A 64,873-nucleotide genomic window follows, 5' to 3' on the forward strand; every position below is an offset into this window, starting at 1 on the left:
AAAAATATAAATGCAAAATATAAAATCCAAGATGGATATATTAAAAGTTCTTAATTTAAATTAATGAATTCATGGGGGCCTCTTTAGGGCACTAACCATCCCCAGGATTGATTACCCTTCCTCCCACCCCAGGTGAGATGGCAGAGCCTGTTCTTTACCCCTTTCCAGAAAGCCACGAGAGAGGGGGCCTGCCTCACCTCTAGGGGAAGAGTGTTCCAGTGGGCGGGGGCCACAGCAAAGAAGGCTCTTCCTGGGCCCCGCCAATCAACAATCTCTCATGGACGAGGTCCGTAGCATGCCCTCTCTGCCTGACCGGGTAGGATGGTCAATGTAATGGGTGTGAGACAGTCCCTCAGATAACCTGGACCCATGCCATGTAGGGCTTTAAAGGTAACCAACACCTTGAATTGGATCCAGAAGCAAACTGGCACCTAATGCAGTTCTCACAGCAAAGATGTTACATCTGCCATCTTTGGGGCACCCAAGACTGCTCGCATGGCTATATTCTGAACCAGCTGTAGCTTCCAGATACTCTTCAAGGGTAGCCCCATGTAGAGCGCATTGCAATAGTCTATACAGGAGATGACTAGGGCATGAGTAACTGACCGGAGGGCTTCCTGATCCAGGAAGAGGCATAACTGGCACACAACACAAAGTTGAGCAAAGGCCCTCCTGGCCATGACTGCCACCTGCTCTTCAAGCAGAAGTCGTGAGTCCAGGAGGACCCCCAGATTCCGCACTGGGTCTGTCTGGGCCAGTGTGACCCCATCCAGAACTAAAGATGACAATTTCCCGGATACGGATGAGCCCCCAACTCACAGCCACTCCTTGTTACCAGGGTTCAGCTGAAGCCTGTTGCTCCCCATCCAGACCCCTACAGCCTCCAGGCACCGAGAGAGGGTGGTCACAGCATCTTACATCACCTGGGATGGAGATGTATAATTGAAGGTCACCCACCAACACAAAGACAGGTGTCATCAGTATGCAGATGATACTTGACTTTGCATCTCACTCCCTTTAAAAGCAAGCTTAAAGACTGATTTAATTTTATACTGATTCCAATGGATATGTGGATCTTTTTCTTTCTCTATTGCTAATTAGCCCTTCCCTTTGTCATATTTAGTCCATTTTAATCACCAAACAGTAAGTAGTTGGTTTTGTTACCTTATAACCACTACTTATGCTATTGTAGTTTTCTGTATTTCACTGTTAAAAACTAATTTTAAAAACCCTGTAGCCAGAAAGCTACCTTAAAGATGTGCAGGAAACTTAAAAGAAAGGAAGATGGAGTATAAACATTTTCAGGTCCAAATGGGTGAGTGTTGTCTATGTAGTCATGGGTGGTTATCGTTTACTGTCCATTTTCTTATCAAAGATAAACACCCATAATGCACAACTTTCATTAAACAACATAGTTTCAGATAATGAAATGATTATTTATTCAATAGGCAAATAAACTAGTGAAGATGCTACTCTTAGGCTTTAGTTCATAACAGCAAAAAAGTATAATCCTGAATGAATGGATTTTCACTTCATTCATTTTGGATGTATGGCTTTTTTATTGGTTTGTTTTATGGATAGAAAGCTGTGGTCTTTGTTAGGACTGTAAAAGTCTTGGTTACAAGAAGAGCAAGTTGCATTTATAAATTTATGGTAAGAAGATGGACAAGCTTCAAGGAAATGTTTCTTGCATGTAGAATATGTACATTTTAGAGAGAAGGTGTCAGTTTGGTCCTTTTATACGAGGCTATTTTGTCAGAGAACCTGCAAGTAACCCAGCCCAACATTACATGCAAGCGGAAGAGGTACATATTTGAGGTACATGAGTTCTGTTTCGAATGGTATAATCCAGAGTCATCTCTTTGGGCATCCTGCTGGTCCCTGTTCCTGCTGTTACTTTTTCAAACATATTTAATGAAAAAAAAAAAGTGACAATGGTATATTAGCATCATCCTTATGAGACAATTATGGCTTTCAAACAGCCCATAAAAGCATTCTTAGAAATCAGAAGACCATGTGACTGAAACTCAGTGCTTTTTCGGCAAGTGCATTCATCTGCCCAGAAAAAAAAAATACAGAAATAAACTTCAGGGGAACCCGGAACGACTAGAGAACGGCCTGGTGCAGCCACTACAGTTTGCTTTCTGATCAGTGATGAATTCTGCGAGATCTTTTTGAGTGTCCAGTTTTAAATAACTGTATTCATCAACATTTACTGCTAATCTTTGCAGTGGCGTTTCTCTTTGCACAGTGACCATATGCAGCATTTAGAACTACAGCTCACTTCCTCAACAGATGGTATCAAGAAAATGTAAAATGTTCTCCAAAGAGCAAACCTCAGACAGATCAGTTGCTGTAAGCAATAGTAGTATATAGATATCATTGTACCAAATAACTGTATCTCATTACCACCTCTGGAGAAGGTGCAGTAACTACAATAACTGAAAGATGTGATCATGCCATATTTTGGAGCTGGCACAGAGCCATCTTGCATACATTGCTCCACATGAAGGCCTATTTGTTTTGAGAAAACTTATCTGAAAGTCTACACAAAAGTATTTGTATATTAAAATTAATATGCCATCTTAAAATCACTCTATCTGTAGCTTACAATATCATCTTAACATCTATAAAATAACTCAACAGTGCAAATAAACATATATTACTTATCTGTAATAGTAATAACAACATAATCAGAATACTGTCACTGAACAGACCAGTGCTGATACATTTTTGTAAATGTTTTAAGCCTGGGAGAACCAGAAGGGTTTTGTTTTTGTTTTTGCCAGTCCAATAAAATCCTAGAATTCACAACATATTCTTCATTTACCTACAACAGATTGCCACTATTAAAAAGGTCTTAGTATTGGTAGATCTCTGTCACACTTCAAATGTTCCTACATTCATTATAGTTAGATATCAAACATGTATAGTCCAATGGAAGTAATACACATGGAAGTATAAAATTGGAGATTATAACAGCATTTACTGCAAAATCCCTTTGAATATGGAACTGGTATGGTCTGAAATCATCTCCAGGACTGCGCTGGGCCAGTCTTGCACTCATTCAAGCCACATAATGTCCTCCCCCACCCCAGCTGGTAGAACTTGTATACCTTTCCTGTTGAGCATATTAAATGTGTTATCTCCCTTGAATAGTTACCTTTATCTAGCTTGCACAATATATGTTTCTTCAGGACACTGGGCTACAACCCCAACTGTCCCTCAGCCAATATGACCATATTTTTACATAGATCCTGGATATAAACATACATGCATTCTTTGCAGATACAGCCTACATTTGGATTGTGCATGTCCTACATTACATCTGATTGATTTATGATACTAAGCCCATCTCTTGTTGCTAGGTTCTGTAAACTGTATGGTACATTCAAGGTTGCACAGGCAGAGCTGTGCCTAACCAAACTTCCTTCTGTTCCCAGCCCTACTTCTGTAGGCCTCTTCCCCGTGGCTACTCCATAACTCTTGAGAATGGATCCCTAATCCTTTACTACAGATTTTGGTGAGAAATAAAAGCTTCAGGGGGTAGGGGGTAAATCACATCTTCTTACAGTAATTCCAGTGACAGAAGTCTTCTCTCCTCCCCACCCCACCCCTCTACCCTGTGGCAAATGTATCACTGCAGTTAAAACTTAGTTGTACCTTGAAATTTTGGCTGAAACATGGTGGGGGTGGGGGGGGTAAGTCCTTAGGCCAGCTTATTTTGGCCAATAAATTCACCTCATTCTGCTTTGACTTCTCTGGACTCTTGATCCACATTCTGCTTACGTTAGGAAAAAAAAACACGTCTAAGGCCAAGTACAGAATATTTGATGCAGATATACAAAATAATAGATCCAAATCTTCCCATCATTGTTGCATTGCCTTTGTCAACATTCCCTGTGTGTGTCATCCCCAAATAACTTTATAAAAACCTTTTGGCCCCACACAAAGGGCATGCACTCTGGAGAGATTTGACATCTTACCTGCACAGGTGATGGAAGAATGAATGAACAATATCCCTTTTCAAGAAGGGCTTTGAATTTACTTGGATGCAGAGGTAAAGGCATTGACATTGGTTCCTTGAGCTGCCCTTTGTATAATACCTTGTGCTTACAGCTGTTCGCTCTCTCATCAGCAGACGTTCAGACTTTGTGCCTCTCTTTTTCAATGATCAGGCCAGTACCATCTCTATAAAGTTCAGGAAATGCTGTGCCATTGTGACGAGAGGATAGTGGCTCTGACAAGAATGGCCTTGGACATACTGGCTAATGTGATAAGACTGACTTTCCCATATATGCATGCATGCATTTGTGTACACACACACACACACACACTTTTATTTAAATTTTTCTTCTTTTTACCCTGCTATTTTATTTGATCTGTGCTAAACTTTTACTGTCTTTTTGGTCTATGATGGCATAACTAATTAATTAATCAATAAGTGAAAGTCTTCTCTTAGAGATCACCATTGATTGGATTTCAATCTTTATTTAGAAATTGAACAGCTAATTTCATTGCTCGACATTTGTGTCAAAATGCATTTCCAATACTTGGAGTGCTATCTCCTTGGCTCAGCAAATGCATGTAGAAAAGACAATTTGTCTTCTTCTTTTTAACTAATCATGCTTTTCTGCAGTAGATTATGTTTACTAAATGATACCACCTAGCAAGGTTACAGTGCACATACTTTGAAAAAGCTATTCTTGCATAGAAGCCTGTAAAAAAGACATGTATGCTTTAACAAACAAGAGATGCTGGGCTTGCACAAGGCCTGAGGCACTTCTTACAAATCTTTTTTGAAACATGCACTACTATTTAGTTTATTTGACGCCAACATTAGGACGTTGTAATGTTCTACACGCTGCTTTACAAAGGACAGTCCTCTATTTTTCATTCTATTAATGGACCCCCCCGCCCCGCCACACTTCTTCAAATTACCTTAGCACAATTCAGTGGCAGAGCAGCAAACAGCAGTGCTGCAATATCTGCATGATCTTTAGCAGAAAGCTAAAGTAAAAATGGTGTGTTAAGCCTCAAATAAGCATAACATAGCTATCATAGTGGGAGGACACAATTCCCCAAAGCAGAATAAATGGATCCAAATTTCTATCTTCTGCAATAAGATCGCTGCCCTACTGACTGCTGAAACATTGCCTCCCTCTATGCATACAAAGAGTTCCCAGAATAGAATACGTTAAATAAGGAAGATCTGAGTTTTAAAACTGCTCATCAATGGCTTTGTGTCTTCTCATTCCCACTCAAAAGACATCAGCTTAGCATTTCAAGATGTGTTTCCTCTAGTTCTCTGAAGCTGGAAGAATTCCCTTCTCCATTAGGATCTAAAATGAGAGCCAACACTGCAACATCGACTCTGCAGCATCAACCTTACCAGCATGAAAGGATTTCTAAATCTTTTGTAGAATTCTTCAGGGAAACACTCCCAGATTCCTCTCTTCTGAATATCAACAGGACTTGGAAGCTGCTGCTGAAATCTTGACAGTTTTGAACATCTGGTTATATCACTGTGAACAGCCTCCTTAGGAGTAACTGAACTCAGGGCTAAGAAATGAAAACCCTTTTGTGGAGTCCTTGGTGCTCTCTGAGCCTTGTTGTTTTCTTGCAGATGTTTCACTGCCAGACTAGGCAAAATCTTCAGAGCGAAGAGGGAGTGGGCCTTGCTCTCAGTTTATATACCGTGGCTTGCCATGCTTGTGTTGGTAGGGGTGTTGTTCTCTCCTTGGGAGTTCTTTGATCGGGCTGTTGTTTGCTACTTGGTTGATTGACTGACCCTTTTGTCTTCCATGGGAAAAAAAAAACTTAGATTCAAACAAGGACCACAAAATTCAAACAACTAGTTAATGTAATCCTTAAAAAAAACCCTATTTAATACAATTCACCAGTTAAACCAGCAGTATCAGTCATTGACTTGTGGGCTATGGTGTGATATTTTAATTTAATTCCCTTAAAACTCCAGCACCAGGATACTCTATGTTGTTGTTTTAATTAGAGGCACTGAGTTTACTTCTCTCTGAGGCTTAGACTGCACTAGAAGCTGACAGCATTCACTTAACTTTGAAGAAAAATCTCCCCGAAGTCTCTATCTCCCAACTTTCTTTCTCTTTTTTTACTACAGGGTGATCTCATCTAGACTACCTTCATGCTGGCTGTGGAAGTCTGGGAGTTGAAGTCCACACATCTTAAAGTTGCCAAGTTTGGAAAACACTGCTCTAAGGCATCCATCAATCTTTCATTCTTTTGATTACTCACCAAAACACGAGTAATCTAAAGGCATCTTATAAAAATCAGCTACATTCTAAGCCTTCACCAACAAGACAAAATGGCAGAACCAGGAGATGATAAGGCTTCCTTCCTCAGCCTGAGGCCCTCCAGATGAGGCAGACTAGAATTTGAATCCTCCCTAACTTTTGGCCAGGCTGCCTGGGTTGAGGGAAGGCCATCCAAACCCTTGCAGAGCACCAGATTGGAGAAGGCTGCAATAAAGAAATGGAAACAGGAGCTACAAGATCCATTGAAAGAATCTCCACATCTCAGGAGCAGTGTGTAAGAAAGGACAGATTTCTTGAGGGTCAATGAAAACCATAGCAGGAAAATCTGATCAGTGGGAGTTTCATAATTTGGGCTGCAGCACAGAAAAGGAGATTGTGGGGTTAAAAAAGGCAAAAGTCTGTGGAATAGGCAGATTTATCAGAAGGCTATGGAGGGGGAAAATGGTGTGCAGGATTTCATCTCCTGAAGGACATGCTCACATAGGTGTATTTCTGTGGAGTCCTTGGTGCTCTCTGAGCCTTGTTGTTTTCTTGCAGACGTTTCACTGCCAGACTAGACAACATCTTCAGTGCAAAGTGGGAGTGGGCCTTGCTCTCTGTTTATATACCGTGGCTTGCCCTGCTTGTGTTGGTAGGGGTGTTGTTCTCTCCTTGGGAGTTCTTTGGGCTGTTGTTTGCTGCTTGGTTGATTGCCTGAGTTAATAGTTCCTTGATTAGGGTGTATTGTGCTGTTTGATGGTTCATCTGGTATTAATCCTAGTGATGATTTGTATATTGTATACAAATGGTGTATTTCTCCTTTTCTTCTGTTACTTCCTTTTCCATGCTGCAAATTTGTCCTGGGAACCATAAACCAGGCTAGAACCTTGGTCCAGCACTGGCATTGCTTCCTCTGAAATTATCACAGCTTTCAATCACTTCCATAATGAATATGTAATGGTTTCTTTTCTTGTTTAACACAACCAGCCTATAAACTGCCTCACTGGTGATATTTAGATGAGGTGAGCAGCTTGTAACATAAACCCAACAAATAAGAAAGAAAGAAGAAATACGTCAACGAGGTAGGGGGAAAAAACTGAACACCCAAAGGAAAAACAATCCAGCCCAGCACTCTGACTCAACATTTCCCAAACTGGAAGCAGCAGCATCTGTTGAATTGCAAGGCACAAGCACAAAAAGCTACCTTAAAGTTGTGCAGGAAGCTTAAAAGAAACAGGAGATGGAGTTTAAACATTTTCAGATCCAAATGATTGAGTGTTATGTATGCAGTCAATAGTAGTCAAACCCAATTCAGGGTCACCTAACTTAGCCATTTGCCCATTGCCCCAGCTTAGTTCAGATATGTGCATGAATGGTATATATACCCATATGAGGGAAAGGAATGCAGTCCTATGTGCAGATCCTGCAAATTGAGCCCCCCACCCCACCCTTTTTTAAAATTTATCTTTGTTGAGTGGAGAAGCCTGCACTGGATTTGAATAATCTTCACTTGGATATGAATTGAGACCTTTTCAAACCCAGTTCAGCACAAACTGAAGTTCTGCTACCTACAAAGATTTCATTTCTCTACTTCCATTAAAGAGTGAGGAAAAGTAAGATGAGCTCCGTTTGCCCATCTTTTATGCCTTCTTTGACTCTCCTGAGTCCTATTAACTAATCAACTGCCTTTGGTCAGGTCTTCAGTATCATTTCTAAGTGTCCACACCAACTTCTGCATTCACAGAAATATTCCAATCAAGAATTCAAGGTTGGAAGAGATCCTATGGATCTCTTGACCAATCTCTTATGGATCTCTTATCTTGACCAATCCCCAAGTACAAGGAATGTTCAGGGTTACCCATTCATATGCATCAGGGGTGCTGCTTAGGGAAGCTGCATATTTGCATGCAGACTTTGGTAACCTTTCTTTAAGTAAGAGACCTTGTCCAAACACACACACAGAGAAAGAGAGCTCTGGGCCAATAAATATTCACACACACCCATACACATACTGTATATGTGAAAAAAATCTCTAAAATGAATGCATTTGACACCAGCATGTACAGTAATTTTAGTATAACACGGGAGTATGGAACAGTAGCATGACATGGGTTATCCCATTTTATAAATATCCCTATTTTATAAATATTCAACTATTTTATAAATAGCTCTTTACAGATTAGAAAATCCATATCGCAAAAATCTATGAAAGCAAGATCAATATATATGTTGATATATTGAAACACACACAGAAACACCACCAGAAATCTTCCTCAGTTTATTTCGTGGGAATCTGACACATAAGCAGCGACATCTGCCATTAGCCACAATGATGCAAAAATGACCTGTGCATGGTGCTGTCACGATGCATGATATCTGATGCAAACATGTATGTCACAGTATTTGTGTGATGATGTCATGATGAATGTTGCATCATTTGCCCCTATGTGGACATACATGAACACCAGAAATGGGCACCTGGCCCTCTGTGAGCAGTTGATGCTTCAAATTGGGGTAAGTTGATGAAGGAGGCTCTTGTTACAATATATTGTACCATTTAATAGAGGTTTGCTTGCCATAAACTCCATTCCAATTATTCTTCAATCAGTTTAAGCCCATGATATGCTTTAGAGACAAGTTTGCTTCAATTACATTTTATTGTCAGGATTTTGTCATCACTCACATGGTTTGTTTGCTTTTATTTCTTGACTACCGATGAAAATTTGCTTGAGGGGGGTGAAACTACCTGATTTAGAAGGAACTATTTATTTGAGAATGAGAAAACCATTTTTAGTGAAAAGCCCACTGCATTTAATAGTGGATTGCTGATGGTTTTAAACTCTCTCCCCAGTCTCCTGTGGCAAGTTGTTTTAAATAACAGATTTTTGAGATGTTCCTGTAAAAAGAAAAAAAAAGCTACAGCAAATGTATCTAATTACAAATAAATTAAATGAAATTTCCTTTTCTCACTTAAGACTATTTTCAGAATTCCCAAATCGTTTCAACCAGTATATGACAATTTAAGCAAATATAAACCACTGAGCTTAAGGATTGTCATACTGAACTGAAACACCATTTGCCTTTGGGTTTAACAATGTAACATAATTCTGGGTGTACTAACATAGTCTGTCAAACTTCAGTACTATTTCATTCAATTATTCCCAGGTAAGTAAATACAAGAGCCGTTTGGTGTAGTGATTAAGGCATCAGGCTAGAAATCTGGAGACCGTGAATTCGGTATCAATAGGTGGAACTAAGTGGTAGAGTCAGGAGGACAAAGTTGGTAACACAGAGGAAGGACTGAGTTTGAGGAAGCACACCCTCTGCTGGGAAGTACAGCCTTTGGCCCTGGAAACAGTTCATTTTATTCAACAAGTAGTTAGAACAAGAGGCTGAATGTGGGAGTTGTTAGCTAATACAGACATTTAGTATAAACGAATCTCTGGCTCATTATTGTTGGAAGAGACTTTGAAACATGGCGTCAGAAGTTAACAACTGAACCCACTTTGGAGGATTAGCACAGCAGCAAGCACCAAACTAAGAAACAACTTCAGGAAGCATGGAGCATGGCTTTCAGCCCCCTGTGCCCCTGGATTTCAGTGCTCCCAAACTTGCTTAGGTGTGGCAGCACTGGAAAGAGGAGTTTGCACTGTATTGGACCTTGCCTTTACAGACAAAGATGAGAGGGAGGTAAAACTCCTACGTTATTTGATTGGCAAAAAGGGTGGGAAATCTGCAGCTCCCTTAGGTTTGGTCCTACTAGCACACTGCAGCAGCTCTTACAAGGTCTGGAGGACTACTCCGGACCCAAACAAAATGAAATGATGGAACGCTACCAGTTCTTTATGAGACAGCAGGGCACTGAGGAAAGTCTAGATGCCTATGTTACTGCACTACGGACTCTGGCACCAACCTGTAGTTTTGGAGCGATCAGAGACTCCCTTATCAGAGACAGAATTGTCTGTGGGACTATGGATTCGCATCTCCGGGAAAGGCTGTTGAGGGAACCTGATCTGACATTGGCTCGGTGTTTGGAACTGAGGAGAGCAGCAGAAGCAGCAAAGGATAGGCTCAAGACAGTAGAAGGCACACAGAAGGTGCAAGTGCATGTGGTCCACCACCAGTCCGGCCCCTACAAGGAGCAGGACAGTCAACATCGGGGCCAATTACCGAGGATCCAATGCATATACTGTGGAAAATGCCATGAAAAGGAAAAAGAACAATGCCCAGCATATGGACAGAAATGTAAGGGATGTGGCAAATATAACCATTTCCAAAGCCAGTGCAAGGGGGTGAAGAGACCATATAGACTGGCGGTGAGAACAATACAGGATGATGGGGTTGAGGCAGAGGACTATGAAGATGTCCTAACCCTCAGTTTAGGACCCATGAAACATGATGTCCACATGGTGCAGAATATTGGGACAAAAGAAACATACCCCACTGCCTTGTTTGCCACAATGCTGTTAGGCAAACACCCTGTTCATTTCCAACTGTACTGTGGAGCCACCTGCAATGTGTTGCCACTAGCCATAGTGGATACGGAGACAGACATTGAACCATGTGGCCAATCACTCATTATGTATAACAAGAGTACCCTGAAGCCTGTGGGGAAATGTAGGCTAAAGATCCGCAATCCAAAGAACAATAAACTGTATTGCCTGGAATGCATCATTATCCAAGGAGAAGGCCACAGACCACTGCTGGGAAGCAAAGCAGTTCAGGCCATGCAGTTGATTCAGGTGCGCCATGACAATATCCTGCAGGCAGTGGAAACCAGAGACAAAAACCGGCCCAGAGCCTGGACTATGGAAACTATACTAAATGAGTATAGAGATCTTTTCAAAGGTGAAAGACAGTTGTCAGGAACTCTGAGACTGGAGGTGGACCCCAGTATAGAGCCAGTAAAGAACCCCACTAGGAGAGTACCTAGAGCACTAGTAGAAGCACTGAAGAAGAAACTGGCAAGTCTTTAGGCGAAAGGCATAATCTCATTGGTGGAGACCAGCACAGACTAGATTAGCAGTTTGGTCATCGTCTGGAAGCAGTCGGGAAAACTGCACGTTTGTATTGACCCGAAACCGCTAAACAAGGCATTAAAACACAACCATTATCCTTTGCCCACTATTGAGGATGTACTATGTGATCTATCACGTGCCAAGGTCTTTTTAGTATTTGATGTAAAGAACGGATTCTGGCACATACAACTGGATAAGAAATCCAGCTACATGACCACCTTTGCAACTCCTTTTGGCAGATATTGATGGCTACGGATGCTAATGGGCATTAACCCTGCCCCAGAAGTGTTCCAGCGCAGACTAGAACATCCCGGGTTTGAAAATAATTGATGATATCTTGATTGTGGGAGAGGGAGATGCTGAAACGGAAGCTGCAAGGGATCATGATGAAAAGTTATGCCGCTTCTTGAAGCACTGTAGGGACAGAAATATCAAAAATCCAGATAAGGCCTGGTTGAGACTGAAAGAAGTACCCTACATAGGCCACCTGTTGACGGCAGAGAGGTTGAAAGTAGATCCAGAGAAGGTTAAGGCCATCCAAGAGATGCCAAGGCCTGAGGATGTAAAAGGAGTTCAAAGATTTTTAGGGATGGTAAACTACCTGGCAAAGTTTTGCAAAGGGTTAGCTAAGGACTGTGAGTTACTCAGACAGCTGACACACAAGGGAACAGTATGGGAATGGTCAGAGAGTCATCAGCAGGCATTCGATAAAATAAAGGACAAAATAACTAAGACACCTGTGCTAAAATACTTCAGCCCAGGTGGGCCATTGGTTTCACAGTGTGACACCTCAGAAAACTGTTTACTACAGAACCAACAACCAGTTGCTTTTGCTAGTAGAGCACTGTCAGAAGCTGAGAAAGGGTATGCCCAAATTGAACTGTTGGTGGTGCTTTTTGGGGTGGAGCGCTTTCATCAGCTTACTTTTGGACAGACAGTGCAGGTCCAACCAGATCATAAGCCACTGGAAACCATTGTGCGAAAACCCTTGCTGAGTGCTCCAAAAAGACTCCAGAGAATGCTAATGAGACTTCAAAATTATGATGTGCGCATCCAATATTTTCCAGGTTCCCAACTTGTAGTGGCTTGACAGAGCATACAATATTTACCAGAGCCTAGTGGCTAGGTAGAAAAGGACATAGAATCAATAAATATGCTGCAATATCTAACCATTTCACGGCCATACCTACAAGCAATACAGGAATGCATAGCCCAGGATGTGGAGCTGCAGACAGTTAAACAAATTGTTCTTGCCGGCTGGCTGGAGAACAAACATCAGCTGCCAGTGGAAGCTACACCATATTTCTCCATGAGGGAGGAGCTCAGTGTACAAGATGGCATCCTCTTTAGAGGAAACCGAGCTATCATCCCAGCGGCTATGTACATGGACATTATGAAGAGAATACATTAAAACACACACGGGAATAGAGAGTTGCCTGAGGAGGGCACGAGAATGCATATACTGGCCTGGTATGAACAATCAGCTAAAAGCCTACATGGCACAATGTGAGATTTGCAACTCCCTAGGAGACAGACAGCAAAAGGAAACACTGCACCCATATGAGGTACTGAGTTGACCGTGGGAAAAAGTAGGGGTAGATGTATTCAAGCTGCAAGAGAAGGACTACCTCATAACAGTGGACTATTGTTCCAACTTCCGGGAGTTAGACCCTGTGCCAGACACCAGGTCTCTGACAATTATCAGAAAGCTAAAGGGCCACTTCACCAGATATGGCATACCTGACGTGGCGTTCACAGATAATGGTTTGCAATTTACTTCCAAGGAATTTAGGGCATTCAGGTCACAGTGGGAATTTGACCACCAGATATCATCCCCTGCCTATCCTCAGAGCAATGGGAAGCTGAATCAGCTGTCAAGACTGCGAAGTGTCTTTTAGTCAAAGCAAAGAAAGCAGGAGCAGACCCATACCTAGCAGTCCTAGACCACAGGAATACTCCATCACAGGGTTTGGATGGAAGCCCCTTACAAAGTCTCATGGGTCAGAGAACTAAAACAGTACTTCCCATGAGGGAGATCTTGCTGCAGCCAGTAGGTCACAATAGTCGAGCGGAGTTTATCGCGGAACAAATGAAGTCAGAACTTGCGCAGGTTGCCTCATACAAAGTCCAAAACACTTACAAAACTATGTTTAAATCGTAGGGGTGAGAAGGAGAAGGTTTGTCTGTTTGTTTGTTAGTTTAAAAAAAGAAGAGGAAAGATGTATCAATAGGTGGCACTAAGTGGTAGAGTCAGGAGGATGAAGTTGGTAACACAGAGGAAGGACTGAGATTGAGGAAGTACACCCTCTGCCCAGAAGTACAGCCTTTAGCCCTGGAAGTAGTTCATTTTATTCACTAGTAGTTAGAACAGGAAGCTGTATGTGGGAGTTGTTAGCTAATAAAGACATTTAGCATAAATGAACCTCTGACTCATTACTATTGGAAGAGACTTCGAAACAAGTTCTAGTCCCACCGTAGGCATGAACCCAGCTAGGTGATCTTGGGGCAGTCGCTCTCTCTCAATCCTAGGAAGGAGGCAATGGTAAACCACTTCTGAAAAATCTTGCCAAGAAAGCTGCAGGGACTAGTCCAGGCAATCTCCAAGAATTGGACACAATTGAGCAGATTAAAAAAAAAAAGTAAATACAAGACTGCACCATAAGCTTGACTGCATCACAATCATTTATTTATTTATTTATTAAATGTATAAAGCAGCCTATCTCACCCTCCTGATGTTCGATGGTACACACAATTAAAATAACAACCCCCCAAACAATGAAAACAATGAAAAACAAACCATTAAAAATGCAATTAAAACAGGTAAAAACTACTATAAGAAAAATTTGGGAGAATATATGAAAATCTCACTGAAGTGAATGTGTCTGGAGTCTTTGAAAGTCTTTTATAATGCCACAATGCATAACTTATGACCAAGTGTGTTTATTTCAACAGAAGTCAGGATTTTCCAATCCCATTAGCCTAAGTGAGTAAGTGTAAACTCATGTTCAGTGTCCCCAGTGGAGCTTATTTATTCAAAATATGTCCCTCATATCCAAGTACTTAAAGCATTCTACACTTCCAATAAGACATTATAATAACTGGGAAGAAAAATCTAAAATACAATCTTGTTGAAAGGACACTGGGTTCCTTCCTTTTCTAATCACTTTTGGAAATTATTTGTTAACTGCTTTTCAGCTATTAGGAACCTTTGGGTCAACAAGTTTGACAGCACCGTGTGAGTTTCCTTCAATCTTTAGCAAAAGAAAGTTTTAACTGCAAGTTTAAAAACTTAAAAAAAATTTTTTAATAAACAGCAAAAGGGTGATTAAAACTTTGATTTTAGAAAGCTACCACTGTACTAAGGGTAGAGATAAATTTGAAATAAGATTTTGGAATTAATTATAAAGAATCCTTCCCATGGGAAAATACTTTTGTTTTGAGTTTTTTAAATAAGATTTAAAAAATTGGACACTAGAGGGAACTAGAGGGAAATAAAGATTACAATTAAAGGAGAACACTTAAATTTGACTTAAATTACAGAATGAAGCAAAATATTTTAACGTTGGACATACTGAAGGATATTTTTGAACAATCAACCAGAAGTTAATTTTAACAGTGTCTGCCTCTATAGATAGACTGTGTCTAAAAGATGGTAAGGAAGAGGAACATGTTCTACCTGACAAGATTGAGACTGACATGGAAAGAGATGATGTTACAATAGACATACAAAAGAAACTGGCTGATGTCTTAATAATTAAAAGGGATATACAAATAACAAACCAAGAGAGTGACCTGGATAATTTTCCTATATTGGTTTTACAAACGTGGCTTTTGAGGAAGTTTGTGAGAAGGGACCAAAAAAAAAAAGAAAAGAAAAGAAATCAAGTTCTCCAACATTATTTGAAGGGACAAAAAATTAAGATTGTCAGAAGTAAAAGGAAGGAATATAACGTTGGTTTATTTGATCAAGGTTAAAATAGATACTTTGTTATCTCTGGTAACCCTTAATGGACTTTTGCTAACATCAGGATTGAATGATTATGCTTTATGGATTTGTTTATAGATAAGAGATGGGATATGGGAAGAATTAAAATTTGTATTTTAAAAGATGGTAAGTTACTAAAAGTATTTATACTTGTGATGAAGGTAGGAATTCACTTCTTTATATATTTCTTTTCTTTTTCTTTACTATATTATTTTTTTTCTATCTTTTCCCTATTTTCTTTCTTTTCTGCACCTTTATTGTTCTATTTTTTTTAGTTTGTATAGTTTTTACTGTTGTAATTATAATCTTTAATAAAATTACTATAAAAAACATAGAAGATACATCATAGTCTAAAAAAAATTATGAAAAGCTAGAAGATATAAAAATATATGTATTAAAACAAAGTATATATAAAAAACAAGAGACTAAAAATCTAAAAGGGGGGTAGAAGCATTGGATGGCAGTTGGGTAACATAAAGTTTAGTATGTAGAAGACTATATCCAATTACAGAGCACTCTAGTATGGCAGACTAGATGCTCATTAAGTCTAATTTATGGTACAGGTCATCATCTGACGAATTTTAAGCACTGTTGTGCAGAACCTGGCAACACTGTATGTTGTAGCAGGGTTGGTATCTGAAAGCAACAGGGAGGTGTAGAATTGTCCTGTAAGCCTTGGGTATTTATTTTTTTAATTTATTTTTCAAACTTCTATTACCGCCCATCTCCCCCAAGAGAGGGGGACTCTGGGCGGTTTACAATAAAATCAGAATTAAAACATATAAATTACAATATAATAGACCAATAAATAAAGATAAAATAAATATAAAATCCAAGCGGTGAAGGTCTTATTTGTTGGGGAGAGATCTATGGTACTAGCCACCCCCAAGAAGAACTGGTGCCCCGCCCTCACCAAGGCAGCAGAACCAGGTTTTCAAGTTCTTCTGGAAGGCTGGGAGCGAAGGGGCCTGCCTCACTTCCGGGGGCAGAATGTTCCAGAGGACGGGTGCCACTGCAGAGAAGGCCCGCCTCCTGGACTACACCAGGTGGAATTCCCTTATCAGCAGGGTTCACAGCATGCCCTCTCTGACTGCAGTAATGGTAAGATATGCAGTAATGGTAAGATAAGGCTAGTATGAATGTCTGTAATACAGGCACTGGAGAGATACATGCCCTGTGGTTTCTCTGGTTTCTTTTCTTTCATTACATGCCATGGAGTTGGGTTGGGGGAAGAACCCCAAAGTTTATGTTTTGGAATTTGTTTATTTTATTTATTAAACAAATTTATAAGGCTGACCAACTCACACATGGTGACTCCGGGCGGCTTAAAATTAAAAGAATTAAAACCATAATTAAAAAGCACAATATACACCCCACAATGACAGCAAACACATTCATAGCAACCACTTGATTGGCTCCAAAGCGACCTTGGGTCCCCAGGCCCACTGACAAAACCACGTCTTCTGGGCCTTCTGGAAAAGGAGCAAGGAGGGGGCCAATCTTATCTCTGGGGGAATGATACTGCTTTCACTGCTGAGTTAAAGATCAAGGCAATTTTTTCAACCTCTCTTCAATCTATTTAGCATAGAACGATTGCCTCTTGTCCATTGTTAAATCTTCATTCTCACTCCTATGTAATACTTTTTACTTGTAAATGTGTGTGCATCCCCCCTCCCCCCCCACAGTACTTTTTAAGTTTCTTTTAGTTTCTTTCAGGCATGAAAAGGGGAAATATAAACTGAGAGGACAAGTTAGCGCTGATCTGAAAGTTTTGTATCTGAAAATGTTAAAAAAAAAATGGGAAAATCACAAAATTATTTTAAAAATCTAAAATTTTCATTTCTGCCTTCTAAGATGAACCAAACAACTAAAGAAGCCATAAAGATAATTGTGTTAGTCCACTGCAGCAAAAACAAAAGTATTGTGGCATAGCCTTAAAAAAAAAACACAGCAAACACTTGAATAAACTTAATGTCTCTTGCACTTTGGATCCCTCCTATCTCAATATTGACATATTCATTAGATTTATATCCCTCTATTCAAGAGCTCGATTGAGGCATACATAGCACACACTCCTGTTTTTTTCTGCTACAACAACCCTGTGAGGTAGGCTGCGCTGAGACTGACTGACCCAAAGTCAACCAGTAAGCTTCTGTGGCTAAAACTGGACTAGAACTTGGGTTTCCCTGTTCCGAAACCTACACCTTAGCCACTATACCAGACTTGATTTTTCTATTCATAATACTGATGTTTGCTGCTTATGCAGAACGCAGAATAAAAACATTAGAAGCCACGGTGGATTATTACTTAAAAATAAAATAGGGGATATAACAGACCTGCAACAGAAGCACGTGGGATGGTCAATCTGCACTTTAAAGTTGAACTTTTGGATTATGACCATTGACCAGAATGGGATTTATTCCTAAAGAAATAGCCTTAATCTGGACCTTAATGTAGGCAGAGAAATTCTAACAATATTAGAAAAAGAGGAAGATGGGCTTTCCAGTGACCTCATGGAAAGTAGCAAGGTAACATGGTAAACAGTCAATGAAAGCATTTGTTCTAACAGGACTGTAAATTAAGCTGATTTATCTTTCATTTAAAGGAAGCAAACATTTACAATGTCATTCTAATTTATACTCTGTAGGCAGTGTCTTTTTTTCTTTTTTCCTGAAAGCTGTTTGATGAGCCACAATGGTGTTTCCCCCACCTCCAGGCCAGTGACAAATGCTGATGTCAATAGCATACCCATTTGAAAGATCAAATAAAATCTGTGCTCTTTCTTCAATTCTCTTATTAGAGGTTAATACCTGGGAAATCTATTGCTCATAAAGAGGACACAGAGCCCAAGTTAACACCATATATGCCTTATTGCTTATTTAATTGCATACATAAGCACTTAGTTTTCACTGAAAGAACAGTAAGTTTGACTGGATAATAGCTATGATTCTCAGCAATAGGTATATCATAGAACCATTTATACAGCTTACAGTGTTCTGAGAAATTGTAGCAAAGCATTTTATCTGTGCAAGGTATATTATATTTAAAATTATGTGTACTTCAACCAGATAATGTGTAAAAGAATCCGCTTAATTTTCATTACAAAATCCGATAATATTGCAGTTGCAGGAAGAAAATGAACCTCAGAAGTTCATAGCAAAATTTAAAATAGAATGGGAAATTATTCTTCAGCTACTTGAAAATAAGATTGGAAAAACTAGATTAAAAAACCATGACTTTATTTATCAAACATAAATCAAATCTAAATTTAAAAATTATATACAGCATAATTATAGTGCTTATATCTGGTAACAAACATTTCTGGCTTTATTTTTGTATTTTCATAGTCTACCAAAAGAGTAATGAAGTGGGAAGATAATATTCAACCTACCTTTTTTTCCCAACCAAGATTCCTATTTGATCATTTTCACAGTTTTGCTATTGACTTGTGCACAACTTTTTCAATCAAATCAAAAATATTTTTTATTATTTGGTATACTCAATGCTATACAAAGTAACTTTTATCATTGTCAGTTTGTATGTAAGTTTAATGTTTTATGAATTCCCCAAAGAGTAAGATACAGCGTTTAATCAAAAAAAGGTATGAACCAACTGCTCACAAACTTGGTGTGCATTTGGTGAACCCACAGATTTCATTTCAACTCCAGCCTTACACATTTAATAACAACTATGTCACAGAATCACACACAAGTCATGACTAAGATGTTATTAAGTGTGATGGAATGCATCCCTGAAACGGGGCGTGGGGGTGTGGTGTGATGGATCTCGGCGCTGCCGCTGGCTCTCAGGAAGAAGGGAGCACATTCCGAGGAGATAAGAGAACTCTCAACAGTCCCGGGACTGTTGGTAGGAAAGCAAAGAGACTCAAGGTAGCCCGTCCTAGAGTCTCTCAGGTTATTTGTGATTGGGTCAGTTAGAGTAGCTTCAGTCTGGCAAGATTCTGTCTATATGGTGAGAACAATAAAGAACTACAGTTGGAAGACACTGACTCAGTGTGGTTCTTGCACTGGTCCCGACATTAAGCCTCTTTACAACTTTCTGCTTTGAATGGGAAAAGCTACGTACACACTTAATTTTTCAACTTCACTTTTCGAGACTTCACTGAGAACGAAAGGTGTCCTTAACCATTGCCAACCCAATTAATTCAGGAATGCAGTTGAGATGTGGAATGCAAATTAGCCTTCTACAGCTTGTCAGACAAAGCATACTGTATTCATCATAGTAATGAAATGGCATTGCTAGGATGAACTCACTCATTCCAGCTAGACTTTCTCAAAGACTGGGAATGAGGCAGTAGGACTGAAGGTGGAGAGAACATGTGAGCCTGAGTTTACTCCCAATACAGTGCATAAATGGCTGTTTTGTCCCTACTTCACTAACAGTGCTGCTCATCTTCCCCAGTGCAGCCTCTGCATAAACTGACTGAAGCGACAGAACCCTTGTAAAAGCTGGCATATCATCACTGTAGGTTTAGAAAGAAGTCCACGATCACATTGCTGAAGCAACATGTACTTAAGTCAAGGTATTCTCAGGGTTTTTCACATCCGCTTTTTGAAATACTTCACGTTGTTTAATAATAGAGATTGCATATCATAAGGCTTAAAATAAGTTCCTTGTGAGATCAAGGCTTTCCTAACCTACAGTGGCTTTGATGCATTTTCCTTCCAAAATCCATTTCCCCCAGCAGCTTTCTTCTTACAAGATTCTAGACGTGAGTTTAGCCTCATACAAGCAGAAAGATTTCAGGGAAAAACAGCAAAAGTAGGCTAGCTGGGGGGGAAATGTTTCACCAGCTCCCCTTGTCTAAAATCAGACTTTCAAGGCTCCTTTGTGTTTAAAGAATCAAGAAGTATGTATATAAACTAGTTTTCCACTTGGAAAAGTGCTTCACTTTGAATTTAGAAATAGCTATTTAGATCATTATATTCTAGAGGTGGCGGACTCGTCCCTGGGGGAGCTGGGGGTATTGACAACTGACAGGAAGCTCTGGCATGGGCTGGTCCATGAAGTCACGAAGAGTCGGAAGCGACTAAACGAATAAACAACAACATTTAGATCATTACAGTTACCAACTCTATTCATAACGTTGCTTTTCTTGCCCAGTGCACTGGGCACTGGTTTTTCCATTTTATTAAAAATGGAAGAGCAATTCAAAATATATTGGTAATCCTAAAAGAAAATTTTAATTTTGCTAAAACCTATGGTTGCAGATAAATGTATATACTTACTTTTAAAAAATAAAGTTTTTAAAATAATTAGAACAATTGAACATTGCTGCATGAGATAACAGGCTCTTTGTAATTGGGCTGTGCATGCTGAAAAATGATTTGGAAAAATGCTACAGACCCCACATGAGTGCAGCACTTCTATTCATTAACGCATACACCACTTTTTTTTAAGGCTTCTGCACAAACCTGAAAAAAGATGAGTCATATTAAAGATATGATGCTTTAACGATTTACTTCATTAAAGCAGCATCTCATTTCAAGTTTAGGAAGATTAACAGTGCAAACCTATCCATGTTTACTGAGAAAAGATTCTACTGATTTCCTCTCTAGTAAATATACTAAGGCCTGCAGTTAAATTTATCTATGGCTGCCAGCTCTGGGCAGGAAAAATCTGGATGATGATTACATAGCAGCATAGAGCTAGAGTTTTCTATATCTCTTTGTGGCCATCTAGTCTGGATTTTTTCAGCCCAGGGCTGGTAGTTCTACTATATCAGAAAAGTCATGTGTACTTTAATGAATGACAGAGAGGTCCTGTGCTTATGTAGAGCCTGAAGCCCTGCCTCCGATAGTTTTCAAGCATACAGAGCCCATCTGCACCCATCAACAATCTTCTCAAGAAAGTAACACTTGGTAATAGGTTCAACTGAAACCAACAGGAAAGCCTTCCAAATTATTTATTTTAGAACAATGTTCTAATCACATAAATCTCTCTTATTTGTATGATACAAAGGGTGATAATCAAACGTCTAAAACTAAAAACAGTCTGAGCTTTGTACTTGGCATAACAAATACATTCTGATATATAATTACATGAAACAGCCAATAAGAGAAACTAAGGGCCACAAGCACAAGAAATACCATACATATATATACGCACATAGAAATAATGCTTGTAGCCTAAATGGATTAATAATGTATACTGATATACCAAAAAAACCAAACATGAAAATATTCAAACAGCTATGTGGAGTTACCATTTTTCCAAGTTTAAAAAGATTTAACAGTGCAACCTATCCATGTTCAATGAGATTTAAGTTCCACTGAATTCAATTTGTTTACTCCCAAGATGTGCTAAGGCCTGTAACTAACTATATCCAGGAAAAAATGTATCATATGATAAGGAATACAATTTGCCAGGAGAAGGAGGAAATGGATATCATATCCCAAGGCATCATGCATCTTTAAGATGTATAAATTCAGGAAGCTAGTGCCAACTCACCAACAATATATACAATAAGTCCCTGATTAGATATTCAGGTACTACATATTTTTAACTACAAGGTGGGAAATGTTTCAGTAGTAGACACTGAAACACCTGCAACTGTTTTTAAGAGAATGAGATCATGTTGACTGTTCTTCCTTGATCCAAAAGTTCTCTTTGCTATTTCAATCTATAACCTCAGCTTTTCCCTTGCCATGGGCGATAAGAATGGTAGTCTAAATCAACTGAGTGCAACAGATTAAAGAAGGCTCCTGAATATGTACCTCAAAAAACATTATTCTTTATTTTTAAATATTTGCTTCTCGGCCTTTTGGCTAAGATCAAGCTTAGTATTTTTAAGTATAAAACAAGTTTCTTCTATTCTTCAATACACTGTTTAGAACAGTACCCAATTGGTCCTCTATTACTGTTTACATCTCTCCACATTAACCCTCCCAAAAAAACTACTCTGACAATAAAGTCAAGTGACTGTGTCCAAACACTGTTTGACTGCTCAGATTAAACTTCGTAATATGTGTAAATTAGTTCATCAAACTGGTTCAGATAATATCCTAAGTCATCTTGGGGTGGTTTATTGTGGTTTGGCATATACAATGAAACCATTATAGTCATAAAGCATAGTTGATGGCAATTGTGGTTTTCTCAATAAACTATGGTTAAGCAAAACAGTATGAAATAGTATGATGTGCAAGCCCAGCCTCAATTTGCTTCCATATGTGGTATATTCAAAACTAATTAAATATCTACATATTCACTCTTTACTTGTGCAATCTTATATATTCAAATATAAGCCTCAATGCACTAAATTGGGGTCATTCTCCAATGAGTTCATTTCCTCAGTCTGAAGATTTCTAGATGTATCAGACTTCAGCTCCATGATCCCTAGCTAACATTATTGGAGTGAAGTTAAGCACATATGAAAATCACTATCAGGGAAGGTCTGGTATATATAGGACTGCAGCCTGAATGTAATAGTTGTTATGAATAAACTTTGCCTACTGAATTTAACACTAATTAAATGATAGTAAAGGTAAAGGTTTCCCTTGACATTAAGTCCAGTCGTGTCCGACTCTAGGGGGCGGTGCTCATCTCCGTTTCAAAGCCGAAGAGCCGGCGTTTGTCTGTAGACACTTCCATGGTCATGTGGCCGGCATGACTACACGGAACGCTGTTACCTGCCCGCTGAAGCGGTACCTATTAATCTACTCACATTTGCATGTTTTTGAACTGCTAGGTTGGCAGGAGCTGGGACTAGCAACAGGAGCTCACCCCGTCACGCGGATTCGAACCGCTGACCTTCCGATCGGCAAGCTCAGCAGCTCAGCGGTTTAACCCGCAGCGCCACTGCGTCCCTAATTAAATGATATAATGATGTAAATATTGGACAATATTATAATGTGTTGTCCTAGGAAGATTTCTGATAGAATCCACCAAATTTAGTATTCATGCCCATTTCAAAAACAGCAGCAACAGAAAACAACTTTTTTAAAATTATGAGGAAAAAAATCAGTAATTATATTTCATACACACACACTGCATTCAACATTTTGACTATATGAAGCTTTAAAAAAATAGCATACTTATTCCATTTTTATGAATAACATGCATTTTTTGTGGTCTTATACTATAGTAAACTGTTGCTTCGGTTTAGAATTTCCTTCCCTGAGATTTCAGATCAAATAAATAACAAGAAAGGCTTGAAATAAGTTCAGGGTGTCTGCAAGACACTATCCTTATTTAAGAACATGTAAACATATCTGATATTCTGTCAGTTTTTACATCTAATCTGAGAAGCAGAAGCAGAGGACAGCAATCCGAAAACCTGCCAGAGCTGTCGCTCAGTGTTCTGGATCCATTTCATGTACATTTCCAGCTGTAGGTGGTGATGATTTCCCAGGAAAATTCAAAGCATTGATTTACATCCTTTAGCTGTGATCCGAAATTCTTTGCCTTCTGCTTACCTCCCAAGATGTCATTCAGACTTCAGTGTTCCTGTGTTTATTCCTGAACAGAGGAATGGTGGATGGATCTATGATAATCTTCTGAACTGGTTATCTGTTCTGATATATCGTAGCCTCTCAGAAAAGGTCCAGTGTTTTGCTGTGCAAAATAGTATAGCTGCCTAGCGAACACTGGTTCGACCTTAACAACAAATCAAAAAGTTAATGAGTTAAATGGTGATCACTGGAATAATAATGTTCTTTAATAATAATGTTCTGAAAATTTACATTATCAATTTTATAGCTGATAGTAGTTCATAAAAATCTCACCACAACCAAGCATACAAACAGCTTGTCAGGACAAAGAGATCATATCTCCTATAATGATAGCAAGTACATATAGTACTGGCAAATTTCAATATACAGAAGGCAAAATATATAGGGTAAATAAAGCAATGTTGTACAGTTTTTTTCTTTTGAATATTTCTAATCTGATTTAAATGGATGAGGACAGTACCAAATGATTCTCTGATTCAGCTTATAGTTAGACCATATTCATTTTTCAAAAAAAAAAAAAAAGACCTCCTGGTGCAGGAGAATTTGCAAAGCAGAGTCATAGCCATGCTCTGAAGTGGGGTGGAGACAAACAGTGAAACGCACCTTGTGACATTTTGAAAAAAAACCCTGTGATTTTTGAACCTGCATCTGACATTGGGGTGCAACTACAGGCTGGGGTTTGTGGATACATTTTATCATTATTTCCTCATTGAACTTTGTACTAGACACCTATGATCAAAAGTCCTCCACAACAGCATGTCTGCTGTTTCCACTTTGTTTTTCTCCTCACTACTGTAGGACAGGGACTGGGGTGTAGTTTTATGTCAACGGTGACATTTCTGGAGTGAAGGATGACCCTCCCTGCAGTCACATACACGTGGTGGCTCCCACTCCAGTAGGCCGATTTTAAACCTTTGTGGGGGAAAGTTTGATTTTGCCATTTTGTTTTTAACCAGTGCAAAGGATGCTGGGATACTGACCAAACAGGATGAAGACTGCTAAACCATGGCTGTCATTAATCTACTGTGTCAGGGGTTCATTTGCTGAGTGACAGCCTTAACAATGACTAATATCAAGCCATGCTCTGTTTACTACACAAACATAATCATGCAACCTTAATATGTTGTTTGAACTCAGCCACTGTGTTTTGTAAAACAAGATTTAGGTCTTAGCATGTTACACAAATGAAGCAACTTCAACAGATCATGATTAAATAAATGGAAGATTCACTTTTTATTATTTTTATTATTATAACGTTGGCTGATTGCAGGGGGCACATCTAAGAGTGCTATGATATCACCAGGATTACCCCCCTCCCCCTGAGAGTCAAGCAGTTCTAAAAGGATTAACCAGGTGTTCTAGCCTTACATAGTCTTAACAAAGCCATTCAGAACTTTTTTTAGGGGATAAATGTTAAAAATCAGGCAATCTAAAATTGGTGATTTCCACTGCTGCAGTTTGGAGTGCTCTCAGAATTAGAAAATGGAGGGTAGAATGGCATGAAGCCTATAGGTTGACTACTCCAGTGGGGAAGTAAATTGGCTGCAAGGTCAGACAGTGCATGGAACATATGATAAGCTCCATGCACATGTAAGGAGGTTGGATTGTTGCTGCATTTTGGAGATTACCATAGAATGAGCTACAATTGCAATAAAATGCCCTTCTAAAAAGTCGTATACATGCTATCACTGTGACTTGTGACAAGCTATAACATCCCACATATATTACTGATTACTGACATTACTGATTTATTAGCAGAATTGAAATTTCAAATTGTTTCTAAACATACATGTTTAGCATTCACCAAAAGTGAACTTACAATTATCAGTCATATAGGAATTAGTATTCTCAAATATATATATATATATATTCATTCATTCATTCATTCATTCAATTATATTGTCTGGCAGTGTAATTAGACAAATTATGATTACATTTTCAAGCAATCTTAGTTATTTACATCTGTTTGGGGTTTGGGGTTACCCTGATGATTTAAGAAGAACTGAACATTTATGAAACTGAAAATCATTTGAATTCTGCATATTAATTGTTCAAGCATTTGAATATCATAGATCAATTTAATTCACATTAAGCATTTGTCTCAATCCCAAACTTTATTATTAGCAATACTTTTAGCATTTATATATTAGATAAATCGATTAGCATATACTTACATGAGCTGTAATTTGTTTTCTCTGTCTTTGTGGATCAGGAAACTCTTCCCCAAAACATAACACAACCTGGAATCTAGGTAATGGCCGCCCATGGTGGGCAAATATTTGTAGTTCTAGAAAACAAACAGAAATATTATGCTTTGGGGGCTAAATTTAGAACTGTGATGGAATAATGCATGAAAAATCATCTTAGATTACTTAGATTCATGAGACTGAAGTTTTTTTTAAACCCTATCATCTACATGGATCTGAAATAAATAGATAACACCATTTCAATCAGTTTGTTTTCCCTTTTATCTTTAAAAACTATTACACTTCTCTTCATCTAATAAGATTCCAGAGCAATACACAATATAAACAGTACTGTTTGTTTGTTCTTATACTATATTTCCTCCCTAAAAAAACCCAGAATAGCATACGAAAAAAATAAAAACAACCTCCAGTAGTAACAGATAGATAAAATAATCAATAAAATCCCTGGAGCATGCAACAATTAAAACAAGTTCATTCTTAAAATTCACATCATTGGATATTATTGCCAAGGTTAATGTGTAAAGTTCCAGGCTAAAGGCAGGCTAAAAGCAGTAACATTATTTAAAATATAATATGACATCCAACAGCCACACTAATAGCCTTTTTTGTACGAAGCAGTTTGAGGGATTGTATACGTAATAGTGCTTCATAAAAAAGAATAGAGCCCAAAGCAGGTTGTGAAGTAAGTACTAGGCATATATTTTCAGCAAGGTATCCCAAAGCCAATCCTTTGTGGGAAAATGCATTTTCCCATCACAGTGGGAAAATGCAGAACACTATAGCAGTAACAGGAGATCAGCTGTATTAAACTTTATGGAAAAGGGAGAGAATGACACCCATAACAGTTATTTTCCTGTAGTAGCTATGTGTTCATGTAATAAAGTTTTAGCTATATTAAAAGACAAAGCTCAAAGAATAACATGTCTCATATACTATTGAGCAGATTTTTTTAAAAAATGAAAAGTGACACATATTTTAAAATTTCTTGTGTGCAGTATATGCATTGGGAAAGGCATTACCTACTTATACTCCATAATTCTAGAATCATACTGAATCTTAACCATAGTAAGGTTTTCCATATCCACAACAGAGCTGGGCTTTCAGAACAGATCTCCAAATCTAACCATATCACATAACTAAATGAAAATCATTATTGAAAGTAAGTCTCTCAAGCCCTGATGCATTTGAAATCTACTGTATACAAAAGTGTGCCCCTACTCCCAAAGCAGAAGGCAAACAGAGGCTGGTTTTCAGATGCTGCAGAACCCCAGAGGCTGGAGTTCAAAGTTGATAGGAAGGAGCACCTGCAAATTTTATATATGACTATGTGAAGCCAATATTTGAAATAGCAAAACAACCAGTCAAATCACGCATTTAAATCCACCACTTACTATAACCTATTGTACTTTATGGATGAAGTTTTAACTGCAAACAGTGGTAACTTATATTGAAAAATTACCTGATAAAAATTTCTGAGTATCAAAAAGCTTGCATGTCTGCTCCCTTTCCAACTTGTTAGGCCTGTCACTGCAAAATGCCAGAGGCCCATCCCAATAGATCCTGCTTTGACAAAGTCTCTTAGCATAAAGGCCATCAGGCGTCATCCAGATTATTACTCCTCTTTCCAGGTGAGAAAGCAATTTTTCAGTTGTTTTCCTCTGGTTATGATCTTCTGGATAAGGGAACAGAACTTGGTCCATGCCGCTGACCTCATAACTATGACCATGAGATATCCTACAGCCCTCTGGACTTGAAGTGGTGACTTCTTTCACAAGAGTTTCGTGGTAATACAAACAGATGTGTAATCGACAATCTGAAAACATATTTATGCAAAATTATTATAACATTTGGCATTGGACAGCTGCATTTCCTATGGTTTAGTAGTGTACTGGAAAAGAGATGAGTTTTCATCCATTCCACTCCTACAGATTTATTGAATAAACATTATAATAAAACCTATCAGAAACAAGTCCCATTCTGTTCAGTGGAACCCTGAGAAAGTAAGCATGCATAAGACTACAGTCTCAATTTAAGGTTAACATTTATTGTGGAAATTATTTCTCCTTTGAAGATACCATGATAAAGAATATGGTGTATAAAACAGTAACTGAGATCAAACATTACATTAAGTAACAGTGCGATACATTTGATTTTGGCATAGTGCATTGTGTGAACCCAAACAACTGTGGCTTATTCAACAAGTCATTGTTAAGTGCATTTTGACTTAGCATGAATCCAATGAGTATGTGTGCATGTGCATATATATGTACATGTGAAAATAGATAAAGTATGCTATACAATGTTTAATAAAGCTAATCACTGCTCAATTCAGTAATGCCAATTTCTTCAGTATTATTTTTGATTTGTTAAGGACCATGCTATGGGCTCATTTATAGCACAGATGAAAAAGTACTTAGCACTATCATGGTGAAGTAAGACTTTGTAGCAATAAATAAATGTACCCAGTGATAATAACCAAAGTAACTATGTGTAATATGAGAATAATCATAGCTTTAAATACTGCCACAGAGGAAAAGCCCTAAAATCCTTGAAAAATGATTCCATGCTTATTCACCAACTGTCTTATTCAGTAAATATCAATTTTCCCTGTCAAGCAATAGTGTAAACAGTTATGAACCATATTCTGGGGAATATGAAAAGATCTGTTTGCAAATGAAATTAGGCAGCTGCCAAGCAAAAATAGATTACAATTAGCTGAATTGCTTCAGAAACTATGGTAATCTCAGGGTTCTGGGCAAAATTGCATACCTAAGTAGGATCTTCATTTTCTAGAGGACTAGAGATCAGTATCTGTATTTAATGAGATAATCAAAACATTTGTTCTAATATTATGCACTTTTATGGATTTAAAATGCATACTGTGTAAATAATATTTATCATTTACCACATTTTACAATCTACTTGCTCCCTGTAAAACCAGCCTGCAGCAGTTAACAGTATAAGACAACATGAGCAGAAAACTCCGACAATTACAAAATTATAATTACATCCATAAAATGCAATATAAAATGCATAAATAATATCAAATAATACAATATTAAAAAAAACTACAGACAGACACAATCCAAGCACCATCCATAAAGCCAGAATCCTAATGGAGAAAAACAGAGGTATACAATAGTTTTTTAGCCTCTTCTTGAAGTAGAACAGACAGGAAGTGATCAATATTACAGCAGGAAGGGAATTCCATAAAGCAGGTGCCACTACTGAAAAGGCCCTTAGCCCTGTATATTCCAACCAAGTCTTCTTGCTGGTCATCACCCATAGTAAGCCCTTTGAAGATTTCTGACACTCCTAGTTTGTTACATCACATACTATAATAACAGTTCTCAATTAATATAATCTATAACTGTAATTTTCATTTCTTTCCTAAATTCACTATAATATACATTCCTTTCTAAATTCTGACATCCAGACTGACAAGTCGAATTCTCATTTTACCAGTCATTTCCATGTACTATATTCCTTAAGATACAGAAATTCTGTCCTTATCAGAACAAATCTTAATGAAAGGTAGGGAGATATATAGCAATGTGGTATAAGAATTTTCTTTAGCCTCAGGACAGTAGCCAGCTCAGAGAACTGTCACTAAGGCCAAAAATCAGTTAAAACTGAAACATGATTTTGCATAGATTTAAGAAATTTTCAAAGATTTCAAACATGAATTTCAGGATTAGAATTTTGGCTGCAATGTTTTAGAGATAATTTTCAACAAGATATATGATTATGTCTATAAACTTATTCTGTACTCTTAAATTCTCTTATTAGGAAGTAATAGAATGGGATTTGCTTCTTAGTAAATGTGTGGAACTGAACTTTGGAGCCCACAAACTGATTCATAGGAAAAATGTCATGGGCGTAACAGATTTTATGATGCACAAGGTTTACTTGTAGAGTTGACCTAATCTAAGAAAAAAGCCACCTAATAGCTCTTAGGCAAGAATTCCATGTTTTGGATCAAATAACAAATATGGCTAAGTTGGGATGACTTATAAATAATGAAACAACTCATTGTACTTTGAAGACATGCCAATAAAAGTAATTTATCCGTCTGCTTACACAGAGTACAGAATTATCAATAAATGACAGTGTGTAGATATGAGGACTAACTAGCAAATATATGTAAACACCAGTGTGGTAAAGGCATAGTATTATGCACAAATAGTGTATTTCACATATTAGTTATCCAATACCAATAGTCACCACTATTATTGGACTAAGTGAACCGTTCAGAGATGCTTAATAAGCTGTTGTTTTTTTAAAAAAAAAACCTGCATTCTCTGAGTAACTCATTTACTCCCAAGAATACTTCTAGATGTTCCAGAACAGTGTTTTTTAAAAAATAAAATAAATAAATAATATTCAATAAAGAAAAATAAGAAAGAAAAATAAAATAACTGGGCTGTAGGTGCTTTGGATTTAGCCTGTAAAAGGTGCTTCAATGTATGTGTGAACGAAACACAGCACTGCCCAGTCCTATAAAATAATGAACTAGTATGACTTTTGAGAAGACTTTCTTTCTCTCTCTCTCCTGATTCCATCTTGATATGCTGACTAGCCAGCATACATACTATCTGTCTTATTTGTATATATTCTCAAATTATGCATACTTCCTGTACAATGTGAAGATTTATTTGATCATGTAGTTAGTTTATGCATACTCTTCACATGTAAATATACATTCTTATACTTTATGTATATTTTCCATTCGACTTAATTTCTTAATCATTCATTCTTTCAATCATACGTGTATGTTCCTTTGAGTCAGTTTTTTACTGCTGGCAACTGCCTAGACTAGCCCCTGCAGTTTTCTTGGCAAGATTTCAGAAGTGGTTTGCCATTGCCTCCTTCCTAGGGCTGAGAGAGAGTGACTGGCCCAAGGTCACCCAGCTGGCGTTGAGCGTAAGGTGGGAGTAGAACTCACGGTCTCACGGTTTCTAGCCTAGTGCCTTAAGCACTACACCAAACTGGCTCTCTTTCAATCATATGTACATGCCTTTACATACAGAAGAACAAATGTAGATGAATGTTCACTTCTTTGTTTTTTTTCTGGGCTCACAGAGGAATAATTACTTGGAAATTTATAAGCACTTTTTCAAGAGTTCATTGTGATTTATTAGATTGTAATGGTGTTCGTACCTGACAATGGAAGAGCTTCACTAGACCTGATGTTTCCCTCTATTGGGATGCCAGAAGTCTGTGTCTCAGGTGGTGCACAAGCATAAAAAGTCCCAGTTACTTGACAACCTGCTTTCATACAAAAAAAAAGTTTGTTTTCACAAAGTAAATTCCAAGTTACCAAACAGCCAAGAATATTCAAATGTTTCCTCTGCAAGAATGGGAACACTCATTACCAAATATGTAATACTGTCATTCCTTTAAATATATTTTGTTTGTTCATTCCTAAGATTGATATATCTTCCTTATTAAGCAGTGTTTCCCAGGTGGTTGTTTAAAACCATGGCTTCTTTGGTGAATCATCTGGCAGAACTTCCCACTAACTGACCATGTGAAATCTCTATGAACCATAATGCTTTTATCCCATCTGAAGATAACAACATGAATATAGGAACTGGGGAATTAAGGGTGATGGGAAGAATAACTAAATAGGGAACCTTTATTCATTTTAGGATTCCTATTAGCATTGCACTCATAGTCAGACTGGATGGGTCTTCTAGTGCTCCTGTCCTTTATCACAAGTAATGGTTCTCAGACAGGCTTAGAACTATCACCTAATTCCAGAAGATAATGGTTTGCTTTATGAAAGTTCTGTTAAATTCAAGGGCTTCCTTCCTAGTATTTCAATCTAAATGAAATCAACTTGCATATGTTTATCAGAATAAATTCTGCCTTAAGTGCATATGCCAAAATTTCCTACCATAAATTAAAGGCCAATGTAGTGTTCTATAGAACTACATTCTGTCCAAATGTATCTTTTGCTAGCTCTGCAAGCAAGTAGCTGGCCAAGTTGAAAGCAAAGACATCCTGGCTCAGTTTATACTACATACCGGAGAAGACTAAAATGGGATCAGGTAGTTTGTGGTTCACATGCTGTGGGAACACAAACATTTTGGTGCAATATATAAACAAGGTAACCACATTCAGTCTTATTTTATTATTGGGGTCCAGCACGTTACATGAACATGCACTTTCTTGACATGGCTTTAGAGTTTAGCTTATTGTATGAAGTCAGCCCCAGTATGTTGTGTAAATATATCTTCCTATTCCTAGAGAGGTTTTTCAGGAAGCTCACCTTAAATTATTGTTTGTATCTTTCAAGTATTAAAGTGAAATTCTCAGAAAGCCTTGATTTAAATTACAGGTACTCCTTGTTTAGCAAACACAATTGGGACCAGCAACTTGGTCATTAAGCAAAGCAGTCGCTAAGTGAAACTGCAACTGTGTTTAAGATCTTATTTCAGCTTTCTTTTGCTTTACAGACCCGCAAGAGTTGTAAATGTGAGGATTGGTTGCAAAGTTACTTTTTCATCACCATCATAACTGTGAATGGTTGCTAACGAGGCAGTTGCTAAACAAGGACTACCTGTACTTGATCGGTAAAATACAGCTAGCTTCTCTACTTGCAATTCCTTCTTCTAATGAAAGAAATTTCCATATCTGGGAAGTCAAGAGTGATATTAAGTAGGACAGAGTTCCAATAATGACAGGAGAAGACTTATCTTATGGTAAGAAATTGTGCTTTGATGTCCTGGGTGTTGAATTCGGACTGCAAGTGCCCATTGTCTCCCACAGTAAAAGCAGAGCATAGCATCATTTCCTTCCAGAACTTAAAAAATCTGTACCTTACCCCCTCCCCCATCAAGCCCTTGTCATAGAACTTGTAAAGGTAGACTTCACAGAGAATTTAAAGTGCAAAAGTATAATCCATTCAAAAAGAAATGTAAAGTTTCATTAATGTCAGTCAAAAATTGAACAAGTAACTTATCAATCATTGAAATCCATAAGTGTTTAATTTTTGTTGCACTATGCCTAATGCTAGTTTATTTGTACCTCATTGAAACTGATGGGATTTGTTCATAAATAAGCATATAGAGAATAGAAGTAAAGAAAGAAACAAAACAGTATCTTTTGTTTGGTTTTGTACAACTTTTCAAGTTTATGAAGCTAAAGAATAAACTGTTTTCATCATAACTAAAGTGTGCATAGAGTTCTACTCTCTGCTGAAGTAAACAAATCCAATTTCTTAAAATTATCTTTTCTTGGCTTACATGCACAAAGAATACTAAATTAGGAACCATCCACTATTTATTTCATAATGTAAATAAAAATAGTCTGTAGCACTATTGAAAATAGTGACAAGTTCTTACCATTCTGACATGATGGACCTTGCCAGTGATGATTACGAGGTGGAAAAGAAACATTTGCACACTGGTATGAAAGATCAGGATGTGACTGCTCTGGTACGTATTCCCTCCAGTTACGGTCATGAGATACCATGTAGTTTGGCACCTGTATATTTTGTTAAAATATTACATGTCTTATGTTCAGTCAGTTACTGAATAAATCAATGCTAATTCATTTTCAGCTTTCTAATTATATGCTGTCTTCAGAATATCTGTAAAATGAAAACTCAGGCAAACGTATTATTGAGCTTGTTTGTAGGTAATAAAGAGTTTCTGGAGAGACACATATTTACCTCATTAAATATACAAACTTATGGATGTCTCTTCAAAAGTAAATCCCACTGAATTCAGGGACCTGCCTCCTTGGTAAATGAACATAGTATCATAACTAAATTATTATCCCTTTACTTCCATTAGTCTTAAAAACAAAAAATATATATTTGGAATTCACACCGAAACTGAGTCCAGTTAGTATCTTCAGGTCTAATGCAGAGAAGAATCAATATCTCCTGAAATTCATTGATTATAGAACGTAAACCTTCATTTTTCAGATAACAAAGTTTTATGTCCTTCTCAAATGGTTACTGTTTCTGTGAAGGCCCAGTATTTGTAATGTACGTCCAGTGTTTCATGGAAATACAAGGGACTAAAAGGGGACTTTAAACTTAAAATGTATCTGAATATATAGAGCGAAAGTTGCTGACAATGAAGAACATATCAATGCAACTGAAGTATTTATGCAATGGATACAACTGCACCAATTCAGTGCTATTACTTAAAAACAAAAACAATATATTTCAGTTACATTTCTCTAACAGGAGGAATGAAATAAAATATGGCAAAAGCACTAGTACTAATCAAAATCTATCACAAGAACACCTATAAAAACATTTGTTAGTTTATATTTGATATTTTTTGCCACTTGTTTTCATTCTTATGGTCCAAGGAAAGAAGCAAACATGTCATCTCTACATTTTCACTCTCCAATATGCAAAACTAAAGTAAATGCAAGGGTCATACCTGAGGCTGTAGTGCAGAATATGATGAATTCAGAGTGAAAGCATTATTCATAATCATCTGTGGATCTTCCATGCTAAGTTGTTTTGACCCTGTAAATTATTTGTAGACAGAAATAGGGTGATTTACAGAACTGTGTAAAAACAGTAGCTTGGTAGTATTTAAAAATGAAATCCCTACTGTTCATTTCTAGTAGAAATAGTCTTGGCCACTTTATAGACATGAAGTTCATTTGTATTGTTAGAACGAAGGCAGAAGTCTAGAAGTGTGTAATCAGAAAACACACTGAAAACATGTAACTACAGCAACTCCTATTGCAGAAATTCAGAAATGGTGTGCTATAAGAAGGGTCAATGTGCACATCCCCAGGACCCTTCATGGGATGAGAATCCCAGAGGGGAATGAGAGAATAATGCTTAAATGTTTAATAGATTGGAAATTTTACAATATCAAATTTAATGGCATGAAACCAATAGTATTCAACAGTTACATAAAACTGATCATACAGATCTTTTGAATGAGATTCCATTAATATATTGTTTACACTCAGTTTTTTTTGCTGCTTTTGACCTCATTCCAAGGTGGTTAGAGGAATCTTCAAAACTTTTGAAAATTCCCTGAATTCAGGAGCAGGTTGAATAAGAAAACAAACTGAAATTGTATTTGACAAATTGAAGTGCTGTTAATAAGTAGAAAAATCACTCTTAGAGAACAGAAATCATCTTGTTGTAGAAGAGGCTACACTCCTGAAAGATCAAGTCTGAAGCTTGGGATTGTATCTTGACCCTAAATTGTCCTGGACTTTCAGGTGTACTTGTGACAAGAAGCATATCTGTGCAGTAAAACTGTGTTTGCCATGACCATTTCTGAGGCCTGACCTGACAACATTTATCCTTGCTTTGGTGACATCATAACTAGACCGCTCAGGAAAAGTATCTATTAGCTTCAATTTGTTTACAGGTAGCACTAGGCTACTAAACAGTGAGGAGTATCATACTCGTATCCACAATGAAGGATAAATAGTGGTTGCCAGACCCTTTCCAAGCTGTTTAAGGTGCTGCCCTACCTTTTTTTGCTCCTTCTGGTACTATTCTGTACACTTTATATGGGTCCGATATGTCCAGTTGGCTTCTTTCAACCAGTTCTTCAAAATCATTGCTCTTGTTCAAAGCACAGCGCAGCCTTGTCTTCCAAGTGGGAGGATCTGGTTTATCAATGCCTTCTCTGAACTTTCCTTTAAATAGAGCCCAAGCCTGAAAATATTTGCAGCAGTTAACCAAAAAATGAAATCCTCCAGAACAACTTATGGCATTAACAACAATAATATAAACGTAACAATAATAAATATATTCAATATAGAAAATTTTCCTCAAACTCTTATTGGCCATTTTTTTTACTGCTGCTGTAGGATTCACACTTTCCTACTGGTAGCTCTATCTAGAATCTAATTGTCAATGTAGGGCAACCCTTAAGCAGATCCAGCAGGGAAAACAGCAGTAAAATAATTAGACGCACTTCCAAGATTCATTGTATCTATTTCACTCCTCTAAGAACGACATGGTGTGCCACTTTTCAAAAACTGAATATTTGATGCACCCTTCACCATTTCATTTCAAGCTCTCCTTGCAGAGATACGGCAACCAAAGCAGGCACGGAGGCCACTGCATCTTCGATATGTTGTGTAACATCTAAACCAACTTTGAGCCCAGATCGTAGAAAATAAAAACTATAACAGAGTAGAGAGAAAACAATGTGTACTCAATAAACAAGTGCACTAATGTTAAATGTGATGGTTGAATAACTAAGGAGAAAAACTGTGCCATATGAATTCTACCAGTAGGGTATAGAGTTGCTTTAAAAAAAATACTTACTATTAAAAGTAATTAGCTGAACTCATTTTAGCAGAAATTTAACAGCATTGCTCCAGGTAATGCTCCTCAATAACAATATAAACAAGGGAGTTTTAGAAAGAAATTCTTACTAAACAGTTATGGTGCTTGCTGAAGTTAATGAAAAAGTCTGCAATCCTATTCAAAATTATACACAAGTCCAATTGATATCTATGGGATTTAAGTATATGCAACTGTGATCAGGCTTGCAGACCTAATGAATTAAGCCTTGGGGCAATTAATCAAATGAGAAAAAAAGAAATTATACAGCATGGTAGGAATCTGCCAAGTGTGACAGGAAAGCATTTTAGTTCAGCAACATCTAGGATGCAAGTTGGAGAAAGAAAATAGGATAGTATTGTCAGTAATTTAAGTTAAGGGTGAGATCTCCCAACTGGAACTATATGCAAAATAGCAGCTCAGAAATAAGGGTGGATGCCCACAGAGAATTAAGGAGCAAGGCAGTTCCATATCTATTCCCCATCCCTCAAGCTTTATTCATTAAAGCATCCTGATGTTGAGAGTGATGGAAGTGCTGTAAAGAACCTGAAACTCAAAAGGCCTTTTTGATCTACTGCAAATCACCAGTAGATCTTGATCTGTGTTTTGCTCATGATTTACATGACTCTTTGCTTGTAGTAGCAGCAAGAATTAAATAAAATAAAAGGTTGCTTAGTTCTCATATGTGGTGAATTTTTTTTACTTGTTCTAGTGTGTAGTCCTGGACAGATTATCAATGAAATGCAGTTTGTGACAATTCCCAGTTTAAGTCTACAATTTAGGAGGCATTGTTATATTGGGAAATTCATCTGACAATTTAGTGGATAGAGTCTGGAATTAGACATGAGATATGCACGTTGAAATGAGTCGCAGGTTCAAGTATTCTCTGATGGCCTCATAGGTAATAGCAAGTTCCCTCTAACCATTACTGTCAAATAGATAAGAGCTGTGAGTCCCATAATCTCATATGTGTCTCTCACACAGAAAGAATAATGTGATCAGTGAAACTGACTGGCATTGTCGCCTCCAACCAGTATCAGGGTACTTTTTCTTCCTCTACAATATCCATTTTTGGGTGCAGTATGTACAAGATCCAATTTGAGAGAGAAAAAAAATACTATTTTCCAGACTGAGCTGTTGAATCAAGCCCATTCACATACATGGAAATTGTTTCAACTAGCCTTCCCAAACAGTCACCCTCTTAATGTCATGAAGTATAACGTCCATCATCCCCAGTCAGAATGAAGGTGAGGGATGTTTGGTGATAGCTACAGTGACCAGAACGCCTTGGAAAAAATAAAGGACAAACCTGAAAAGGGGGAACATATGAAAGAGGCTCATAAAGATTAAAAAAAAATGTTTATGTTTATAACTTTGCTTTACAAAGGAAAATTCAAGAACAAAACCAAGAAAATAAATAATCGCATTAAATAAATCTAAAGAACAGCTTTCTGAAATAAAGGACTGTCCTTTATAATAAAGACCACACGGTCGCTGCAAAGATAGCTCTAGAGCACCAGCTTAGAGAAGACGCAGAGGTCACTCTCCTCAGAAAGAGATCTTTCTGAGGGACGTTACCCCAACTTCTAAAAGCAGGTACTATGGCGCCCTCAACCCGCTTCCCAATCCTGCGAACTAAGGCGGCCTTTGCCAGCGACCACTTGACGGCCTCGCCCGCCGGAAGGTGTCAGGTACCTTGAAGAGAGCGGCGTCCTCCTCGCGGTTGTAGTCCTGTTTGCCCGCGTGCTTCCAGGGGATGCGAAAGATGCTCTTCTCCTCGTTCTCCCATACCAGGCCCGGGTATTTGGCGCTGTCAATCTGCTCAATCAGCCACTGCCGGAGTTTCCCGTTCCCGCAGCTCACCGAGCTCATCCCGCCGCCCTCGCTGGTGCTGTGGATGCCCGCGCTGCTGCTGTCGCGGCTGTCTTCTAAGTTCATACCAGGCGCCCCGCCGCCCTCGGCTCCTCCTGCTCCTCCCCTGACGAAGGAAGGAAGAGGGGAGAGTGAACTCCCCGCTCAGTCACGTGCCGAGCCCCAGACACACGCGCACGTCAGTTCCAGACAACCTCCTCCGCGCTTTCCCGCTCACCCAGCCGCGTCTTCTCCACACGGAGGAGGCGAATCCGCCGCGCGCGAGGAAAAGCCTCGGCGTCCCCGAGACACTGTCTTCAGCGTGTGGTAAAGCTGCCTTCACTCCCTGATTCCGTGCTTCCCAGTTATTTCTAGCCAGCCTCTTCTCTTTAAAACCCAAGGCCTACCAGTTTCAGTTTAAAACCAGGTTTTTAAACCTCTCGCCACCAGACTCGCTCGAGTGCCTGGCTGAGATCACTGATGGGTGCCGCGGATGAGAGGGGGGGGGTTGAACTGTTCTTCCCCTTAACATCTTAACAGGCTTCCTGTACCTACAGCCTTGAGCCATCCTGTTTGGGGTTTATGGGACATGCAGTTCGAAACACCGGACAGAATCCAAGTGCCTTCCCTGACCACAACTTTCCGGCTCTTCTAAGCCAGTTTGGGCTAGTGGTTAAGGCAACGGGCTAGACGCCGGGAGACCGAGAGTTCTAGTCCCGCCTTGGGCACGAAGCCTTCTGGGTGACCTTGGACCAGCCACTCTTTCACAGCCCTGAGAAGCAGGCAATGGCAAACCACTTCTGAAAATCTTGCCAAGAAAACTGCAGGGACTGACTCGAAGGCACCAAAAAAAAAAAAAAAAGGGCCAGTCTCGAGGAGACCGAACCTTGAATCTTTTCTTTGTAGCTCTCCTCACTAAATCAGGCTCGCCTGATTCTCTTGATCGACCGCACACACACACAGACGCACGCACAGACGCACGCACAAGCACACGGCAGAAGCCTTCAGAAGTTGGGGAGTGGCGGTTTTTTTTCTTTTTGTTCTGCCTCTACAGCCTAGGCTCCTGCCCCAATCAATCAACCAATGAATCACTCCACCCCCTGTCGTCCTCATATTTAGTTTTAACGACCATAGCCGTAGCTGTTTCTCCCCTCCAGGCAGGACTCTACCGCTCCCCTTCTTCCAGAGGCGGCAGGGCGACGGCCTTCCTTCAACCAGGGGTTCCATTCTTGCCGTCTCTGCTCTGCACCGACCGGCCCGCCGTTTCCCGAGCCGTCGCTTTCTCCTCCGTATTTGCTCCCCCTTCCTCTCCCTTCTCTCTTTCTCTTGCTTCCAGTCCGTGGAGTAAAAGGGTTATAGTTCTAAGTGCTCTAATCAGCAAGCCCGCTTTGCCTTTCTGGGACCCTTCCTGCTGAAAACCAGACTTTTGCCCCAAACCTGCCTCGACGAGGCTACCGAGTACTTTAACCCTACCCAATGCCCTCCTCGTCTTCTGGAATAGCAGATACTTTTTCCACGGGGTGAAGCACTTCGTACAGTTTCCTTCTCTCATACACATACATACAACTTCCTCCAGACATACCTTGTTTGACGCTAATTCTCCCCAGAGACCTATTTTTTTTTACCCCCAGGGGCAAAACAGCCCCACTCTTTCTAACCCACACACCTCCCCACCCAGCTCTCCTTCTCCTACGCCGCGCGCCGGTTTTCTTGCCGCCCACCCTTCGCCATTCCTCAGACAAAGCCCAACTCCTCTCTCTCTCTCTTCCTAGAGTTGCACTTGACACTCCGGATCGCCCTTCTCCTCTCTTTTTTACACAGCTCATCCAGCCGCCGAGTCTCGCCACCTCCCCCTACCCGCGCCCTGCCCTCCCCGTGGGAAACTCCTCACATTTACCCAACGCTGACAATTCCAGCCCCCACTCGCGCGGTTAGGCGAGAAGAGGGGTCGGCGGCGGCGTTTCTGCTCTTTTACATTGCACACCTCCCCGAGAGCGCCTCCGCGGAGCTCTTCCCCCTTCAGGACTCATTTCCCCTCAACAGCCCCGTGACTTCGGGGGATTCTCCGCTGCGGCTTCGCGCCTCTGCCCCAGCAAACCTGGCTTGGGGGCATTTCGGCCTCCTTCTGCCGAATTCTATCTCTGGCAGGAGGAGTGTCAGGAGTCGCTCTGCTGCAGGAAGAAATGATCAGACACGCGCCGGCTGGAGCGCATCTTTACTGAGAATGTGTCAGTGGGACAGTCCGGGAGGAACCGCAGCCCGCCCTTCCCATCTGTAGACTCCAAGCAACGAGGCTAGGGCGCGCCAGCCTTCCCCATCCCGTTCCCCACCAGATAGGGTCCAGACCTTGGCGGGGTGGCTGGAGGCAAGGAGAATTTGCCGTCTCTTCGGTGGATTTATGAGAGCCTATGTGGCTACGCCTGCAGTTTATATAGTAACAAACCCGGAAAGGGGGTGGATTTCAAAGCAAAGCCCTTTTCAGTGGGCGACTAGATACTTCGAAAATCTCCCACCCCGCATCCCCCATCCGAGTTCGTGGATGGCTCTTAACAGAGGAAATTTCTGCAAGTGAACGTAGGAGGCTGCTCCGGGCAGATCGCCGGGGCAGAGTCACAAGTCTCTGGCCGTCTGAGCCGCGGGTGCGCTTTGATAGACCCGCCTAACCTGAGCAGATGCCTGCAACTTCAGTGAACGAAGGTGGCCAGTTACAGGAGGCGACGGGTTTAACTTTTAGAACGAAGATATTGTGTTAAGGAAAGCCATTCTGAGGGTGGGAACAAATGGGTAAGAAGACGGGGGATAATCCTACGGCTGGCATCATAAATCTTTTGCTCTGTCTTTTTTGATGCTAAACTCTGTGGCAAAATCGTGGGGCGGGGGCAACATTGAGAAGAGTATGGATCAAGCTCTGTACACGGAGCTGGCAAAGAAATACAACTCTAATGATGCTGGTTTCGAGTCGTCTGCGAGATCGGGGTATTCCTTGGTCTTTTCAGTCATCTGGCTCTTGGTTTCGGCCTGTGGGTCACCGCCTTCCCCACCCGGGGCGCTGCAGGTGCTGGATTTCAAACTCAGCAATCCCAGGCCAGATCGCTGGTAAATCAGTGGCCGGTCGATTCTTTCGTCGATAGGGAATTCAAATGGTAGTGAATTCCACCTAGGATCGTGGTCTATGCGGCGCTTTGGTCTGTGGCGGCAAGCCCCTTGGGATGACCTGTCCTGGAATTGTGAGCTTCACAGTAGTCCTTTCCAAATCCCTTCAACCCACAATTTCCCTTCTTTTCTTCTAAAAGAGTTAAATTTAAGTGCGCCCTGTTCCTACAGAGAGCGGAGGAAAGCTTCTGCGGCAATCCAGTTGAGCTCTTTGTGATCAAATCAAAACTGATTCGGTCCAACTTCGAGTTACTTACTTCAGATGTTCTGTTTCATCCAGCCAACCAACAAACACAGCACCCTACCTCTCAAAATAACTTTCCTCATCCCAACAACTTCCATTCCTCCCATATGGAGAACGCCGAGTTGGGGGAGATAGTTCCAATGCGTTTTTGGAAGACTTAGAGACAGCAGAGCTCTGCACGTCTACGGATTTTCTTCCAGTTCAAAACCTGCCTTTCCTCAAAGGAGCTCAAGTCAGCTTACAAGAACATCACCGCTCATTTTATGCTCAGGGAGTGACTGCCCCGAAGTCATCCAGTGAGCTCCGTGGTCGAGTAGGGACTTGAACCCGACTGTTCTGGATCCCAGTGGCACCGAAGCGAGGCGGCTATGGACTTGTTCTAACTTTCTACCAGACTTCCTACGCATAGTACCTATTTCTGCGAGATGTCTGCCCATTATCAGACCACCCCAGATGTTTTCTGGAAACCTTTAAGCAGGGTTGGGAACCAATTGTCCTGTCGCTCTGTTTCAGGTAACCAATAAAGCTACACTGCTTTTCAAAATGGAGGATCCATTTAGTTAGGCATGTATTCCATGAATTTATAGAACTCCGCTGCAAAACCAAACCCCCTGATCTGACTGATGCAATGATAGCCACTGACAGAAACTGCCTCAAAAAACTGTCCAGATCCTACTGTCTGAGGCAGAAGTGCCCCCTTGGGGGGGGGGGGTAATAATATGTTCGCCGCTATTTCTGCAGCAAATCTTCCAAAGAACTAGAAGCGCAATCTCAACCAGGACTAATGCCGTTAAAAAGCAACTGGATTCCAAAAGCAGGTCTGAAAGGGATCTAAAAGGTACCTTGGAGTCTCTACGCTGTTTCCTCAGCTTTACCGTGGCCAGGCTTAATTTCTGAGGAGTGATTCAACTTATTTTCAGAAAAAGTGGGGAGATTTATCTTTTGATTGGGCTTGCTCAGTATCCTGAGCGTGGTCCCCCGCTCCCGGGGGGGGGGGAAGAGATGGCTAAGTCAACCACTCTGGCTTCTTCAATTAACTGTAGAAGAAACAAAGCGAGGTGCAAACCCAGCTAGTGACACAATGAATTCCAGATTGGGATTCATCTTCTCCTCCAACAAGCCTTACGAGCACATCTGCAGGGGGGAGGCGGCGGTGAGCAAAGGAGTAGATGAGAATGGTGGGAAGCGCGGAGGCGGTTAAAAGAAGCCCTTCTTCAGTGATGTTCTTAGTCTTCTGCAGCGACATGGTAACCAACAGGACGAACATATTAAGGAAGAGTATTTAAATACTACTTGCAGAGTTTTAAGTTACTGCCAGTAGAACATCCCCCCGCCCCCCCCCCCCGCCCCCCGTGTAGATATATCAGTGAAAGCTAATGGCTTGGAATCAGTAAAGCCCTTAAGGATCGCTTCCCGATTGCGGAGATGCTGGTTACAAGGCAACCCTGGATCCCCTTCGGGCTAAAGTCCGACGCAAGAAAATCTGGAACATCTGAGTGCCTCTTTCAAGACTCATGAGGGACTTGTGCAGAGCAGAGTAGCAACGAACTGTTCAAACCTGTTCCTTTGGCGGGGTTCTGCAATTGTGGCTCAGAAAACTGCAGGGATCCGAAAAGTGACTTCTCCAACAGAGGAGACTCAAACCAGTTCTATGGATGTGGCCATATTCGAGGGTTTGTGTTCGTTTTCCCCTCATGCTCCTTTAAAGCAATTTCCCTGGTTCGGGCACCACACACTATAGGGTTACCTAAACTAAACACAGGGGCTTGGTTTGCACAACACCATAGGCATTGTGCCATGCCAACATAGCTTAGTGAAGGGTTAAGTTTGTTTCCAAAGCCTCTGCAAAATAGCAAGCTTCCAAGTAACCCAGAATAGAAGGTAGCCCAATTCCTTCTTTTTCAAGCAGCTTTAGAATCACCCTGCTGTGTTTGAGAGAATAGGCAAATCTTCCCATGATTAAACCTGCAGCCTTAACCGTACATGCAAAGAAATAAGTCCCACTGATTTATGGGGCTACCTCAAGACTGAAACACCTGTGGCACATTGATTCGTACTTGTATTCCATGGAGCTGGCTCCCCGCTCCTTAACTGCGTTTAGAATTGCAGTCTTAGCTTTTGTACCGCTCCCGCCCCTCTTTGGAGCGTATATGCGCTTAAGACCAGGGAGATAGCAGGCCTTGCAGAATGTCATGGAAATCAAAGGCAAAAAATTTTCCCCTAGAAAGTCCTAACTGAAGCCGCACGGACTGATGGGACATTTTGCAGGAACATTGCCCCAACTTTCCTGATCCTCTTCAGGTGTATAGGACTTCAACTTCCATAAGCAAAGTTGGTTAGAGATTATGAGATCTGAACGCCAAAATATCCGGAGGACACCAAATTAGGAAAACTGTCTTACAAGAAGCAGGAAAAAAAGATAAATCATCACCATGATCAACAAGGTTCCCTTCTGCAAGCTGAAGATGTAGATTTAAAAATAAAGCTGAGCAGAAATCCAACACCACCTCCAGGGGCGCAAATCTATTCCTCACATGGACCCAGGGGGACCTCATCTCGCCTGCGCTCCCTCCCCTCCTTCTAATAACTCCACTAGGTTCAGCAGCTCTTCTCTTGCGGCCACTTTTTTTTTTTAATCGTATGTTCATGCCGCTGGGAAATCCTTGTGAGGTCCAGCAGCCAGATGGGTGCACCACGAGGAGGCTAGTCTACATTGCACCGAGTTGGGCTGAGAAAGAGTGACTGGCCCAAGGTCACACAGCCGGCTTTCATGCCTAAAAGCCATGACTAGAGCCGGGACTAGAACTCACAGACTCCTGGTTCCTCGCGCAGAACCTTAACCGCTAGACCAAACTGGCTCTCTTTGTGGCTACTAACCCCGGCAAGCAGGAGCACCGGTGTCTCCACGCCACGGGGATTCCCAAGAGTATCTAGTTCAGTTTCATTCATAAAATGCGACGTTGCTAACCACGGATGGGGAAGTGAGTGAAGCACTAAAGAAAGGTATTCGACCACCTCGAAGAGGTTTCATGAAAGAAGCCGAAGTTATTTTGGAACTTACGATCTGGAGTCAGATGGGGTGAGGGAATAATTTTACCCCAGTCCGAAATGATTTTTGGTGGACTACAGTAGGTCTGAGAGCCAGTTTGGTGCAGTGGTTAAGGCCCTGGGCTAGAAACCGGGAGACTGTAAGTTCTAGTCCCATCTAAGGCACAAAACCAGCTGGGCGATCTTGGGCCAGTCACTCTCTCTCAGCCCTAGGAAGGAGGCAATGGCAAACCACTTCTGAAAAACCTTGCCAAGGAAACTGCAGGGACTTGTCCAGGCAGTCTCCGAGAATCGGACACGATTGAACAGATTAAAAAAAAAGTATGTATATAGTACGAATGTGTACAGCACCGAGCAATGCTTTGCACATCTTCTCTCTGTCCCATTTTTAATGGTTAATTTTTAACCATCGTGTCAAGTGAAAAGAACTTAGAGACCGGAACGTTTGCAACTATTCTGGAAATCTTTGGCTGGCCCCACCAGTATGGATTTTGAATCATACCAACTTTTCTTTCTTAAAGAGTAAAGGGAGCCATGAGCAAATGTAGCTGGGTTGCATCCTGCCTTTGCTCAAGGAAACGGACCGGGACCTTCCCCCGTTTTATGATCACTACCTGAAACTGAGAGAGTGCTACTAACATGAATACCCGCTCCCGCGGATATTTCCCAAGTTCAAGACCCAAGACTCTAACCTCACTGCCTCTCCTGCGCGATAACAGGTGGAACCGCTAGCTCAATTCTGGGAGGAAAAATCAAGCAAAGAGTTCGAAAGTTATGTTCTTGCTGGCTCTGATATACCTTGCTGGAAGTGAGAATTGACTCAAGGTCGGTTTTTCTCTCTTCAGCCACCAGTCCTCCCTTTGCATGTTTTCTCAATGGCTGTCATACAACTTGCCCCTGAGAAAAGGCGCCGAGCACCAACGTACTCCTGCGTGTTTCCCCGCCGACCCGTAGCATCTCGCAAGGAATAACCCTCACGTCGTCCTCCTACCCGCTCCCTCTACATCAGAGAGAATTCTCATTTTGGCTGCTCCGATCTCCGACTCTTCTCACTCCAAAAAAAGACGATTTCCCGATTCCTACTTTCCCGCTACCTTCCCACATCCGAGACAGAGACAGAAAGTGAAGTCCCTTACCTCCGTCTCTTTCTTTCTCTTTCACTCTCTCTTTCTCACTTCCTTTCCGAATTCCGGGAGGATGCGCGAAGGGCCGCTTTCTTAAAAAGAATGGGGCAGAGAGGATGATGGGATCAGGTTTCAAACGAGAAAATAACTGAGTAACGAAGCACAAGAGGAACTTTAAAGTCTGAAGCAAAAACGCAGAGAGGAGGGATTTGGAGGGGGCGGGGCCTGGAGGGGCGGGGCCTTGTACCCACCTCGCGCGGTGCGGGGCTAGGAACCCCCGGAAGGGTGCGGCGGGATCGGTCTTCTGACGGCTGAACTGAGGTTGGATGCGCTCCTCAGCCCCTGAAGGACGGCGAGATCTTGGTTTCACAAGGGCAGGGAAACCACTACGCTCTCGAGATGAGTTTGAAATGGAGCAACTCACATACCGACAAAATAATTTCCTTCACGCAAAGGTTCTCCCTTTATTTATCGAACAGTCCCCTCCTCGCACCCCCACTTCCACCCCAGAAATCAGGTTTTAAAAATGACGGCAACGGGGTCAATTCTCTGTAGTGCGCACGTTAGAGGGCGTACCAACATCACCGGATGCCAAGGAAAGCAAGAAATTCACCCAACCCCGGTCAAAATGAGATGGATTGTGAACGTTTCTGTTCACGAAACGTTCAAGATATTCTCCCTGGAACATCTCCAGTCTAAATCCCCAAAAAGTGAGTTCCCACGTGCATACTAGTGCACTGATGATGGCTATACGTTGAGATGATCTACTGCTCTGGAGCATCGCAGGAAAAAAATGTTTAACTTCGGACGGAATGATTGATAGTAAAATTTCGTTCCCACGTTCAGCCGACTGAGTAGAGAAATCTCGAGTGACACATGGAGATGTCAATCTGCCCCAAAGTACTTTGCTAGTAACACTGAAAACGGGGGAAATCTCACCTGTCTTTAGAGCCCAATTGTGTTACTCATAGTTTTTTCAAGGGTTTAAACTGTTCACATTTATTCTGAAGAAGAAAAAAATCCCCACAGGCTCTGAACTGGAACGGTGCCTGTGGCTCTCCTTGCAGAAAAAAAAAAAAAAGCCCCTTACCCTCGGTGTTTAGGTTAGGTGGAAAATTGGGGGTGATAGCTTTTTTTTTTAACCGTACACATATTCTACATTGTGCAGTAATGACCCCCTCAGTTCTGCATAATTTCTCTAGCTTCCCTGGAAAGGAAACAAGGAATGTTAATGTTGAAATCAGTATAACCTGCCTTCAGTAAGGGAAATATTCTGGGAAGGCATCAGATCAATTCTGGTTCCAATTTGTCCATCTGAATTATCAACAAGGAAATTTCTTTTGATCTGGACCTGCCTCTTCCACATAAAGTTTCTCAATCCAGGTGAGATGGATTTCAACTCACATAATTCCTAGCCAGGATAACCCTGCTGAAGCTGAAGTCCGGAATATTATACTACAGGGACACAGAATTGAATGGTGAAGGCTGGGTTGGACAAATGTAGAAAAACAGAGAAGGTGATGTGGAATGGCTTGGAGATGGGGAGAAAACTTTTGGCATTTAATATGAATACGAGCCTCATTCGATTAAAAAGAGAACTGGAATTGAAACATATGTCTCTGTGGAGGTAATAGAGAGTATCTATTTACTCTGAAACTTAAAATAGAATCACTTATGCTCTGAAATTTAAAATGGAATCAATTATTGATTCATAATTGATTCTATTTTAAATTTGAATCAATTAGTTTGACTCCTTAAACTATTTTTTTTCCTCTTAACCTTTCTTCCATGTACTCATCTCACACGATCTGATAGCCTACAGTCCCAAGGCTGTGCAGGATGGTGTCACCCATTCATCTACATATATGTAAACCCAGTGATTCAGGTGACCTGACAACTTTCCAAACCAGCCAAATCAGCTTTCCCAAGTCAGTCCTGTCAGGGGATATGCAAAACAAGAGAAGGGGGTGAGGTCCAAAGGAGGGTTACAAGACAGCTCCTCTTTAATGATCTCACACATATTTGTTTACACTCAGAATAAGAATGACTTGAGAATGGACTGAGGAACTGCAGAATATACCACATATAATATAGCATATGCCAGTCTTACCAAGTTAAGCACCCTCCAGATGCTTCAACACCAATAATTGGGAGTCCAGCACATCTGGAGGGTATCATGTTGGGGAAGGCTGGGCTAGTCTCATCAGAGAGGAACACAGGTTTTGAAAGCAAAGGTGCAGTCCTATATGTCTGGAGTTGTCACTCCTGACAAAGATTGACACTAAGCAAATGCCCTGACCTCAATGCTGAGTTGCTGGAAGCAATGATGGACTCAAAAAGTGGATACAGCAAATATCAGAATATCTTCCACTCAAAAGATATGTTTAACTGATCATCATCCAGAATCTACTAGATTCAGCATAAATGTCTGGGTCTATCTCTCTCTCTCTCTCTCTTTTATAACCATCTTCCCTTCATCAGTTCAAGGTGCCTTACATGTGGATCTCCCTTCATTTTATCTCTGTAACAGCCACCCTGTTCTGTGGCCCAGGTTGGACTTGAACTTGGGTCTCCTGAGTTCTAGTCTAACACTTTCATCTCTACACCAAACTGGCTTCCCTAAGCCCTCCATCCTTTATCAATTCCCTAGTTCTATGAGTTTGAATGTGGGTTCTTGGAAAGGCTCCATCAAAGGAGGATTCCTTTGCTGGCCCATCTGTTTAGAATTATTTCACTGCCTTGAAGTTACAGAGGCAGCTACCCTGTATGGAATCCAATTCTTCTTCTTTCTAGCCCAGGATTGTCAATACTGGCAACAGATCTCCATGCAAGAAATTTCCAGCTCTACCTTGAGATGCAAGGAGTTGATTCAGAGACTTCCTTCATGGAAAGCATGCTAGTTTTGCCTTACTGTCCTTTACAAAAAGTTTGTAGCTAATTTTCTAATCCCCATGTCCCAAAAGGGCAAGCAAGCTGGTCTCTTTCAGATGTTTGGAATCTACCTTCTACATACCATTGGCCAGTGCTGGCTGAGGGCTCTGGAGGTCTCCTGGTTGCCTATCCCTGCTCTACTGCATCTAGGCTGCCAACCAATGCAGTATTCTTTTCTTGTTGATCACCATCTCCTATTCCTCTATTTGAAATTTTAAGCTAAGTTACTTGAGGCAGGGACTCCTTTTCTCACACTCAGGAAAACGTCATACATTGTGGTGGCACTCTTACCACCATAATTAGACATTAGCATGATATTAATGATGTCCATTCCAAAGTGTAATCTATCTCAGTGCCCTTCCTTGACCAGGGGCACAGCTATTTTGGGATGCCATGTTGCCCTTTGCCTCAGGGAGCAAAATACCTTAGGATAGCACTATCCCCTGTGAGAATTAATTGAGGTAGAAGAAAAAGGTCCTTACCTTCATTCTCTCTCTCTCTCCAATTTGATTATATAGCAATAAAATGCTCCACTTTCTGAACTGGCATTTTGAACCTTATAGTCCTTTCTAGCATGTGACAGAGCAGAGGAGAAAGTATGTCTTTCTCTTTGACCTTTTCAAGTTGTCCCTACCTCCAAAAACAACTCAACCATATTAAACTGAGTTTGGGGAAGGGGGCTAAATTAGAAAATTTCTTGTTTTACCAACTTTAATTCTGGATGAGATTGCCTTCTAAGACAGAACTGGTGCATAGTTTTAGTTTCCCTGGACTCATGGCATCTGCTCAGGGAGCAGATGGCAGCTGTGGCCAGGAAAGCCTTCACACAGATTTATATTGTGTACCAATTGTGCCCTTTGTTGGACAATCCCTAGTGCATGGATTACTACAACCTGCTCTACATGTGCCTACCTTTGAAGACCACTCAGAAGGTACAGCATGTCCAGAATGCAGCAGTACAAAGAGTGATAGATGTGCCTTAGTACACCTATGTAATACTTCTACTATATATTCTGCACTAATTCCCATGGGTTTCTGGGCACAATTCAATGTGTTGTTCATTATCTATAAAACCCTTTGAGGAATAGGACCTGGATATTTTCAGGACCACTTTTCTCCAATTGTCTGTGCCTGTCCCATAAGATTGGACACAGTTGGCATGCTTTGGGGCCCATCTATCAATATCATCTTATGGGACCCAGGAGATGTGCCTCTTCTGTTGCTGTGCTTGACTTCTGAAATAGCATTTTCCACTTGGAGGTCTGTATGGCCCTTTCCTCTCTTCAGGAGAGCCTTAAAGACCTGGCTCTTCCCACAGGCATATGGCGAGGACGTTGTATGAACCCACCATTGAGGTTGTTTTGTCTGTTTAATTTTTGTGGGTTCCCCCCCACCCAGGCAGGGTCATTTTTATTTCTGTTTTTTAACTGAGTATATTAGTTGCTTTTAATCCTCTGTCATGTGTGACAGAGTCCTATGTGTGTGGGTAGTTGTAAAAATTAAGATACTAACTAAATATTCTGGATTGAGTGCATAGAATCACGGAACCCTAGTTGCAGGTGCTGCATTACTTCCTGCTAAATGGCAATATCTAACCACTTTGGCTGAGGTAAGCAGAGTTGGACCTGGGAGACCACCAGAAGAATCCCAAGGATGTCAGTAGTCTGAAAAGTTGAAAAAACACCCTGGAAAAAGGCAATAGTAAACTATGCTCAACTGTTGCCAAGAAAAGTATATAAACGTGCTCTTATAGTCACCAACAGTTAAGCTTGTTCAACTGACGGTTTACCTTTAACACTTAAGTCATCTAACAGAAAGTCAAAACACTAGACTTTCCAACAGAAGAGGATTGGTCATACTTTTGGAGAACAACCACAAGTTGAAGAGTCAAGGGGAGGGGAATCAAGCAACATATGTATATGTATCCTCCATTTTGTGTGATTAACCTAGGATACCAAATATGGGTGGCATTTCCAACTGTGTCTTTTTGGCTCTTTGCAATGAACCCATTCTCCATTTCTCATGTTTGGAATATTAGAAATATTTGACTATGTTGTTGTATGGTGACCTCCCTGCTGTCCCCAGGACTCTAGTTTTGGCTGTAGTATGTAGTACTTTTAATCACTATCATTTCTAGGAAATGGTTGCAGGGTTTTATTTGGTACCATCAAATTTTCCCGGTACAGTGACACTGTAGGACAGATTTTTTCTAAAGAAAGATGAGAGACTGAATTATTAAAGAGTCCACCTCTTGAATGGGTTTAAAGGAGAAAATAAATAGGATTGGCTAGGGTAAGTTGTTTATATGTGGAAGTGCTTGAAGGAGAGATCTATGTGGAGGAAAGTCCACTGTGTGGTTGTTTTCTTATAATCATACTGCTAACTACTAATATTGTTAAGGCCATTCTCACAGCTTGCCAGAAAACAGTTAATGTTTCTGCCAAACTCATGCAGTACAGTAAGCGAGCAAAGGAGAGTCCCGTCCCCCTACTTGACCCTAAGAGACAAACCACAGGCAGGAATTCAGCAGGTGTCACTTTCCCTACCACACACACCAAGTGGGAAGCTGCACCTATTGATTCTCTGTTTCTTTCACAGGTTTTAAAGATAGAAGAGTCTTTCCCAGAATAAAACAGCATATCTTTTTTTCAGCCTATGGAACTTTTGCTGTCATTTTAAATTCGAATGGAACCAGAAGAAGCAGCCATTTTTTTCTTTTCTCTTTTCTTCCCAAAGTTTTAGCTACTCTTTAGATTCTTTTGTTGGAAGCCCTGAAGCCTATGCATCTTTCTATTCCTAGCTGGATAGCTGTGCTTTTAGCAACTTTATTTATTTTCCTGCTATGTGCAGCTACAGGGACTGCTATTTGACATGAAATATCAGAGCAACAAAGGGAAAAGAGGTATCTCCCTCCTTTGCTTGTGAGACCCTTACTTGTGAGTCTCCAGAGTTAATTTCTCCAAAGGATATAAAAAACCCTGGCTTAGATTATTTTCAGCTGAAAAAAAAAGCAAAAAGGGAAAAGGGTAAGAACACCCTTTCTGCAGTACCTACTGGACACTTCCAACTCCTGCATTATTAAAAAATCTTGATGAAAAAGCATGGGTCTGCATATAATATAGCTCTATCCTTTTGCAGAGGCAGATTAAAATGCACCCCAAGATTGTCAAGATGTGGCTATGGATGTTCATGGGTCCATAGACTCTTAGCACTTTTCAGATTGCCTGCCACTTCTGACTCTGGTTGGTGACTGGTCATGCCACTATGAGAACTTCAGCAGCCTCAATGTTCTCAACAGCCCGAATTGCTACTGGCCCCAGTGTTGGGTAGTTCTGCTAGACATGTTCACCTGGAATGAAGCTCCCTTGAAAACACATAAAGCAATGTATGAGAAAGGATATGAGGTTCATATACAAGGTTCTTTTCTTTTGTGTGCTTCAGCAAAAATCAACCGAATTATCCGTTCACTAATCAAAGGCCTTTTTGGCAACCAAGGAATTAGTTATGCCCATGAAACGTTGATTATCAAGTACGATGTAAAAAGCTATTCAAATGGACTATCACGATCATTTTCTAAAGTGTCTAATATTTAATCCTGGTGACCAGGAAGTGTTTGTCCAGGGTCCTCTACTTTCACCAGCTACGAAGAAAGGTGTCTCAGTGGAGGATATTTTCTTTGGGGGCTCTCTTCCTTTGGAATAACTTGACTGTGGGGACTTCCACTTTCACAGCCTTCCAGGAGCTTGTAAAAACTCAGCTTTTCCAAAAGGCCTTTAGGGATTCATCAGTGTGAAATGGTTTTACTAGATGTATAATAGTATTTTGTACTGTATTATATATTGTTATCTTTCATTAATTTTGGATGTTATACATCACTTAGAGTCCTAGTCAACCGAGGCAATAAATATATTTCCTGAATACACATATACATACATTTGTGTTTATTAGTAATATTCTTTGTGAAGAGTAGGACTATTTGCCAAGCCAAATTCAAAGACAGATAGACAGCCCCCTTGGTTTTATAAACTTCCTGATTTTGTCACCTGTCTAGGACTATTAAAAAAAACAGGAAGTTTGCAAAAGCACCTGCCAACCTGACCATGTGTAGCTGGAGGAATCCGGTTGGTTGGCAGATCCCCACCATTGCACAGATCTGGCAAACAGGTGTGAAAGAGAAATTTCCCCAGGAGTTTTATGCTCTTCCCCATGTGGTAGGCATGACTTTCCTTAGAAATTTGGGTGGTTTCAGGAAATTTCACCCATCCTCCTTCATATGTTTAAAATGAATGGGCTTTAAAAAAAAACATATTTGTACACATTAAAATGGAATTTCTGCTATTCCATCATGTTCATGGCTAGGAGCTTTTGGAGGAATGGGAAATAGTAAAAGCTGTGCTGGATTTGATAAATGTCTATCTAGTGCATCCTCCCTATCTTCACCAGTTGTCAGCTAGATGACTGCAGCCCAAAGGTGTTTGCTTCCTTGCTTTGCCTAACAGTATGGCTGGTCTCAAAAACCCATCCCACTGTTGTTTCCATCTGATTGCCTTCTATAGGCATTTTGCATCAAAATACAAACATCTACCTAGTGGTGGCTCTCCAGACTGATCTCACCGCCTTCTAACTAATCTGAAGAGATAAGCTAGAGAGATCATGGACTGAACTTGGGATCTTCTGCATGCTCAGCAAGTGCTTTAGTGTTCAGCCACTCACACCCTTCACTCCTTTCATCATAAGTAGGCTAGGTTGTGAGATAGTGGACAGCCAGCAAGTTTCGTGCTAAGAAAGGATCAGATTTCCACCCACCTCATCAGATCTAGTGCAAGATTGCTGGGTATTTAAATGTTTTGTACTATTTCTGTAACACCCCAACTCATCATTACCATAACTGAATTTCTCAAAGGGATTTTTTTGTTTGCTTGTTTTACTTTTTTTAAAAACAGTAAGATGAACATCTTCACATTTCTGTTCATGTAGGTTTAAGGGAGGAATCATGCAGCCTTATCTATCCAGCAATAGCATTACTGTATGCTTCTGAAATTGCTGGTGTTCGTTATTAGAGTTACTTTTGCCATTTTTAAAACCCAAAATCACTTTTTAAACAATACATATGCATTCCACAGCTGAAGCATCTCAGTGAAGTCAGTGGGAAACGTCATCAGCTAGCACAGAGTCAGGTATCATCAGATATGCTGCTGTGACTAGGAAGGCTTTTGCATGGTTCCTTCTGGTGTTTCACTTATGACCTTTCCTGGATTGGGAGAACCTGTTCACTTTCACTTGTATCTTGGTCACCTCTTGTTTGGGCTACTGCAAATTGGGACTACCCTTGAATACTACTTGGGAGCTTCAGCTGGTTCAGAGTGCAATGGTTCAGGTAATTATGGGTGCCACTTGGTTTAATTACATAATATAACTGTTTGAGAGCTTACCAGTTCGCTTCCAAATGCAATTTAAAGAGCTGATAGTCACCTTTGAACCATGGGTATCTTTGGGACCACCTACTCCTTCCAGTGGTTTCTGCCCATTTATTAAGATCCAGAAGAGGAAGGCTCAACCAGGACCCTACCTCTAAGGACTGTCATCTGCAGGGACCATGGGAAGTGCCTCCTCAGCTGCTGCCCCCTTTTATGAAAAACACAACTTCCTGCAAAACCCAGGGGGATCTTCCCCAGGAGATTATATTAGCTCCAGAAGCCTTGAGTTTTCAAAAAAAATTATTAAGACATGGCTTTTTCAGGGAGTATTTGAAGCCTGGTGTATTTGTTTTGAGCCTTTCTACAGAGGAAATGTAAGAAATTGCTGTAAAGCTGTGGCTTGGGCAATTTGTTATATGTTTCTGTATCTTATCTTAACCTTCTTCCTGGAATTAGGTATGTACATTACTCAGAGTTGGTTGTAATTGGAAATGTCAATAACCCTTATTATTTACATTACATTACATTACATTACATTACATTACATTACATTACATTACCATACCAGTTAATAAGGATCTGGAAATTAATTGAAGTGTTAAAATTAAGAGAACTATTAATTTTGGTAAATAATACTTAGGGTTTTTATGTGTTTTAGATGAGAGTTTAGATGAGATCAGTAATCCTTCAGCTGTTGCTGAACATCACAAATAACACAAGATGCTAGTGATGGTAATTTAGCAATAGTTGGACAACCGTACATCATCCAGTGCTGAGCTAAATCCTTAGTTGTTTTTTTTTAACTATGATTCTTCTTGTCTCTGTACTGATTTACAACTTGGATCCTTACTCAACTCTGTTGGTAGGAGCGTCCTGTCAGTGGACTACAAGTCAAAGGGGGAGGTGGGTCCACAAAGACAAAAATAAATAGTGAAAATAGCTTCCCTTGTATTTCCAGGGGAGGTTTTCTTGTGAGTAGGGGAAATCAAGTGTTGATCAGGACAAACATTTTAAAAATACAAAGTTTATTGATTTATTGAATTGATTTGATTTTTATCCCACCTTCAACTGCCTGGTATATAATATCCACTCAAAATTATATACTCCAGCTTCCCTCCCAGTTTGATGCCCATCTGGTATGTTTGGCTTCTCATTTCTATGATCCCCAGTCAGTACAGCCAACATCTAAATTCCTTAGCATCAGCTAAGGAAGACTGCTCCACTACTTTTCAAAGGTTCATATAAAATGATTTCAGCAGCAACAGGCTAGTGAGGTGGGCCAGGAGCTTTATTTCCATATTACAACAGGTGTGATTGGGTCCCAACATTTTTGGAGCCAGTGACCCATCTGTAATTTTGTGACCATACTATGAGTACTCATATATAACAGTTGCCACAGTAGATGTGGCCAGTCACAAAACACCCACAGACCCTCTAGTCTTAAAGAGAATTTTTATAAAATGATGTACCATTGGAATTCATCACCAGGGAAATTGTCTAGAACATATAAAGGTACCTTGAATTTATGCTGGAAATGTCAACAACATGAAGGAACATTTTATCATGTCTGGTGGATATGTAAAGGTAAAGGTAAAGGTTTCCCTTGACGTAAAGTCCAGTCGTGTCCGACTCTAGGGGGCGGTGCTCATCTCCGTTTCAAAGCCTTGGAGCCGGCGTTGTCCATAGGACACTTCCGGGTCATGTGGCCAGCATGACTCACGGAACGCCGTTACCTTCCCGCCGAAGCGGTACCAATTAATCTACTCACATTTGCATGTTTTCGAACTGCTTGGTGTGCAGGAGCTGGGACGAGCAACGGGAGCTCACCCCGCCGCGCGGTTTCGAACCGCCGACCTTCCGATCGACAGCTCAGCGGTTTAACCCGCAGCGCCACCGCGTCCCAGTTGGTGGATATGTAGAGAAGCCAAAAATATTTGGATACAAATACATACACTAATTCAGAAGATTTTAAAGACTAATATATACAATTGAAACCAAAGGCTTTTCTTTGGGGTCTAATGGACAGACAGCTAGAAAAAAGACATGGAACTTTGTTTTTATATATGACAACTCTAGCGAGATTATTATATGCTCAAAAGTGGAAAGGCTCAACACTACCCACAGCAGAGGAATGGTTGGTGAAGATGATGGAGTTTGCAGAGATGGCTACATTGACTTCCCTGATTAAAGAAAAGACAGCATCTACATTTATGGCTGACTGGAAACCCCTTAAAGGCTTTTTGGATGAAACAGGGAAAAAAATGCACTTATACCTTGTGGTTTTGACTATTAGAAAAAAATAGACAATAGAAAAGAGTGAGCTTTTTTTTGTAACCACAGAGTAAGAGATAACTTTGGAATCATACTTCTCTTTGCTGCAAAGGAAATTGGAAGCTTCTTTCTATTCCTTTCTATCTTTTCTTTCTGCACTTTTGTCTTTGTTTTTGTCTTTGTTTTCTCTATTTGGTATTAGTTTTTGTTAGTTTTTATCTTTTCTCTAAAACTTTTAATAAAGTTCGCATTAAAAAAAATAAAACACCCATAAACCAGAAGGCAAACAAAGCCCTTGGTTCAATGAGCCATCCCTCTATTTTTAAAGAAAGTCTCTGGGATCCATGCGTACAGATCGCATTTGAAGCTACTGCTTCGCTTTCTGCCATGCTCCATTCCCATTCATCTCTTTACATTTAAATGAATCTGCAAAAACAAAATAAGGTATGGCGGGACCCAGAAACATGCTGATGGGCCCATTGTTGTCCTAAGGCTACATGTCAGGAACTCAGGCTCTACAACTTGGCTTGTGGCTGAGGAAGACAGTAGTTTGAACAGAGGACTTTTCTACCATTGTCACAGCCAGGGTATAGTCACAGGATTCGACATACTGCTTTTTCAATCTTAATTCAGGGGCTTCCCCACCTCAGCTTCAACTACCTATAAAACCCCCAGGGAACTGAGGGAAGTTCTCAGCTTGTAAAAGAAGAAACCCATATACACATCTTCCTATTCATCTTTGCCTTAAAGTGCTTTCATTATTGGTTTTGTTTGCTGAATTTAATGCTACTACTTATTTTATTTTTTAATTCATACACATCCTGCTTCTTCAGCAATTTTTTTATTATTTCTTAGGATTACAAATCTATTTATTAATATTCCAAAGCAGTTATGTTTTACTCTCTAAGTTTTTCTTTTTCTATCTATCATACCATTCCTTTTTATTTTCGGTGTGTCCTGTAAATGACTACAAACTACACCTTGTTTTTACTTTTTCCCATTTTCCCATTAAATCTAAGCCTTTGAGCTATTTTAGACAGTACACAGAAGATGGGGTAAAATTTTCCTCAAGAAGTAAAATTAAAAATAAACCAAAATGTAGTGATTGGTGTAGAGTAACCACTCAGGTCCTGGATTCATCTGGGCCAAAGACTGATCCTTCATCAATTATACCAACTATATTTTAATGCCTTTTGTGTATGGCTGCATTAATGCACGTGTTTTTATATTTTTTGTTCTAATTGTTGAATTGTATTATATCTTAAATTTGATTATACAGTAGTTCTGTTGTTTTTTTTTAACATAATTTGCCAGAGAGCATTTGGGCAGATATAAAAATAAATAGAACCAGCTTTGGACTATGGGCACACCCACTGGCAGTTATATGCAAACATTTAGTCCAGTTGTATATTTCAGTGAATCTCTAAGTGAACAGAAGCTGACATGACCTCTGTGTGGAACAATGGTAAACACAACATCTTTATGCAGGCTTGAATGCATGCTTACTATTCATGGACAGCTGCTTACAGACTTAAAATAAGGTAACCACAAAAACAGACAAAGGTATTATAAATGCAAGATGGAAAGCCTTAAAGGGGTCTGACCAGACAATCCTCTCCATCTCTTTCTCATCATAATGCTTATCACAGTCAGGATATAATGGGATGCATGAAATCTCACTCATATTTTCTAGACTGCCTTATATGATTCTTTAAAGCATTTACACAATGCCATTCATTGTATAAGATTTGGCATACAGCCTTGCAACAGTGCATCTTCATATTCTACCACAGTTTCAAGCTGACTTCCATTTGTAAATCAGTTGAAAATTGGATTTTTGCCACCATAGGTAAGTTTAATAAAAGGCATAATGCAGCTCCAGAAGGAGATATGGGCAACTGGGAACAAATTGTGCTAGAATATGAAGATGCACTGTTGCAAGGCTCCATGCCAGATCTGATACAATGAATGGCATTGTGTAACTGCTTTAAAGAATCACATGAGGCATTCTAGAAAAGATTTCATTATGTAGAACAGCCTTCCCTTAACCAGCATCTTTCAGATATGTTAGACTACAGACTCCATCATCCTCTAGGGGTAGGTGAACAGGAGTCGTAGTATTTGTTTGTTTGGTTGAATTTATTAGCTACCCGCTCCTATGGACTTTGGTTGGACCAAGTTCAACATACTTGGTTTGTGGCAAGTTGTGGAAGGCTAGTGTAAGGTATAAAATGGGCATGCTTTCTGGGGACAATGGGAGTTGTGGTCCAACATAACCCAAGAGCACCAGATTGGTGAAGATTGGTTACAGTCTTTCCGTGAGGAGGCAAATTCATGAGAAAGGTTATGAATGCTATTAAAGGACAGAAGACCATCATTTTAAGAGCACAGAAGTTGGTGAGGTAGTCAGTGGCAGGGCCATTTCCACTCTGACAGTAAGACATTTTTTTACCTGTTCTCCCTGGCCACAAGATATCATTCAAATCAAAAATCACCCTCTACCAGTGGTGTGATCACCTTGGCTCTTGATCAACACTCCCCCTCTGATCTAAGCTTCTGCCTTCTTCTCAGTAAGACCTATTACTGGAAGAAAGATATCCATGCAACTTAGAGAAATGAACCTAGCTCAGTGGGGAGTGGGTGGTGTTAACATACATAAAAACCAACCTGTGGAGCCTAGACTATGCAAAAGGGAACCCAAGACCATCAGGGACCATTTCATGTGTCCAACACCTTCCAGAAAATGAGTCACTGTTTTCAACAGCCTTGGGGGAAATGGCATGCTTGTACAAAAAAAGCTGCAAACTGAGAGGGGCCTAACTGTACCCTGTGCGTCATAATGGGTGTCAGGGACTTTTGTTGGTGTTGGTCTATAGCCTGAGACAAGTCAGATACACAGCAACAATTGGAGTTAATTTTTCTAGGGAAAAATGGCACATTTTAAAGAATGGGCTTCACATTTTTTTGAACGTTTTCATCAACCTAGTAGGAAGCTGACATTTAATTTGCAAAAATTGTTCTTTAAAAGAATCTTTTTTAAAAGATTCCAATTATGTCCAATTATTTCTCAAAAACTCTATGAAATAGATTAGGCTGATAGGTAATGATTCATCCAAAACTAATGTGCATCTATATTGAGTATGTACTTGAACCTAAATGGGCGACAATCATGTATTCTTATGGACTCCTGGAAATATCCCCATGAAATGTATTTATTCCTGATGTTTATAGGATTGCAGACTGAATTTACTATATCTGAACCATAAAATGTGCATAAATAACTGCAATGCTTGCAGTTCAGCTGAAGCCTCAGAGTCAGAATCCTGTCTGTGTGATTATTATAAGAATGTTTCTCAGTGGACAGGGAAATGCAGAATCAGACTTTTTTTTAATTGCCTGGTAACAACCTATTGAAGCCAGGCTACCATAATTATCAGTGAGTATCTCTAAATCAGAACACACCCTACCCTCTCCAAAATGTTATTGCAATAGTTATCCTGCTCAGTACAAGAGAGATTGCTGGAAGAGTTGAGACAATTTTTCCCATGAAGATTTCTGCTGAGTTTTTCTGCTGAGTTTTTTCTCTCTTAGTATACATCCAAACTCTCCTTTACAGTCTTCTTCAGCCTGGGCGTCAGAGTGGATGCTCACATTTCAACACAGAAACACAAGAATTATACTGTATCCCAAACTGGCAGCCCTGTGTTCGAATTTTCCTTCCCGCCAAATGGGGTCGAGAGAGCTGTGGTCTTCCACATGTTCTGGATTCCAGTTCCCAGCAGCTCCAGTCAACCTGGCCAATAGACTAAAACTGCATTACTGTACCTTCTGGGTGCCCTGGGTCCATCAGTGGCAGCCAGTTTTGTAAGACAAGAACTTGAAAATATTTCAGTTCATATTTTATAGTATAAGTTAGATTTGGAGGGCAGAAGGGAGACAAGAACTGTCACAATATATATATGTTGGAACCTGTAGTTACAGCCTGGGTGTGGTGGGGATTGCCTGGGAAGTGATGCACACTTTCTCCTATACTGTGAGATAGGGACTGTTGTCAGTTGAATATAATGAGATTTGTTTCTGAGTAAACCTAAATAGGGCTGCACAGACAGTTATCTTGTTCAGCTTCATAGAGAACACAGAATCTTTCTAACCTAAGATAAGCCTTTTGTTGTCTGGTGAGCTTATATTTTTAGTCTCCATTTGTTTCAGATTCAAATGTCGGAGAAGGATTTTAAAATTTACAATGTGAATTTGAAGAATTTTTTTAAGTTTCTTTTTTTTGTAAGATTAAATATTGTTTTACCACAAAAAACAAAGATACTGCATTTGAAAAGAAAAAAAATCAGCATGCTTGTTTGTTTTATCAGTGGCTGTTAGAAGCAAGTTAAGAAACGAGAAGAAAAAGATGTGGTCAATATTTGAGTAAGAGATTGCAGCCTGATGTGGTTACTTATACTTGTTATCTCTTGAATGGCTGAGGTTCTTCAAAAACTTTTTTTTTTTTGGTGTGGTCTGTTTCCACATTAAAATCGACAGATTTTTGCAACTGTAAACAAACATGACTGTGGTCTCCACATGTTTTTGGCCCTCGGTTTATGCAGAAATTAAGCAGAAGATTATTTTTCCATTCCCTGTATTATATAAAACTCAGATAAAGATTTGCTTTCTTAAGCATCAGACTTTTTTTAAGGACACAAAATTTTAATAATAAAAATATAGAAACTTAGACATCACTGTAATTGCAATGGCTATGAAATTGTAAGAGCAGCTATTGTTTTATTATTTACAAATGTAATAAAAAGGAGGCTTTACCAGAAATATAATACAAGAGAGAAAGAGAAATTAGCCTCATATTTTAAGCTACAGTTTATTTACCTAAGGTTTACTGAACAAATCACAATCACTGAATTCACCAACTTAATGGTGCTTCATACTGTAGCTACCTAGAAATTCTGTAATACTGACTGGGATTCGTAGTTCCAGTCCATCTGAAAATGCTTTGCTAAGAAAAAGTTTTTATCAATGTTATTTGGAGTATTAAACCTGAATGGACATTTTCAGTGAATGTGAATTGGAAAAACCTCTCATCAACTGCTGGTCGTCATTTAGACTTGATATTGAATTGTCATGCAATATGTCTGAAAAGAATTATACTGAGTACATTAGAAAAATGCAGTATGTTCTCCATGTTGTATATAGTTCAACTATTTATATCTCAAACCAACCTGCAGTCCAAATATGTGCAATGGTTGGACTCTGAGAAAAAGAGACATTCTTAAATGATATGTGAATCAACCCTCATAATCTCAAGGCATGATAGATTAATTATCTCAAGTAACTTTATTTACTGTCAGTGACCAGATAAACAATACTCATACCAAAAAAAGGCACAATTTGAAAAGTAAAACAGTCAAAGGAAAATTTTTAATTTGAAAATCACCCCCCAAGAAGGGGAAATGAATGAATCTTATCTGTGACATGGGAGGAGTAAACAGAAGTGAATATTTCGTGATGGGAAAGGTTCAATTGTCAGCCGCAGTAGTGATCATGCAGAATCTGGCTACTTTTCTAGAATTTCTGTAGATGCATCAGCCAATAAGAGATCAACTTTCCCTTGATCAGGCGTGTCAGAGTAATTTGTCAGTAAAGGGGCTGTTGATTCTACATGCCAGGCCATGATGCACTCACTCGGAAGATTGGTTGGACTTTCCCCATATCCTCAGTGATGTATGTTCCTTGTATGAGATAAAAGTACAATGCTCTCACATTGTGGTTGTCTGGGGATGCTGTGGGAGAAATGTGCCAGTAAGGACAAGTGCAGTGATGGGGAGAGCAGGAAGCTCACTCTAGATTTCCCCCCTCTCTACAAGCCTCCATGGGAGGAAGATGGGAAAATCTGGTGAGATGCAGCAACAAAGGTTACCGATAGGGAAGGTACCTGGTGGAATACTTTCCACAAGATCAATATTCCAGCCAAAGTCAAGGAGGAGGAAGAGGAGGAGGAGGGAGGAAGGAATGTACTTGGTTGCTAGGAAGATTTTATTCTCTTTGGCAGCCAAGGCAAAAGTGGCCATGGAGAGGATGTTGGAGCCTCCCTCAGGTTCCTTCCTCCAGGTAAATCAAAATGTTCACACAGGAGATTGTATTGCACTTTCCAATGGAAAACACCACTTTCCTCCTGGATCACATTGACATGTTCTCCACAAATTGTTAGGAGGCCATCTTAGCACCAGCGCAGGGAGGATGAATGGATAAGGCTTTGTTTCAATTCCATGTTGGCTCCCCTAATCCTGGGTAAAATAAATACTGGGTTGAAATACCATAGTATCTAACCTCTAATTCAATACCTTTTTCCTAAGAAGATTGAAAGCTACTCCAAAAGAGTCAGGCAGCCAGAAATCTCTCATTAAATATCAGTACTGAGCAGAATGTTAGCGGACAGAGCCTCATACGAATGCATAAAGAAGCTAGTCAGATTCCAAGCACAACCAGGAGCTAGATGCATTCAAAGGAACTCAGAGTACAGATCTTAAGTTTCTGGATTAGAACTCTTCATGGGGTATTGCATCGTGGAAATACAAATCTGGGAATTGTAAAGCAAAAGTCTACTTGCTTGAACTTTACTGATATTTATAGAAGTGGGTACATAATTATTGCCTTTGCTACCCTGCAAAATGCAGAATGACATTAGTGGTCCTATGACCTGATCAGTGACAGCTTTTACTCATTCCCACCAGGTAAAAATAAATCTCAGATATTTAAAAAATTTAGTTTGTCCTATGGAGATATTATTTATTTGCCAGCAGTGGATGTAGCTGGCAAGTCTTTAAAAAAAACATTATTTTTGTCTTAAAATAATTAATAATAACTTGCACAATTTGGAGCAAGAGCTTGAAGACTCCACTTTAAGCCTTGCTGGATTGTGAAGAGAATGGTGGTGGTATAAATGGCTGGCTGGGGAATTCTGGGAGTTGAAGTTCACACACCATAAAGTTGCTAAGGTTGAGAAACACTGAGGTAGATAGATAGATGAGAACTGGGATGTTCTCGATGTTGTCATGGTGCTGGAGCTTGAGCACCTCAGTGATGCCATGAGCTAGACCGTGAAGGGCCACCCGAGACGGGAAGGTCATGACAGAGAGGTCAGACTAAATGCGATCCCTGGGGAAGGTAATGGCAACCCACCCCAGTATTCTTGCCGTGAAAACTAAATGGATCAGTACAACCAGAGATATGTCGGTATACCATCGGAAGATGAGACCCCCAGGTCGGAAGATGGTCAAAATGCTACTGGGGAGGAACAGAGGATATGTTCAACTAGCCCCAGACGTGATGACGCAGCTAGCTCAAAGCCGAAAGGACGCCTAGCGGCCGACGGTGCTGGTGGTGAACGGTGAATCCGATGTTCTAAGGATCAACACACCATTGGAACCTGGAATGTAAGATCTATGAGCCAGTGCAAATTGGATGTGGTTATTGGTGAGATGTCAAGATTAAAGATAGACATTTTGGGTGTCAGTGAACTGAAATGGACTGGAATGGGCCACTTCACATCAAATGACCACCAGATCTACTACTGTGGACAAGAGGACCACAGAAGAAATGGAGTAGCCTTCATAATTAATAGTCAAGTGGCTAAAGCAGTGCTTGGATACAATCCAACAGACGATAGAATGATCTCAATTAGAATTCAGGGCAAGCCATCTAACATCACAGTGATCCAAATATACGCCCCAACCACAGATGCTGAAGAAGCTGAAGTAGAGCAGTTCTATGAGGATCTGCAGCACCTACTGGACAGCATGCCTAAAAGAGATGTTATTTTGATCACAGGAGACTGGAATAATAAGGTGGGCAGTCAAATGACACCTGGAATTACAGGTAAGCATGGCCTGGGAGAACAAAACGAAGCAGGACATAGGCTGATAGAATTTTGCCAAGACAACTGTCATGACCTCGTTGCAAGGCACAAAGAGCCTCACAACGTGGATCATGATCATTAAGGAAAAGGGGGAAGAAGATAATCCAATCAGGGATTAAAACAAGCACCCAAAGACACCCACACCCATGATCCCATCAACACCTGAAAAGAGGGACGTCAGAGGAGTGAAGATAAGGAGCACATGGTGCCCCGGAGAACTCAACCGTTGCAGGAAGAAAAGAGGACACCGGGGAAAACGCCCACGCAGCCATCAAGGATCCCATCAAGAGGGATCGGGGCATTGAGGGGTGGGGAAGCCCGGGGCAATACAGGAGGGTATAAAAGGGGCACCCCCACACTACCTACCCCGTTCCCGTTTTTCGATCTGTCAGCTATCATTCCAATAAACCAGAAATCCTTAATACCCATTAAGTGAGTCTGTGTCTTATTGCGAAGAGAGGCTGGCCCTGACATAAAAACGGGAACCGCAAAAAATTTTTTTTCCACCTGGTACCTATCCAACACGTTTGTGAGGGACCCAGCCAGGCATGGAGAACCAGGAACCGAGGAGGCGCAACCCTTCGGCGCCCGGCGACGAAGCCCCGCTCTCGCAGGGCGGGATGCAGCTGAGGTCCGGGCGATGCAACGCCCCGGTAAGTATGGGACCCAGCT

The 64,873-nt window shown here is 40.3% G+C and overlaps 1 protein-coding gene across 2 annotated transcripts; it reads right to left on the reverse strand.

Moving 5' to 3' along the window:
- Positions 1 to 23,597: 23,597 nt before the first annotated feature.
- IRF4 (interferon regulatory factor 4) lies at positions 23,598 to 38,568 on the reverse strand. 2 transcript variants are annotated; one of them, XM_063298821.1, is made up of 8 exons: positions 37,937 to 38,568; positions 35,419 to 35,605; positions 34,356 to 34,444; positions 33,300 to 33,441; positions 31,111 to 31,218; positions 27,410 to 27,763; positions 25,918 to 26,030; positions 23,598 to 23,888 (listed from the first exon to the last, which is right to left on the reverse strand). In XM_063298821.1, the coding sequence occupies exons 1-8, from the start codon at positions 38,177 to 38,179 to the stop codon at positions 23,745 to 23,747; spliced, it is 1,380 nt and encodes a 459-aa protein (XP_063154891.1). In that variant the 5' UTR covers positions 38,180 to 38,568; the 3' UTR covers positions 23,598 to 23,744. The 2 variants fall into 2 exon arrangements, with proteins under 2 accessions (XP_063154891.1, XP_063154890.1); XM_063298820.1 differs by having other exon boundaries at positions 31,111 to 31,221.
- Between the last annotated feature and the right edge of the window lie 26,305 nt (positions 38,569 to 64,873).

The sequence above is a fragment of the Candoia aspera genome, chromosome 3, assembly GCF_035149785.1.
Source record: "Candoia aspera isolate rCanAsp1 chromosome 3, rCanAsp1.hap2, whole genome shotgun sequence".
Lineage (NCBI taxonomy): Eukaryota > Metazoa > Chordata > Lepidosauria > Squamata > Boidae > Candoia > Candoia aspera.

What these genes read in the sequence shown, in the direction of transcription:
- IRF4 (XM_063298820.1), bottom strand. Translation starts at nt 38,179, where the DNA reads ATGAACTTAGAAGACAGCCGCGACAGCAGCAGCGCGGGCATCCACAGC. An exon ending in AGGTCCATCATGTCAGAATG is followed by an intron (nt 31,222 to 33,299) that starts GTAAGAACTTGT and finishes TTTGTATGAAAG; the next exon opens with CAGGTTGTCAAGTAACTGGG. An exon ending in TACTCAGAAATTTTTATCAG is followed by an intron (nt 26,031 to 27,409) that starts GTAATTTTTCAA and finishes TTTGTTTTCTAG; the next exon opens with AACTACAAATATTTGCCCAC.